Here is a 72089-nt window from a genome sequence, read left to right as displayed (position 1 = left end):
ACAAGATAATATCACTATCGACAACTTCCAAGTGCTTTATAGCCATTTATTTTTCTAGTTACTAATTTCCTCAACAAGATTGACATGTACACCAATATAATCATACTAAAAATATCATAGCCAACTTACATTACATAATTTTCAGCCAGTTAAAGTTAATAAGAGCAACTTTCTAATCAATCCATCAAGAACAACAACATCTCAAGCTAATCCAAGTATTATCTTATAGTTTATCATTCAAACAACTTAACCAACATACAAGCAAGCTTAAGCACAATTAGTTGTCTGTTATAATCACCTTAGAGAGTAGAAACAACATGAAATTTCAGCCAAAGACAGCCCAATATTATCCTCAATGACACCACAACACTATACGTGTTGTATTCTCTTCATGAATCAACTTTTGGTGTTCAAGTTGGAGTGTAAGCACTTGTAGTTCACCTTGAAAATATAATATAAATGTAGGAGGTACTGATTATTACCTTAATCAACAAGAACCACACGAGATCTGAGGTTACTGCACTTTGAAGAACTCTCCAAAACAGCCACAATATGAAGAACTATGATCTAGCAAGCACCACAGGGTTTCTAGTGTTGGATTCATATTTTTATCTTAGGTTTTCACCCTAGAATCATGGAGGAACCATTAGAGAGCATTTAGGAGGGTTTAGAAACTATTTTTGACGAGAAAACATTAGTGAAAACGATTTACAATTGACTTAAATACAAGCTGGAGTTTACACCGACTTTGTGGGTCCCATGTGAGCTGCTTTGCGCAGTCGCGCAAAAATGTGAATATCTGTCCACTCCAATGTCGTATTGACAAACGGTTAAGTGCGTTAGAAACTACACTCGTAGATATTAAATTTTGTAGGTAGATCATCCCCTATATCAAAGTATATTAGGAGAAAAGATCAGCTACATTTGACCTAAGTTTCAACAAATTTATGAATGTAACTTGTGATGACCTTTTCCAACTTTCGTTCCACAACTCGCTCGACATCAAAACATAACACACGACTACCATACGACTAAAATAACTCATAACATAATCTCATTATAATGTTAAGCACCGTAGTCTCACCCCAACTCGTCGACTTTTGACGAAATTTGTTTTCTTCAATTCGTTTAGCTTCTAAACCTTCAAATCCTCTTGGTACTTGGTATTCATGATCTTAAATATTTGTAACCTTCACGATAATATTACTAGCTAACTTTGTAAAGTTTTCAAAGATTATTTCATTTATGATCTTGCATCAATTGACTTACGACGTACTCTTGCGTATGAATACATGGGTTGTAACATTATTCCCCCTTTGGAACATTCGTCCTCGAATGTTGACTGATGTGCTTATCAATCTCATAACCTATAGCTCTTAAAAATACTTTACTACTATCCTTTCCATCTAGGAAACTGTTATGTGAATAAATCCAAATGCCAAGGCATTCTCCCCTTTAGGCATGTTTCTCCTACCACGACATGTGTTCGGAATCCTTCCAATCTCGCAACTGTTGCTATCTTCTATCATGCAGCCTGTACGACTTTGTCCTTGTCTATGCGCCTATGTGACTCTTCTCCCTTTTTTTCCTTCCCACTTTTAGCTAATCTCTAGGCCTCACCTTGTGAACATATACAAATCTATGACAAGCTGTACCTCCAAGCATCAATAGGTGTACTGAAGTTCTTCGCTCGGTTTTTTGTCGAAGTTACGACTATTGCTATATCTTGTTTCATAGCCTCAGCTAGCCATACTTATGGCTTTACTATATATAGGTAGCTTATACTATACCATAACACTTGCTTTGATTTATTATGGCCAAGGTGTAATACCCAACTCCAGGTTACTCTCTCGCTGCTTATCCTATATGTATAAATATAAGTCCTTTAATGCTACCTTATAACTATTCATCTTAAGAATGACAGCCTAATCCCATCTCACACTTTGGGACATTCATCCATTTATTGTTGATTCACCTTAATGTTGATATATAATCTACCACTGATCACTTAAAACATCTTATGTAATATATCGTCACGAGGGCTCAAGTCTCATCGGGGAACATCTGGAGTTATTTACCTGGTCCACTTAGGGACAATATTATACTTCAATAACCGTATTTCATAGCATCCCATCATGATTCACCTTATGAAATCCTGTACAATTCATGAAATACCTTTTCTTTGAATCATTACCCAATCAAAGGCCTAAACGTCATCCTCTTATCTATCACAATTACACCCTTATTCTAACACTAGGGCAGCATTCCATCTATTCTAAATTATCCTAGTCTTAAACTCCTCTGAGTTCACTCATGCTATACTAAGCTTTTTATAATTTATGAAAACCATCATCTCTCTTGTTGTAATGGGTTTAATTACGAGGACTTACCTATTCTCTTCACCTTCTCACTTACCTTTTCTTATCATTACTCCCGTTTACCTCAAGCCTTGTCTCTCTACCATACTTTAGCTTGCGACCTTCACAAATCTATTTATACTACTCGCAACCTTCCTTTAACTTGATAGAACCATATATTTCCTTATGTTATTCTGGAACCTCAAGCTAGACATCATATCGTATCTAACTCTTCTTTACCCTCTTAACTAGACCTCTTTGTACCTATAAACCATAGGCTGGAAGATATGCCACTAACAGCACCACTATTATTTCTTGATACATAATTACAACGCTTCCAGCCCTTTATTTGATATATGGATTATTCGTAACCTTCTGTACTTGGGCATCTCGGGCCTTCTTCACATGTACCTTACATACCTTTAAATCTTGCATCGTATCTTCTATCTCTTTCATAACCTCCCTTCCACATAGGTGTAATTCACATCCATACCTTAAATCTCTACTATAATACTTGCACCTCATATGCATACACAATCAGGCGGAAGCTTCATACTGACTTCTTATGAGGTTGGTACTCTTCTAACAAGATTTATCGTAGAGCCATTATAGAATATGGCCGTTGTACTATCGTTTTTGTATCTCTAATATTTAGAGTGATTCTACAATATTCTGAATCACGATTGCTATACTCATTGGTGTCTAATAATCATACTCTTAATTCACTTAGCTGATGTAACTCTTTAGTTTCCTCTTTTATATCAGCCTTTAAGTAGGCTTACGCTATCTTCTGTTCTGCGGCTCAAGGTATTAGTTATTAATTTAGCCCCTCGTGGACGCTATGAAACATCCATAGTATTGCCTTCTAGCAATTCAATATTTTATCTGTGGTGTGGACTCGATTCTTTCTTTTAACTTATACTGGAGTCTCCTATAGCTGTATCATTGTCAACATATATGCTGCATGGATAACACTCCAAAAATCTTAAGTGTGTTCATAATGTAACTAACTGTGGGTCATAGATCGAATAATTCTTTTTATGCCTTCTCAGCTTTCGTTAAAAGTAAGCAACTACTTTTCTTGGCTGTTCTACCACTTGTTGTATGAATACTTGGCTTATCCTAGTGCCCACATATATTGGAATTTTGTGCAACTCATATGATCTCAAATTTTACTTTGGATTTTACTTCCCTTTCCTTAGTCACGATAGGTGCCACTTTCATATAGAGTGCATACGATGTTATAGTGAGACTATTGTTATAAGACCATTATTTATTTAGGTCACTATGAAGCCTTCTTCCTTATTTCCTCAGCTAGTTTTTCATTGTAGCATTTAGGGAAGACTCTCTGACTCTTGTAAAGCTGTGAGCTTATCACATCATACACTTGACGAAATTTTTGATGTTCTTACTCACCTATAAATATCCTTAGTTACATACCTTCATTCCCTTGTTCTCGTAGGGTTAATTTTGAACTCAAATATTTTTTTGTCTATCTCGTGGCACTCTCTTTTATTTTTGTAACACTTTTACGGCAAATATATCTACCTCAACTCCTATTTGAATATTTCTCAAGGATTTCGATGTCGTATCTGCGAGACTGAATTCCCTATGCTGGGGTTCACTAGGTTTATTTTCCAAGATCTGCTGATTTATTTGTATCCTCTTGTGTAGCCATAACTAGACTCTTCCTGAATCAACTACTATTTACTCATTGGTCCATTCTCATATCTACATTCCGCATAATCTCTCTTGGGTTATTTCCTTTGTCTGAACTTACCTCTCGCACTGGACTAGTAAGGGAACCCTTACTGCATCTCCCCTCCATGGTGCTTGTATAATGTTCTGGAGTCATAACATATATGTATGATCCGAATAAATGCAATCGCACACCTTTCGCCGTTTTGCCGCATTCTTCCTTTACTAGTCCATAGTTACCTCTTCATCTTTGGCATTTTTTCACATCTTCACTGACTCTTACTCGCCTTGCGGTAACCCTTCTATACCAGGGATAAATGAATTTCCTATGCGCGAGGGTGACACCTAGTGTAACTGGCACACTTAGTCCCTTAAACATAACTCTGCTCACATTGTTTTCTTTAGGGAAGCATCTTCCTGAATGACCTTTAAAGGACATTCTTCCGTTGTCCATTCCATCATTTTCGGAACACGATCTCCGAAATTCTCACAATGTCGACTATTATCAAATTCTTCGGTCCCTAAATTATGTTCGAATTTATTTTCTTTTTTATTAGCCCTTACTAATTTCTATTACTTCGGGGGTCCAACTTAGCCTTCTAGTAATTATGTTGGAGTCACCAACTCAGTTGTCGCAATAAGGATATGACTTTACGGCATTTACTCTTTTATAGTCTCAAGGCATGTCACCTCTTGTCTTTTCCTTTATTTGACTATCGACTCTCTCATCCTGTCATATTATGATTTACCGTTATCACCATTTTATCACATCTTACTCATAATGTTAATACGATTTACCGTTATCACTCTTTTATCACATCTTACTGTAATTCTTCATTTACTCTCTTCTTATTCTCATGCTAATATCTCTGTCTATTACCTTATTCTAAAACCTTGAATAACACATTCTTTCACATTTATCTCCCCTTTCTCCATCTCACCGACTCTTCGGGTCGCCTAATATTCTCTTTTTACTAGGGGCGAGAGTCATACTACGGTAAATATTTATCCTTTCTAGGATGCCACTACATGTCTTCTGATAATTTTGAACATTCTAGAATTCATATCTGACTGTACTATTCTATAGTGCACCATTTGGTATGCACGATCTAATAAGGCCTCAAACAGGGCCACATCATCAAGAATTCTCTTTACTAATGCCCTTATATGCTGTTGTATTAGCCCTCTGGCTTAGCTGTAATTTTTCTAATTGCAAGCATCTCTATAATTAGCAAACATAAGTCTTGGCTCGAACTCTTATGATTTAACTCTATAGCACGATGTGTATTTGAAAGAAGGGTAACAGACTCCTAAATGCTTTGTAGCTTCCTAATTATATAATGTGGTGCACAAAACATCTATAAACAAGGTTCTACAAGATACGACTTGTAGACTCCCTAGGATAGAACTGCTCTAATACCAAATTTGTCACTCCCCAAACCTGTAGAGGCGTGGCCAACACCCAGTGCCATACTCGGCTCGAGCGTACCATTCAGTAGCCGTTAACTCTATAGGGGTAACCCTCAACTTAGGCCGATGATGCAATATTCTGAATCATCTAAAAATAACGTCTATAGCTAGAAATACCAAACTAAACACCTATATAGGGCTGGTAAAGCCACGATACTGATATAAAAAATGTACATGACTCGTCTACAAGCCTCTAGGCATAACTTAACTGTATTATGGTCGGGACAAGGCCTCGACCTACCCATCAAATCGGTATATATAAAATGGACTCCAAGGTATATACCTGGTAACTCCGATGCAGTGGAGCTTACCAACCAAGCTGATGTTTGACTTTGTATACTGGGAAGGTCTATCCAGCTGTCTATCAGGACCTGCAGGCATGAAATGCAGCGTCCCCAACAAAAGGGGCGTCAATAAATAATGTACCGAGTATGTAAGGCAACATAATAACTGAAAGCTCAAACTGAACTGATAATATAATAACTGAAAGTACCTGGGAGTCAAATATAATTTGAAAATATGCTTACCTACTGATACGGACAACTCTCTCAATATAGTAAGTAAAATAGTTTTCCGGCCCTATAAGGCTCGGTATGTGTAACTTCCTTATCGTAGTAGGCTCACTCATAGGCGCTCAGCCATACTAGGCTTTGTATCTCGGCCATTCTGGCTAGCTCATAGGCGCTCGGCCAAAGTAGGCTCGGTATATAACTTACCATCTGATCTAAGGTTGCCCAATAGGGGCCTGCCCATCGATTATAGCTCGATGGTGGTGAAAATACTGTAATACTGTATATATATAGACTCTCTACTCTTTTGGCTGAAAGAAGACAAAACTAAACTGAATATGAAGTCCCGATAAGAGAGTAGGTTATGAGACTAGGATAATGTACATAAATTCAGGAATAAGAACTTCTCTTCATGCCTCGTTATCAAACACATGTAGTTACAAGATCATATCAAAATGAAGAAAAGATTTAGCCTTAACATGCCTTTAACTCGTTCAGTCCTTAATATCTTCCAAGAAAATCTTCAAAAAACTCAACTCAGTCTACCATAGCATAAGGAGATTCAAAATCAGTGCTGAGTAAAGGCTATGTCCGTAATTAAAACTAGTCGCTCGTTTATGTAAATTTGGACAGCATCTCCCCCGTAACAAGGGCCTCTTCCAATACCTTATACCAACAACAACAACCAGAGAAATACAATAAAAATAACATCAACAATAGGGTAAAACATATTTCATTAAGAAGTCATCAACATATCACGACGAGCGGCAAGCTCGGATTGAATCCATTTAGCATCATTCAACCCCATTATCATTCATTCTTGAACGTAGTAATATATTCAGTATAATAATCAAAACCTTTTAAATGATTTGCTACCTTGTACTCAATTTAAAAGTTACCCGAAATGGCCCAACACAAGATAATATCACTGTCGACAACTTCCAAGTGCTTTATAGCCATTTATTTTTCTAAATACTAATTTCCTCAACAAGATTGACATGGAAACCAACATAATAATACTAATAATATCATAGCCAACTTACTTTCCATAATTTTCATCCAGTTAAAGTTCATAAGAGCAACTTTCAAATCAATCCATCAAGAACAACAACATCTCAAGCTAATCCAAGTATTATCTTATAATTTATCATCCAAACAACTTAACCAACATACAAGCAAGCTTAAGCACAATTAGTAGGCTGTTATACTCACCTTAGACAGTAGCAACAACATAAAATTTTAGCCAAACACAGCCCAATATTATCCTCAATGACACCACAACACTATAGGTATTGTATTCTCTTCTGAATCAACGTTTGGAGTTCAAGATGGAGTGTAAGCACTTGTAGTTCATTGAAAATCTAATATAAATAAAGGAAGGAATGATTATTACCTTAATCAACAATAAACACAAGATACCGGAGGTTACGTCACTTTGAAGAACCCTCCAAAACAGCCACAAGATGAAGAACTACGATTTAGCAAGCACCACGGGGTTTCTAGCATTTGATTCATGTTTTTATCTTATGTTTTCACCCTATAATCATGGAGGAACCATTAGAGAGCATTTATGAAGGTTTAGAAACTGTTTTGGACGAGAAAATGAGTGAAAACAATTTAGAATTGACTTAAATACAAGCTAGAGTTTACACCGACTTTATGGGTCCCATGGGAGCTGTTTTGCGCAGTCTCGCAAAAATGTGAATATCTCTCTATTCCAATGTCGTATCGACAAATGGTTAAATGCGTTAGAACCTAGACTTGTATATATTCAACTTTGTAGGTATATCATTCCCTAATTCCATGTATATTTGGAGAAAAGCTCATCTATATTTGACCTAAGTTTCAACAAGTTTATGAATATAACTTGTGATGACCTTTTCCAACTTTCGTTCCACAACTCGCTTGACTTCAAAACATAACACACGACTACCATACGACTAAACTAACTCATAACATAATCTCCTTATAATGTTAAGTACCTTAGTCTCACCCCAAAAGTACATGTTATAACATTCCCAATTTGTCGACTTTCGACGAAACTTATTTTCTTCAATTCGTTTAGCTTCTAAACCTTCAAACCCTCTTGGTACTTGGTATTCATGATCTTAAATATTATTAACCTCCAAGTTAATATTATTAACTAACTTTGTAAACATTTCCAAAGAAGATTTCATTTCTGAGCTTTTATCAATTGACTTACGACGTACTCTTACGAACGAATACATGGCGTGTAACATCCATGTATTCTGATTGTGTTGTTGAGAGTTGGGTCTGCATGGCAGTAGAATTCAAGGTATACTTTTTTGACATTCGTAGGCCTCAGAGTAACCATCTTACTTCATTATGCTACTATTAAATTATAATTCAAAACAGTATTGTGTATAGAAATGCTTGTGTGTTTTAGTAGAGCCTATGACTCCGTAGTACCGATTTTAGGAAATGTATAACTATTGGCCTTGCATCTACGTATGTCATTTAATTTTTTATAATCAATTATTAAACAGTTCAATTCTATTATTAAATCAGCATGTGTTAGGATTACCTAGTCTTAGATATTAGGTGTCTTCACAATATCCTAAGGTGGGAAATCGGGGTCCTGACAAGTTGGTATCAGAACTCTAGGTTCATAGGTGCTACGGTTCATAGGTGCTAGTGGATGAATCAAGATCGCAATTGCGAGATCAGACATCGCAAATTCGAAGCAAGCAGGTATGGCAATTACGAGATTTTTATCGCAATTGCGAAGAAAGCCTAGGCCAGCAGTTCTAGCAATTGCGAGTTTATCTTCGCAATTGCGAAGAGCCAACTGTCGCAAATGCGACATAATCTTTGCATTTGCGAAGGCAGTAGGATTGTGAAGGGCCTCACAATTGCGAGTGTTTCTTCGCATTTGCGAAGCTCAGGTTGCAATTGCGACACCTGCAGCTGAACAAAATGACTTTTGGATGGGATTTTTGATTCATTTCCCAAATCTTCAAAACCTAAAACCAAGAAGCGATTTTGGGCGATTTTCACAGGAAAACATTGGGGTAAGTATTCCTTATCCTATATTGATTATATTTCATGATTTCATACTCATTTATATCATGAATCCGTGAATTTATGGAAGGAAAATCAGATTTCTCTAAAATCTTCCAAAAACGAAAAATTAAGATTTGAAGGTCCATTTGATATCAGAATTGGATAATATTTGTATGGTTGGACTCGTCTCGGAATGGGTGTTTGGATTTCATAAGTTTATCCGAGATTTGAGACGTGGGTCCCATTGCCGAATATTTTAATGAATTTCAGATTTCTTTCCGAAAAATTAGTAAATTCATTTGGAATTAATTCCTATGATTAGTATTGAATATATTGAATTATTTGTGAATAGATTTGAAGATTTCGGAGTCAAATTTAAAAGAAAAAGCTATGGTTGAATAATTGATTGGAATTTGCAAAGTGAGGTAAGTGTCGTGGTTAATCTTGACTTGGGGGAATAGAACCCTTAAATTATTTGTTATGTGAATTGCATGTGAACGATGTATAGGCGAGGTGACGAGTGTCTATACGTCGTCAAATAAATTGTTTGCCTGCTTACTTGAAAAATCATAAATTATTTTAAATTATAAATTAATTATTATAAAATTGCTTCTCTCCTATTCTTCGTCAAATATTAATTCTTGAATTCCTGCATTAATTGTTACATGCTATTTGAATTATGTACCTTAATTGTTATTTGACATTTAGCATATTAAATATTAAACTGCATATTTTCTCTCTGATTTCTATAGTAATTTGCTAATTGCCTTTGTTTGTTTCGTAATTAAATCATAATTATTGTATGTTTGTTGTCTTATAATTTTATATTAATTGTTGTATTTATTGGGGAAATTCTTCTATAAGAATTGGTAAATGAATATGTTGGAGGAGCGGGTTGCACGCCGCAACAGAATTGATTATAATGAATATATTGGAGGATAGGGTTGCACGCCGCAACAGACTTATTAAAAGTCCACATTGGAGGATCGGGTTGCACGCTGCAACAGACTTATTTAAAAGTCAACATACATATATATATATATATATATATATATATATATATATATATATATATTTGGGGATCGGGTTACATGCCGCAGCAGACTTTATTCAAATGAATATATTGGAGGAGCGGGTTGCACGCCGCAACAGAATTGAATGTGAATATATTGTGAGAGCGGGTTGCACGCTGCAACAGAATTGAATGTGAATATATTGTGAGAGCGGGTTGCACGCTGCAACAGAATTAATGAAAATGATAATTGGTTATGACTGCTGAGTTGCCTTCAATTATTATAAATGAATTACCTGATTTATTTCTATTATTGTTGTTGTTATTAATATTTCGTACAGGTTAATGTAAGTGACCCGCCTTAGCCTCGTTACTACTTCGTCGAGGTTAGGCTCAACACTTACCAGTACATGGGCTCGATTGTACTGATAATACACTCTGCACTTCTTGTGCAAATTTTGGAGTTGGTCCCAGCAGCGCACCATAGACTTGCTCGGATTTCAGCTACCAGAGGAGACTTGAGGTATAACTGCATGGCGTCCGCAGTTCTGAAGTCCCCGTCTATTTTACTTTAGTTGTGTGTTTATTTTCAGATAACTTTATTTTATTCAGACCTTTAATTATATTTATTCTAGAAGCTCGTGCACTTGTGATACCAAATTTGTGATGGTATTTAGACACCGTTGTTTTTGTTTATGGGTTATTTCACTATATATCAAACTTTGCTTCTGCATTTATTTCTTTGATTATTAATAATTTAAAGATTATTTAAAAATTGATTAATATTATTCTGACGTTGGCTTGCTAAGAAAGTAAAATATTAGGCGCCATCACGGTCCGAAGGTGGGAATTTCGGGTCGTGACAGAGACTAGGTGTCATCACGACATCATACGGTGGGAAACTGGGGTCGTGACAAATATGGGTTAACAGAAATCGACTCAATATCATCAAACAATACTAGAGAATTCAATTGCAATAGATAAAGTTAAGATCTTTACACATTTTTCAAAAAGACAACAAACGTCAACCCGGGGTTCGCCCGGTCAAACCCCGTGACCAATGGTAGATTCCGTCCACCCATAACCTCACGATTTCATATAGGTGATTAGTTTCAAAATGCGAGTCCAAATCGACTCTCAAAACTCAATTTCTTATTTTTCAAAAACTTAGCAAAGTTTCACCAATTTCTATTTTGATTCAAATGGTTTTGATGTTAAAATCTAATATGATTAGAAATAGATTAGAATCACTTGCCCAAGGTTTGTAGGTGAAAATCCCTTCTCTAAATCGCCTCCTACTGAGTCTAGAGTTCAAAAATGTGAGAATGAGTTCAAAAATCCCGTCTGCCAACTCTATAACCAGCTACAGATGTTATATTTGCGACACATGGTTTGCATTTGCGAACCCTCGCAATTGTGGACTAGGGCTCGCATTTCCGAACCCTGACAGGCTCAACATGCATCGCAATTGTAATAAAGCCTTCGCAATTGCGAACTGGGGAACATCGCAAAGGCGGGCAAATTGTTCGCAATTCCGAACATGACCAAATTCTGCTAGCTTCGCAAATGCGAAGGTGAGATCGCATGCGACAACTTCCCATCACCTATCGCCTTCGCAAATGCGAGCCTGGTGTTCACATTTGCGACACCAGAGCAGCAGACATGAGTTTCTGCATATTTTCAGTCCAAAATACTTCTGGAACGTGTCCGAAACTTATCCGAGCCATTGGGGCTCCAAACTAAACATACACACAAGTCTAACAATATCATACGAACTCGCTCGCGCGATCAAAACACAAAAATAATATCTAAAACTACGAATCGAACACTAAAACGCATGATTTTCAAAGAAATTTTCAAGAACTTCTAGAATTAGAACTAAGCGTCTGAAACCTATCAAATCAGCTCCAAAAAACACCAAATTTTGCAGACAAGTTCTAAATGCCATAACATACCTGTTCCAAATCCCAAAATTAAATTCCGAGCTCGATAGCTAAAAGTCAACCTACGGTCAAACTTTTCAACTTTAAATTGCCAAATTTCGACAAGTCAACACAAATCAACCTACGGACTTCCAAAATCAGTTCCGGACATACGCCTGAGTCCGAAATCACGATACGAAACTACCGGAGTCATAAAAATACAGTTCCTGGGTCGTTTTCACAAAAATCAAAGTTTGGTCAATAATTTCCAATTTAAACTTCTAAGTCAAGAATCAAGGGTCCAATTCAACCTGAAAGCTTCCTAGAACGAAACTAATCAGCCCCGCAAGTCATAAAAGCATAAATACACATGTGTGGAGCAATAAAAAGGGGTAATGGGGCGCAATTATACAAAACGACAAATCAGGTCGTTGCACATCATTATACATTTGTTATCTTTATATTAGACTCTGACTGTCTTCTTCTGCGCTTATTACTACTTTCAGTCCAAAGTTAGCTCTGTTACTTATTGAGTACATGGTTGGTTGTACTCATACTACACTCTGCGCTTCGTGTGCAGATCCAGGTATATCTAGATGTGGTGATTGCTAGATCTGTGCTAGTACCTGTCTGGAGATTTCAAGGTAGCTGCTATGACGTCCGCAAATCTTGACTCTCTTTTCCTTATTTTCTTCAGTACTGTTCTATTAATCAGACATTTGTACTAGGGAGCTTGTTTATGTTTCGATACTCAGTAGTGCTCATGTACTCGTTGATACCGTATTTTGGGGTGGTTGTAGTAGTATTTATGTTATTTGTAGCAGATATTTATGTTATTTCCGCTGTTTAGTTTATTAAACAATGTTTATTCAAACATCTAACTGTTATGTGATTGTCTTGCCTAGCAAATGTGTTAGGCGCCATCACTACGGGTTGAGATTTTTGGTGGTGACAATTTTATATAAATCTCAAACACACCCAACGGAATATACAACAATTCAATAAAAAAACAACTCAAAATTAGGAGAAATATTTAAAAGTACATTACCACATCATCGGTTCTAGGAGTTGATATATCTACATAATCATAATGATTGTTTGCGACCTCAACATCAGTACAAATCTTATTTTAGTATTTTGTCCGAACCTCAATACAAATTTTATTTTAATAATTATGAACCACAGGTGCCATGGGGGCTGAAAACGGAACACTCCCAGGAACCAGGGTGACACTTGGGGCCACAAGATGCACCAATACAGTCGCGGTCAGTCTTACAACACGTAGTGTACAAACATCCAAGTTTTCTAGGACGACTAAAATAGAAGAGTCCTGCATACAAAAAACAAGTCTCATAATACTCATACAATTATCAAAGCCATCACTAATTTGAAAAAAAAATGAAGATTAATGTCTAACTCACTTATATTTGTGTGAATTCTATTGTAGTAAATTATTGGAACTTTACGAAATATAGTTTGAAAAGCTGCTAAAGCTTTTTCTTTTTTGGAGATAAATTTACTTTATGAGCACCACACAAACACATACATATTTTCAGTTTTCATAAAAAAACTTTGTATTAAGACAATAGCTGTTGTTAGACAAAAATGATCAATACTATGATTTAAAATTATAGATTCCTTTTACCTTGACTTATTCAAGATACACATCGTATACTACATTTAGAAAATTTCATTTAAAAATAGAACATGATACTAATTTAAGAAGCGAAAAGTTTAAATTCTTTGCACACACTAAACTTTGAGGGCTTAATACTGAAAGTTTGTCCTAATATACTTCATATATACGGATATATTTGTGCCAATTATCAATTTCTATACGCCCTATCATTAAATGATATTTATGTTTTTTGACACCTTAAATAATTACCACAAATTGATGCTTGGACTAAAAACTGATCAATTAGAACTATAAGTAGAGTCACATACCATAATAACTTTATATGATCGATTAACATATGTATTAATCTTTTGAATGTAGAAAGTAGACCTTTCATGATCATGCTATTAGTATTAGGGGCGGGCATAAAATCCGAAAAATCGAATTCCGAATCGAACCGAATCGAATTAATTTGGTATTTCAGTTTCAGTCTTTTCGGTATTTCGGTTTATTTCGGTACAGAAATTTCGGTATTTCGTTAATTCGGTATAATATACGGTATTGGATTTTTAATATTTCGGTATACCGAAATAATTTAGTCCAAGCCCAACTTTATTTTTGTTGCTTCATAGTTGGAAACGTCGTAGATCACAACTTTTACTGTTGTCAGGTGACTTGTGTATCACCAAACGTCGAAATAATATGGTTATTTTTTCTTTGTGAAATGTCCCAAAGTGATGCCTAGTCTTATAGCAAAACTTGATTTTACCTTCTTTGTACAACCTTTTCCACGTTCTATTCTAAAAATATAGAAATAGAGAGTAAATTGTGTACTGATGTCTTATTCAATACTAAGGTGTTAAATAATTATATTCTTGACTATCATGCAATAGGATATTTGGTATACATGGTGTACTGGTGTTAATGTAAATAATTTGTGACTGAATAAGCATAATTCGGATGTAACAACATAATATTCTTAAATATAGCATCTCTACTCTTAGAATTTTAAAATATTAGAATTTAATTAAACATTAAGAATATAAAATATGTAGAGAGAACATAGCTTTATTTACAAAATAGATGCATAGAAACTACTCTTGTTCTGAATTTCCTAAACTTTCAATAATATTCTATAAACGTGTTTTATATATCATGACCTTTGCAAAAGATTCTTACTTTATTTCAGTTTTTGTATAAAAAGAATCGCAAATTAAAATTTTTTCGTTATCAAGCTGATTGAACTGTACTATTACGGATTACCAGCCTCATTTAACCTTGTGCATGTTAAAACAATCTCAACCCATTTAGCCTTGATAAGAACCTGCTGAGTTTGGGCTGTGCTACGTATTACGTCGTATGTCCCCACAGTCGGTGCCTTCGTCGAAATACTCTTGTCTAAAAACCTAATATGCAATTCTACCAAGATCACACTTTTTGTGCCTCAGGTGAAACTTTTTGACCTTTTGTTTGGGATATCAAGTCATCAAAAGGTTTTTTTCTGCAGATACACCAATTTATGTACCATTTTTTTAATTAAGAAACAAACAAAATTTTTGATTCTATATCAGATTGATTTTTGGTGGAACCTCAAACGACATGGATTAAATTAGTTAAGGAGTGGGGGAGACAGTGAAGATTTGGTTTAAACCGAAATCATACCAAACCAAAATAAGATATACCGAACCGTATCAAAATATTTTGGTACGGTATTTGATATAAACAATTGATAAACCGAATACCTAAATACCGAACCGAAGTACCGAATGACCACCTAATTAGTATTATGGTAGCTATTATATTAATGTCTAATTGATTAAAGAACAATTTGCTTGTTGTGTCCTATAAAGGAGAAATGTATACTTAAAAAAATGTAATTAATGTAATATAGTACGGGAAAAAATAAGTTGACCAACTGGCATACCATAACGAGTGGCAACCTATTGAACAAATTCATCAACGTTTTCGGCGTCAAGGTCTTTTGATACCGGAAGTAGTAAAACATTCAATTCAGTTGACTTGACCTCCTCATTTGCCATAAGTTGTAGAGCTACCATATTTGTAATAAAGTTTGTGTTAATTATTTTGATATCTAAAAATAATCTCGTTTGACAGTTGAGGTTGAAGTAGGGGGGAGAAAGTAGTGAGAGAAAAATCCGAACATTTATATATAATAAAATTATACTAACCAGATTGTGATGACCCAAAATGTCATCTTTAAATTTAATAATTAATTTTGTATTCTAAGAGCTCGAAAAGCACTAATTATCATTCCTCGACTTGCGTGCGTAGTCCGTAAAATTTTTTGAAAAGTTTTCAGGTAAAAAATGAATTAAAATGTGAATTAGAGCTTTAAAACTCAACTGAGTTGACTCTGGTCAATATTTTGAGCAAACGGATTCGGATCAGTGTTTTGATAATTCCGGTAGGTCCGTATCGTGATTTAAGACTTAGGCGTATGCCCGGAATGAAATTCCGAGGTCCCTAGCCCGAGGTATGGAATTTTGATAAAAAATTAAAAGTTTAAGTTCAAATAGTGACCGGATATCAAATTATATGCAAACAACCCCGGAATAGAATTTTAATAATTTCAACAGCTCCGCATGCTGATTTTGGACTTAGGAGCGTGATCAGAATTTTATTTGGAAATCCGTAGTGGAATTAGGCTTGAAATGCCGAAAGTTGAATTTTTGGGAAGTTTGACCGAGGGGTTGACTTTTTGATATCGGGGTCGAAATCCGGTTCTGAAAATTTTTATAGCTCAGTTATATTATTTATGACTTGTGTGCTAAAATTAAAGTCATTCCGAATTGATTTGATGTGTTTCAATACAAGATATAGAATTTAAAAGTTCAAAGTTCATTGATTTTGATTTGAGGTGCGATTTGTCGTTTTGATGTTGTTTGATGTAGTTTGAAGCCTCGACTAAGTTCGTATGGTATTTTGGGACATGTTGGAATAATTGGTTAAGGTCCCGAGGGTCTCGGGTAGATTTCGGAAGGTAAACGGAATGGATTTCGGACAAAGAGTGCTGGAAATTTCGGTTGCAGAAATTTCGTGCGTGGAGCCAACTTTGGAAGCTTATATCTCGCTATTCATAAGGAATCAGAATATTTTCAAAACATGAAAGTTGTATTTATTTGATTATAGTTTCCAGAAAGTTAAACCATTCATTATTTGGATATTTGTACAGAAAGTTATGACGGATTGAATGAAGGCTAGTAGAGCAGTTTCGCCAGAAATTCTGATGCATGGAGCCGACTTTGGGAGCTTATATCTCGAGATTTATAAGGAATCAGAAAAGTTGAAAAACATGAAAGTTGTAGTAGTTGGATTCTAGTTTCCATAAAGTTAAACCATTCATTAGTTTGACATTTGTACAGAAAGTTATGATGGATTGAATAAAGGCTAGTAGAGCAGTTTTGCCAGAAATTTCGCCAGAAATTCTGATGCATGGAGCCGACTTTGGAAGCTTATATCTCACAATTTATAAGGAATCAGAAAAGTTGCAAAACATAAACGTTATAGTCGTTGGATTCTAGTTTCCAGAAAGTTAAACCATGCATCATGTGGACATTTGTACATAAAGTTATGACGTATTGAAGAAAGGCTGGTAGAGCAGTTTCTGGTGGACTTTTAGTGACGGAAAATGGACTTTTAGTGACGGAAAATGGACTTTTAGTGACGGATTGACAGAAACTTAAGGACCAAAAATGGTCATTTCATTCGTTTCGTTTTGTTTTTTGGAGCACGGTTCTTGGGCGATTTTCACGGAAAAATATTGGGGTAAGTGTTCCTTATCCTATATTGATTATATTTCATGATTCCATACTCATTTACATCATGAATCCGTGAATTTATGGAAGAATAATCAAGATTTTTGCAAAATCTTCCAAAAACGAAAATTTAAGATTTGGAGGTCGAGTTGTTATCGGATTTTGGTAAAATTGGTATGTGTGGACTTGTAATTGAATGGGTTGTCGGATTTTATAAGTTTTGCCGGATTCCGAGATGTGGGCCCCACGGGCAAATTTTGAGCTAATTTTGGATTTTAATGAAAATATAATATTTTCTTATAAAATTGATTACTATAATTTTTGTTGACTGAATCGAATTAATTATGACTAGATACGAGTCAATCGGAGTCGAAAAATTGAGGAAAAAGCATAATACTTCGTTAAATTGGAGCAAGTCGAGGTAAGTGACTTGTCTAACCTTGTGTGGGAGAAATTTTCCCTAGGATTGGTATTGATGTGATTATTAAAATGTGTTGAAAGTCGTGTGCATGAGGTGACGAGTGTGTACACGGGCTAAATTGCGAAAGATTATATTTTTAAATTGTGTAGATCACTGTTGCGCATTTATTAAATTATTTTATCTTGTTATATTCTTCATCGTTGATCTGAGATATATACTTCAAATTTGTTTGATCTTTTCTTACTAATTGTTTTACTTGTTTAGTTGAAACTTAGTTTCTTTTATTCTGTGCATTATTTGAAGGTTGATTTTCTTTAAGTTAAATATTATTAATATGAAGTATTTGACATTTTTAAACTTGATATTGAAGCAACGTAGTAAAGATTTTGAAATATCATTTTCCTAAATTATTTACTCTTAAATATTTTTATACTCATTGTGAGGGAGCCGGGAGCTCTTTATTGTGGAAGAATATTATTGTTGAATTATTTTGACATGAGCCGTGAGCTCTTTATTGTGGAAAAATATTATTGTTAAATTATTTTTACATGAGCCGTGAACTCTTTATTGTGGAAAAATATTATTGATGATTTATTTTGGCATGAGCCATGAGCTCTTTATTGTGAAAAAATATTGTTGTTGAATTATTTGTGGAAAAATTAAAATATTGGGCACTTGAGGTGCAAATTGTGATATATTGTGATATTGATACGCATGCGGTGGTATAAGGTCTGGGTGTTGAAATGCATGCGGTGAGATAAGGGTGGCTTGATACGCGTGGCTAGTAGGGGTGACTACTAGAAGTCATGCGGTGTGATAAGGGTGGCTAAAACGCGGGATGCTATTTCGGGAAAAAAATATTTTCTTTAAATAAATTGTGAAGGCTCCCGCGGTGATATAAGGAAATGAGATATTGTGAATTTATTTATGATTTGGGACTACGAGGCGGTACCTCGTGAGTGCCCTTGTTGATATTGACTTATGGCCGTAGTTGCCTATGATTATTGTTGTGATTTTCTTAAAGTTGAAAAGAATTCTGTTTTGTTTCAACGAGGTATTTATTTGCCATTATTTGATGTAATTAAACGTGACATACTACTTGATTCATTTTCATTGTTATTTTATCTTATAATATTGTTTAAACATTTTACCATGCCGTTATTTATTTTTCAGCAGGGCCTGACCTGACCTCGTCACTACTCTACCGAGGTTAGGCTTGGCACTTACTGGGTACCGCTGTGGTGTACTCATACTACGCTTCTGCACATCTTTTTGTGTAGATCCAGGTACATCTTACCAGACCACGCATCAGTAAACTAGCTATACGAGGAGACTTCGAGGTATATCTGCCAGCGTCCGCAGACTCCAGAGTCCCCTTCTATCTTACTATGTTGTCTTCCTTATTTGCTTTAGACTCTGATGTATAGACACATAAAAAATAAATTCTTAGAAGCTTGTGACTTATTTCTACCTAGTTTTGGGAGTTAAAATTGTTTGAATTGTAGTTTATTTATTTAAGATATTTATTATTATTTCGCATTGATAGGCTTACCTAGTCTTAGAGACTAAGTGCCATCACGACATCCTACGGAGGGAATTTGGGGTCGTGACAAGTTGGTATCAAAGCACTAGGTTCATAGGTGTTATGAGTCACAAGCAGGTTTAGTAGAGTCTTGCGGATCGGTACGGAGACGTCTGTACTTATCTTCGAGAGGCTATGGAACTGTTAAGAAATATTCACTTCTTTGACTCCTTATCGTGTGACATTGATTTAGCTTGAAACATATATCTTATATTCCTTTGTATCCACTCAGGTATGACATTGCGCACTCGGTATCAGTTGTGCGTCGACGGTTCGTAATGCCGCATATGGACTATGAGGGAGCCAGAGATGCTCAAACATTGCCTCAACGTGTAGTTCCGACTGAAGATGCGGACGTATTGAGAGATCACCTAGTGAATCATGTGAGGGTACAACGGACGTTGACGTCTGGTTGATTTATACAAGCTGTGAAGGTTATTATTGAGGATTATTAGACGTTGTGACCTATGACTTTGCGTCGAGTGGGGGGAGTCCACTACCAATGGGTGGATTGCGGGGTCATGTATTATATCAGTTTTGGCCTGAAATGTATATATGTGGTACTGAAAGGTTCCCTAAAATTTACACATGTTTAAGACCTGAGATTTTGTGGAGGATAAGGTTAGGACTTGCGGTATGTACGCCTCCTTAATAATCCTATACTTCAATATCAAAGGAGTTATAGAAACAACTCTAAATTTGTAGAAGGTCTACTCAGCGTGGACGTCACTGTTGCGGATTTTTGGGGTGCTTCAGAGTAAGTACACTTGTTGACGAGAGTCTGGACTATGTGGTTCATGACAAGATTTGTCTGTATGGAGCTCTACTTTTATAATCGTTGTGTATAAATAGGGGTAAGGGTTACCCCAAAGAAGAGTCGAAGAGTATGTTAAGAAATGGGTCAGCTCAACAGTGTTGAGTCACCATAACAAAAGAAGAAATTTGCCTTGGGAGAGATAATTCACCACCGATGTTCATGGTAAGCCTATGAAGAGGGCAGACTAGCCAATGCAACACCACCCACTTGGCTTAGTTCTTATAAACGCTTTTGAAAGAGTTTGTTTCCTGGACTCTTCGTAATGCGTGGCACATAGGGTTTGAATGGTTGCGTCATGTCACCATTGACGATGTCAGAATATGCTATCAAGTTTAATAAGTTAGCCCGTCATACTCCTACTTTGCTTCCTACAGCCAGAGGGCGAGTCCTCAGACTCATTAAAGGACTTAATTATAATCGTAAAATTTTGTACGACTCGGGAGCTAGAAGCTGATACTTCATTTATGCTAGTTGTACAAATTGCCAAGATATTAGAACGTGTTCGGGGTAAGAAAAAAAGGAAACTAAGGAGACCAAGACGTCTCAAGGTTCTGGGGGATTCAGTGAATTCTACTCTGCAAGTATAAATAATTATGGCGGGGGCTCAGGCAGTCGTCCATCCTAGTCCGCACATCGGATTACTCGGGGTGCTCTAGTAAGTTCTTTTAATGCACCACCGATATGAGTTCCTACAATAGTTATTCCAATTATCTGGCATAGACTCAATATGAGCAGCCTAACCCGCAAAAGGGTTGTTATGAATACGGTGATACTAGGCACATCATGAGAAAATTATCCCAAACTTGGGAGAGACTTATTTCATCAAAGCACTCAGGCTACCTGCCCCATTGTAGTTACTACACCACCCACACGACCAGTTAGGGGTGGAGAAAAGACGGGTAGAAGGCATCCTAGAAGTGGAGACCCAGCCATTGATATATTTCTTTTATGGTATGGCGGAGGTCGCTACATCAGTTGGTGTCGTTACAGGTACGACCTTGATATTATATAAAGGAATAATTTCCTTAACTTGATTCGGTTTTGAGTATCGAGACGAGTCCTCCTATTGTTCTCCACTTATGAGTGAGATTCATAATTCTATAATCTACTCATGTGTTTACCCATGTTGGGAGATTTTATAGAGATAACTACGCCTATCATTTCGTGTTGGTCTTAATAAGAGTTGCGAGTCTAAATGTGTCTTTCTGTTACTCATTTCGGTAAATTTTGATGTAAATTATGAATAATTAATTGTAAATTGTGAATTATATGTCCTAGCGGTGTAGGGTTCATTATGTGTTATGATTTGGTGTAACCGAAATTATTTAAAAGGAGAAAATGGAAATTTTCAATTGGCACGATGTGCATATTACTTGTGATTCAGAACTGAGAACGAGATCCTCATATTTTAATATAAATTGATATATTTATACCGAGCTACGAGCTGCGGTGGAAGTTATATAAGGACGAGATCCTTGTGAGGAAAATTCTTGTGTTTAAGTTCTCCCTTATGAAATTAAATTTGTACTATAGTACTAATAAGGAGTCATGCCTGTTAGGCTTATTTGAAAATTTTATATAAAATTCTCTATGCATACTAGCCAATTTTGTGTTGTAATTATTGAGTTTTACCTATAAGGTAGGTTCCCACCCAGGTGGCGTTAAATGTGACTCGTTAATTCGGATAACTAATTATGAGGTCTTCATGCCTCGCATCTAATTATCAGTATTGTGAAGGTTTGCAACAAGATTTTTGTTAACATGAAGTTAATTGACGATTTTGTAATTGATTATGAACAACTATTAAGATCAGATTGACCCAGAAGGGTGCTCCGTTCAGATGGACCGAGGAATGTGAGGAAAGCTTCCAAAAGCTCAAGACAGCTTTGACTACAGCCTCAATGTTGGTATTACCTATAGGTTCAGGGTCTTATAATGTGTATTGTGATGTGTCGCATATTGGTCTTGGCACAATGTTGATGTAAGACAGTAGGGTGATTGCCTACGCGTCCCGACAGTTAAAGGTACATGAGAAGAATTATCCGGTCCATGACCTTGAGTTAGCAGCTATTGTTCATGCCTTGAAGATTTGGCGGCATTATTAGTACGGTGTCCATTGTGAGGTCTACACCGATCACCGAAGTCTATAGCATCTATTTAAACATAATGATCTTAATTTGCGGCAGCAGAGGTGGTTGGAGTTGCTTAAGGATTATGACATCACCATTCTCTATCATCCTGGGAAGGCCAATGTAGTGGCCGATGCCTTGAGTCGTAAGGCAGAGAGTTTGGGCAGCTTAGCATATTTACCGGTAGCAAAGAGGCCTTTGGCCTTGGATATTCAGGCCTTGGCCAACCAGTTTGTCAGATTGGATGTTTCCGAGCCGAGTCGAGTTTTGGCTTGTGTGGTTTCTCAGTCTTCTCTTTATGATCGTATCAGGGAGCGTCAGTATGATGACCCCTATTTGCTGGTCCTTAAGGATATTGTTCAGCACGGTGATTCCAAAAAAGTCGCAATTGGAGATGACGGTGTATTACGGATGCAGGGCAGGCTATGTGTGCCTAATGTAGATGGTTTTTGTGAATTGATTCTCCAGGAGGCTCACAGTTCGCGGTACTACATACATCCAGGTGCTGCGAAGATGTAGCAGGACTTGAGGCAATATTATTAGTGGAGGAAGATGAAGAAAGACATAGTGGAGTATGTAGCTTGGTGTCTAAATTGTCAACAAGTGAAATATGAGCATCAACGGCTGAGTGGATTGCTTCAGAAGTTAGAGATTCCAGAATGGAAATGGGAGAGGATCACTATGGATTTCGTTGTTGGGCTCCCACGGACTCAGAGGAAGTTCAATGCAGCTTGACTGATTGTGCATAAATTGACCAAGTCAGCTCATTGCAATCCTATGATGACTACCTACTCTTCCGAGCAGTTGGCTCGAATCTATATTCGCGAGATTGTCAGATTTCACGACATACCGGTATCTATCATCTCTGACCGGAGTACGTAGTTTACATCACGGTTCTGGAGAGTAGTACAACCTGAGTTGGGTAATCGGGTAGAGTTGAGTACAACATTTCACCCTCAGACGGATGGGCAGTTCGAACGCACTATTCAGATACTGGAGGATATGCTTCGTGCGTGTGTGATAGATTTTGGGGGTGTTTGGGATCAGTTCTTACCACTTGCGGAGTTTGCTTACAACAACAGTTACCAGTCAAGCATTCAGATGGCTCCGTATGAGGCCTTGTATGGTAGGCGGTGCCGGTCCCCAGTAGGTTAGTTCGAACGGGGCGAGGCTAGGCTATTGGGTACAGAGTTGGTTCAGGATGACTTGGAAAAGGTTAAGTTGATTCAGGATTGACTTCGTACAGCCTAATCTAGACAGAAGAGTTATGCGAATCGGAAGGTTCGTGATGTTGCATTCATGGTTGGTGAGCGGGTATTGCTCCGAGTTTCGCCTATGAAGGGCGTGATGAGGTTCGGGAAGAAGGGCAATTTGAGCCTTAGGTATATTGGGCCTTTTGAGATTCTTGAGAGATTTGGAGAGATGGCTTACAAACTTACACTACCACCCAGTCTCTCTACCGTTCATCCGGTATTCAATGTTTCCATGCTTCAGAAATATCACGGCGATCCGTCTCATGTGTTAGACTTCAGTTCGGTTCAGTTGGTTAAGGATCTATCTTATGTTGAGGAACCAGTGGCTATTTTGGATAGGCAGGTTCGAAAGTTGAGGTCAAAGAACATTGCTTACGTGAAGGTTCACTGGAGGGGTCATCCGGTCTAAGAGCCTACTTGGGAGACCGAGCATGATATGCGCAGCTATTATCCACACTTAATTCACTAGCTCAGGTACTTTTCTAACTCCGTTTGAGGACGAACGTTTGTTTTAGAGGTGGAGAATGTGATGACCCAAAATGTCATCTTTAAATTTAATAATTAATTTTGTATTTTAAGAGTTCGAAAAGCACTAATTATCATTCCTCGACTTGCGTGCGTAGTCCGTAAAATTTTCCGAAAAGTTTTCAGGTGAAAAATGAATTAAACTGTGAATTAGAGCTTTAAAACTCAACTAAGTTGACTTTGGTCAACATTTTGAGCAAACAGACTCGGATCAGTGTTTTGATAGTTCCGGTAGGTCCGTATCGTGATATGGGACTTAGGCGTATTCCCGGAATAAAATTCCGAGGTCCCTAGCCCGAGATATGGAATTTTGATGAAAAATTAAAAGTTTAAGTTCAAATAGTGACCGGATATCAAATTATATGCAAACAACCCCAGAATAGAATTTTGATGATTTCAACAGCTCTGTATGATAATTTTGGACTTAGGAGCGTGATCGGAATTTTATTTGGAAGTCCGTAGTGGAATTAGGCTTGAAATGTCGAAAGTTGAATCTTTGGGAAGTTTGACCGAGGGGTTGACTTTTTGATATCGGGGTCGAAATCCGATTCTGAAAATTTTCATAGCTCAGTTATGTTATTTATGACTTGTGTGCAAAAATTGAAGTCATTCCGAATTTATTTGATGTGTTTCGACACAAGATATAGAATTTGAAAGTTCAAAGTTCATTGATTTTGATTTGAGGTGCGATTTGTCGTTTTGATATTGTTTGATGTAGTTTGAAGCCTCGACTAAGTTCGTATGGTATTTTGGGACATGTTGGAATTATTGGTTAAGGTCCCGAGGGTCTCGGGTGGATTTCGGAAGGTAAACAGAATGGATTTCGGACAAAGAGTACTGGGAATTTCTGTTGTAAAATTTCGTGCGTGGAGCCGATTTTGGAAACTTATATCTTGCTATTCATAAGAAATCAGAACATTTTCAAAACATGAAAACTGTAGTTATTTGATTATAGTTTCCAGAAAGTTAAGCCATTCGTTATTTGGACATTTGTACAGAAAGTTATGACGGATTGAATGAAGGCTAGTAAAGCAGTTTCGCCAGAAATTCTGATGCATGGAGCCGAATTTGGGAGCTTATATCTTGAAATTCATAAGGAATCAGAAAAGTTGAAAAACATGAAAGTTGTAGTAGTTAAATTCTAGTTTTCAGAAAGTTAAACCATTTATTATTTGAACATTTGTACAAAAAGTTATGACAGATTAAATAAAGGCTAGTAGAGCAGTTTTGCCAGAAATTTCGCCAGAAATTCTGATGCATGGAGCCGAGTTTGGGAGCTTATATCTCGCAATTCATAAGGAATCAGAAAAGTTGCAAAACATGAAAGTTGTAGTCGTTGGATTCTAGTTTCTAGAAAGTTAAACCATACATCATTTGGACATTTGTACATAAAGTTATAATGTATTGAAGGAAGGCTGGTAGAACAGTTTCTGGTGGACTTTTAGTGACAAAAAATGGACTTTTAGTGACGGAAAATGGACTTTTAGTGACGGATTAGCAGAAAATTAAGGACCAAAATTGGTCATTTCATTCATTTCGTTTTGGATTTTTGGAGCACAGTTCTTGGGCGATTTTTGGGCTATTTTCATGGGAAAATATCGGGGTAAGTATTCCTTATCCTATATTGATTATATTTCATGATTCCATACTCATTTACATCATGAATCCGAGAATTTATGAAAGAAAAATCAAGATTTTTGCAAAATCTTTCAAAAACGAAAATTTAAGATTTGGAGGTCGAGTTGTTATCGGATTTTGGTAAAATTGGTATGGGTGTACTCGTAATTGAATGGGTTGTCGGATTTTATAAGTTTCGCCGGATTCCGAGATGTGGGCCCACGGACAAATTTTGAGCTAATTTCGGATTTTAATGAAAATATAATATTTTCTTATGAAATTAATTACTATAATTTTTGTTGACTGTATCGAATTAATTATGACTAGACACGAGTCAATCGGAGTCGAAAAATCGAGGAAAAAGTATAATACTTGGTTAAATTGGAGCAAGTGGAGGTAAGTGACTTGTCTAACCTTGTAGGAGAAATTTTTCCTAGGATTGGTATTGATGTGATTATTGAAATATGTTGAAAGTCATGGGCACGAGGTGACGAGTGTGTACACGGGCTAAATTGCGAACGATCATATTTTTAAATTATGTAGATCACTGTTACGCATTTATTAAATTATTTTATCTTGTTATATTCTTCATCGTTGATCAGAGATATATACTTCAAATTTGTTTGATCTTTTCTTACTAATTAATTTACCTGTTTAGTTGAAACTTGGTTTCTTTTATTCTGTGTATTATTTGAAGGTTGATTTTCTTTAAGTTAAATATTATTAATATGAAGTATTTGACATTTTTAAACTTGATATTGAAGCAACGTAGTAAAGATTTTGAAATATTATTTTCCTAAATTATTTACTCCTGAATATTTTTATTCTCATTGCGAGGGAGCAGTGAGCTCTTTATTGTGGAAGAATATTATTGTTGAATTATTTTGACATGAGCCGTGAGCTCTTTATTATGGAAAAATATTATTGTTGAATTATTTTGACATGAGCCGTGAGCTCTTTATTGTGAGCTCTTTATTATTGAAAAATATTGCTGTTGAGTTTTTTGTGGAAAATTGAAATATTGGGCACTTGAGGTGCAAATTGTGATATTGATACGCATGCGGTGGTATAAGGTCTGGGTGTTGAAATGCATGCGGTGAGATAAGGGTGGCTTGATACGCGTGGCTAGTAGGGGTGACTACTAGAAGTCATGCGGTGTGATAAGGGTGGCTAAAACGCGGGATGCTATTTCGAAAAAAAAAATATTTTCTTTAAATAAATTGTGAAGGCTCCCGCGGTGATATAAGAAAATGAGATATTGTGAATTTATTTATGATTTGGGACTACGAGGCGGTACCTCAGGAGTGCCCTTGTTGATATTGATTTATGGCTGTAGTTGCCTTTGATTATTGTTGTGATTTTCTTAAAGTTGAAAAGAATTCTGTTTTGATTCAACGAGGTATTTATTTGCCATTATTTGATGTAATTAAATGTGACATACTACTTGATTCATTTTCATTGTCATTTTATCTTATAATATTATTTAAACATTTTACCATGCCATTATTTATTTTCCAGCAGGGCCTGACCTGACCTCGTCACTACTCTACCGAGGTTAGGCTTGGTACTTACTGGGTACCGCTGTGGTGTACTCATACTATGCTTCTGCACATCTTTTTGTGCAGATCCAGGTACCTCTTATCAGATCACGCATCAGTAAACTAGCTATACGAGGAGACTTCGAGGTATATCTGCCAGCGTCCGCAGACTCCGGAGTCCCCTTCTATCTTACTATGTTGTCTTCCTTATTTGCTTTAGAGTCTAATATATAGAGACATAAAGAATAAATTCTTAGAAGCTTGTGACTTATTTCTACCGGATTTTGGGAGTTAAAATTGTTTGAATTGTAGTTTATTTATTTAAGATATTTATTATTATTCCGCATTGATAGGCTTACCTAGTCTTAGAGATTAGGTGCCATCACGACATCCTACGGAGGGAATTTAGGGTCGTGACACAGATGCATAAAGTAAGAAGGCTAGAACCAAACAAAACATCGTTGGAGAACTCTTTCCACCCATTATGATCAATGAAGAAAAACTACGATTATGAAAAAGAAGTTGCAACAATTGTATTGCCTTCGTGATAAATTTATAGGGAGAGTAACAAGCTTTTCTTTCCTTGTTATAAAAGAGGGAGTAGTTAATTGAGTCGGCTAAAAATGACATTAGTATTATTAAATACAAATTATTGGTTTTGATTGAGCAAGATAAAAGTGACATTTTAACTAACATATACAAATTATTGGTTTTGAAAAATTTTCATGGAAAATGACATTCTTGTACCAAATATAAATAATAGGCATCTTATCTGTCTACAACTTTTTACATGTTGCTTTTTTAAATTTATTATATCAACATTAATGTGTATAATTTCTCCATTAATATGTCATTGCTTTTAAAATTTGCAAGAAAATTTTATTAATACAAGACGATAGTTATTGAATGTAAGAAAGAGCATTATACCTAAAAGATCCTCTTACTAATGCAAAGTAGTAGTTAAAAATAAATATTTTTAATATACACTAAAAGTCTAGAAAGTAAGAACAAATGTTACAATGAAAAGGCCAACATATCTGTCACGAACCAAAATCTCATCTAATCGTGATGACACCTAACTGCGACATGCTAGGTAATCCAAACAGCAAATAACACAAACCGAATGAAAGATTATCAATAAATAATAAATAAGATTGAGAAAATTCATACAATTATCCCAATGACCGGTAGTACAAGTCATGAGCGACTAAGAACAAGATTACGAGTGCAACTCTAATATGAACAGAGATTACATGATCTATTTAAAATTTACATAAACAGAATATAAAACCTAAACGGCCATGAACAAGTGACAACTTGTATCTAGAATGTTGGTACCTCTACAATGCTGGCCTTCATCATCACAGCAGCTCAACTCTGCAATCTGCACGCAAGGTGTAAAAGTATAGTATGAGTATAACTAATCCCATGTACTTAGTAAATCTCTCGACTAACCTCAGTAAAGTAGTGACGAGACTTTAAGTCAAAAGATACTAATTTTATGAAACCTGAAATGTTCATGAATGACATGTGCAAAGGAACAATAACAAAAGCTAAGCATGAAGTACAAGTAAGGCCATCGATATATATAGACAAGACATGCACAAGCATTGTAAACAAACTAACAGTTCAACGTATAGAGAAGATATGCATTTGATATCAAATAACCAGTCAACAGTTGCATATAGAAAAGATATGCATGGATAAACAAGTCAATTTACACGAATTAATATATAGAGAAGAAATGTACCGTGAATTATTTCATCATGTAAAGCAACATATAGAAAAGATATGAATAAAAGACATGTACACATTACGGTGATAGCATTTAGAAAAGATATGTGTAACGACCTAAAATCTCAACCAGTGACGCCTAAGACATTTGCTAGGCAAGCCGGACATAAAAATAAAGAACTAAAATAACAAAATTTACAGAAATAACATATGTCTAAAACCTTAATATAGCAAAATACCACTAATACATGATATAACCCCTAGAAACTGGTAAATAGAGAGTCATAAGCTCTAATATGGAGATACAAGTTTGAAATGACCAAGTACAATACTGTCTGAAATAAAGACAACAATAATTAAGAAAAAAGACGCCAAGACTGCGGTCAAGAATGCAGTTCTACCTTGTCTCTCAGCAATCAACTCTGCTGCTAGCCTCGGCTACTAATGATTGGGTCTAGCACCTGGATTTGCATAGTTAAGTGCAGAGTGTAGTATGAGTACAACCGACCCAATGTACTCAGCATGTATCATGACTAAACTCGGCGAGGTAAAAGAGGCAACAAATATAAGTAAAACTTGCTATAACCTAAATAGTTTCATCAATTCAACAAAAACAAATGGTTTATTATGACCTACGGGTATCATAACAAAAACAATAGTTTCATAAATAGTACAAAAACAAATAGTGTGACCAACTCAAAGAGTTGACCAAGTTTGACTTTTATGTATCTGACCTCGGATATGAGTTTTGATGGTTCCGGTAGGTCCGTATGCCAATTTTGGACTTGGGCGTATGCCCAGATTTGCATTTGAATGTTTCTAGAAGGTTTTGGCTATAATTGGCAAAAGTTGACAATTTGAAGGTTTGGAAAGTTCATAGGTTTGATCGGGAGTAGACTTCAATGTTATCGAGTTCGGATTATTATTCTAGGAGTTAAAATAGGTTCGTTATATCATTTGCAACTTGTGCGCAAAATTTGAGATGATTCCAAGTTGTTTAGACATGTTCGGGAAATAGTTCGCTAAGATTGATTTGAGGTGCGATTCATAGTTTTGATATTCTTATGTTGGATTTAATACCTCAATCAGTTCCGCATTATGTTTTGGAACTTATTGGTATGTTCGGACGGGTCCTAGTGGCTCGGCTGATTTTGGATAGATTTGGGTTCTAAGGTGCGGGTCTGGGTTAACCTTTTGGTTGACTTTAAGTTTTTGATAAAATATTCGATCTTTATCGCTTGGGTTTGTTTCCCATGGCATTTATAGAGTATTGTTTGTCTTACTCGGTATTTGATTTGTCTTGTTCGAGGTAAGTAACATATCTAAAATTAGATTTGAGGGTAATTAACCCTAGGAATGGGCGTGCGTGCGTGCGCGAGGATGTTCATGATTTGAGTGAACTTTAGTCTATTACTGGACTTGTGTTACTATAATGCTTTCTTATATCAGTGTTTTTTTTATTCACTTGATTATTTGAGCTATGATTCATGTTAGAAATCATGTTTAGGCTATGTGCTTATTTGGTTGAGACGTAATGGGGCTATTCTTGCTGTTTTGAGCTGTACGTTGTAACTGATGTGGGCCGTAGAGCCGTATTGTGAGTGTTATATGGATTGGGTTGCACGCCGCAATATGCCTTATTATCTATTGAGTGATATATGGATCAGGTTGAACGCATGTCACGATCCAAAATCCTAACCTGTCGTGATGGCACCTAACACATTACTAGGCAAGGCGACAATGACATAATAACTACACATTTGGATTAAAAACATGATTTAATAAGTTCAACAGTGAAAAATATCATAAATAAATGATAAGAACAACCGCGACTCAACTACAAAAATCCCAAAATCCTGGTGTCACCGAATACATGAGCTACTAATGTTAACATAGTCTAAAATCTAGTAAACATGTCTGAGAAAATAGAATAGTACTGAAATAAAATAAATGGAAGGAGAGTCAAGGTCTGCGGGCGTCATAGCAGCTACCTCAAGGTCTCCGAACAGGTATTATCATCACTCTAGCAACCACCACGTCCAGATGTACCTGGATCTACACACGAATTGCAGAGTGTAGTATAAGTACAGCCGATCCAATATACTTAATAAGTAATAGGACTAACCTTGGGCTGAAAGCTGGGACAAGCTCACAAAGATAAAGTCTGAATCAAAATAATGACAACACAGATATAACAAGATAATGACAGTAATAACTCAGAAAACTTCCATATTCAGCTCGTACACAGTACAAAAATTTAGGCATGATTTCACGTTCAACAATTTAAGCTCAACTCTGATAAAATATGCTAAGTACAGCTAGCATGAGGAATGTTGCATCTCTATGACTACTTGTCAAATATGCATGTCAAATGTAATGCATCACAGTGATAATCCAAGGTACTCACACTCTCAGAGTACTAAATAAGTTTGTCTCAAACTCCCACGCATCACACACAATTACATAGCACTGTACGAGTGTCTGCGCTTACTGCTTGTATGTCAGACTACGGAGGGGCGGATCCTGCCCAACAGCTAATGTAAAGCCAATATGGCCTACCGAGGTGTGTAATCCGATCCCATAATAATAAATAAGCCAATAAGTCTTACTGCGGTGTGCAGACCGATCCCATAATATCACTCAAAATCCGGCTCTCAGGCCCCAACTCAGTCATTGATCTCTCTAGTCTCACGTGCTCACAAATCTTATGCCACTTAGCCCAAACAATGGCAACATGATGTAACAGTAAATGAGAACAGAGACTGCGATATGATATGGAAATGAATAAATATGACACAGTACATAATTGCAACCTAAGCAAATAACTCAACATCAAAAATGCCGTCAGTGTGTAATGACCCAATCGGTTATTTTAACTTTTAGAACCCCGTTCCCTAAAATAAAACTTCCCATAGGTGCTTGTAATAATTTATGACTTGCGAGGATGGTTGGTTCGGGATTTGGAAGTGTTTGGGGTGTAACCGGAACACTTGATTCCTTAAGTTGGCCTTAAAGTGCTAAGTTTGACTTCGGTCAACATTTTGAGAAAACGACCTCGGAATAGAATTTTGATGATTCCAACAGTGCTGTATGGTGATTTTGGACTTAGAAGCATGTTCGAAATTTTATTTGGAAGTCTTGAAATGGCTAAAAATAAGAATTTAAGTTTGGAAGTTTGACCGATGAGTTGACTTTTTGATATCGGAGTCGGAATCCAGCTCTGAAAATTTTCATAGCTCCGTTATATAATTTATGACTTGTGTGTAAAATTTGAGGTCAATCGGAGTTGATTTGATAGGTTCCGACATCGAATATAGAAGTTGAAAACTCTTAGTTTCATTAAGCTTGAATTGGGGTATGATTCATGGTTTTAGCATTATTTGATGTGATTTAGAGGTTCGACTATGTTCGTATGATGTTTTAGGACTTGTTGGTATATTTGGTTGAGGTCCCGAGGGCCTCGGGTGAGTTTCGGATGGTTAACGGATCAAACGTTGGACTTAAAAAGCTGCTGCAATTTTCCCTTCTACTGTATATTCTGGGATGTGATCGAGCCCCAAATCGAACCCAGATATCGAGCCCACGATCGAGGATTGAGTCGAAGCTAGGGACGAGACTCAGTATCGCAGCCACGATCGAAGGCAAGGCTCGAGGGCTATGATCGAAGGCAAGGCTCGAGGGCCAGGATCAAGACCCAAGATCGAACTTGATTGAGGCCATGACCATGTCCCAGGCTCGAGCTCCCAAAATGGAGCTCCCAAGGTCGAGCTCCTCGATCGAGCTCCCAATATCGAGTTCCCTGAGATCGAGCTCCCCTGATTGAGCTCCTTGATCGAACTGGACAGAGCTGTAAGTTATAAAAACAGAGGACATTCGTCCCATTTGCCATTTTTGACGAACTTGAGCTTGAGCAGAGGCGACTTTTGACAGATTTTCAAGGAAAAATATTGGGGTAAGTGATTCTAACTCGGATTTGGTCTACATATACATGTATATCATTGTTTTCCCCATAAATTAGTGTTTTGAGATTTAAATTTGGGAAATTTTAGAAATCTCATAGAAACGAATTTCTGAGATTTCGGTATCGATCAGAGTCAGATTTGAATGAAACTGGTATGGTTGGACTCGTAATTGAATGGGTTGTCAGATTTCGTAGCTTTCGTAGATTCCGAGATGTGGGCCCCACGGACGAAATTTTAATTTATTTCGGGATTTTTATTAAAAATATAGTATTTTCTTATAGAATTGATTCCTATAATTTTTAATGATTGTATCAAATTATTTTGGCTAGATTCGAGCCAGATAGAATTGGATAATCGTGGAAAAGGCCATATAGTGGATTAAATTGGAGCAAGACGAGGTAAGTCTCTTGTCTAATCTTGTGAGGGGGAAATTACCTCAAAGGTGATTAAAATTAAATAATAGTTGCTAATTGTGGGGGGCTACGTACGCATGAGGTGACGAGAGTCCGTGCGTAGCTACTATTAATGCTAAAGTCCGGGTAGTTTAGGACTCAAAGCATGCATTACTTGTGTAAATAGTATTCTTTGATTAATTAATATTAATTGATATATATGAATATATTGTGAATTGTTAGATAAAGATATTAAAGGATGGAAATCTCATAGGCTTGATTTTCTGTTAAAATCAATTAATTGTTAAAAGAAATTGTTCTCCTCTCGAATTTATCTTATAATAAATATACTCTCCTTCCGGAGGCACATAAGAAAATGTCCTCCTTTCTTGTAGATCGGGCTGAATGCCTCGGCAGGATAGATGCATCTATGGATTGCGCCGCACGTCCCTCGGCAGTGTACACGACACTCTGGATCGGGTCGTACGTCCTCGGCAGAAATCGTGCTTAATAATAATAATAATTACACGATACTTTAATAATTTATTTCAGCTTGTGAAGCTAATTAATAAATTGGAAAATCTTTGGAATTTAATGAATTATTATTCTTGCTTGTTAAGAAATTAATTGTTACTCCTGTAAATAAGATTTAATTGATAAATTGGAAATTATTTTAAATGAAGGAATTTAATTAATATATTGAGAATTATTACATTTGAAGGAATTTGATTATTTCTGCTGATTAAATAAATTATTGTAAATTTTGTAAATCATGCTGATTTAAATATCCTAGTTTTATTTCAGTTTTTATTATTGACCCATAGTGAGTGTCAAAGTCGGCCATCTCGTCTCTACCACTTCTAGATTAGGCTTGATACTTACTGGGTACACGTTGCTTATGTACTCATACTACACTTGCTGCACTTTTTGTGCAGGATCTGAGATAGGCACTAGTGGAGGACCTATCATCACATACCCACGTCATCCCGAGGCATGGTGGTGAGCTGCCTTTCTGAGCCGTTCCGCAACAACCAGTGTCTCTTTTTATATTTACATTCTGTCTATTTCATTTCAGACAGTATTTGGAGTTTTGTATAATCTACTAGATGCTCATTCACTTCTGACACCAGGTCTTGGCATACACATTGGTAGAGTTTGGGTTTATATTTTCTTGTTTTTAAATTTTATCAATGTATGCTTCATTTATTAGTTGGCTTGCCTAGCTGTAGTGTTGGGCGCCATCACGACCTACATGTGAAATTGGGTCGTGACAAGTGGATCCCAACAAAATAAGCACATAGACTAAACATAATTTCTAACATGCATCACAACTCAATTATTCTAATACGTCGAAATTACACAGATAAAAACAAGACTATATAACTTCACAGTATCACATAATCAACCGAGTCATAATTACCATGGTGCACGCCAACGCCCTTTCACATAGCATGTGTTTCACCCCAACACTAACCATATAACACGTATTCTAGGGATTCATACCCTCGGTACCATGTTTATAAGTGTTACTTACCTTAAAGTGCACAACTCAATGCTCCAATAAACCCTTGCCTTGTGAATCGACCTCCGAACGACTCGAATCTAGTCACAAACAACTTAATATAATCAATACAAGCTATAGGAATCGATCCTATATGATAAAGATAAGTTCTTTAACCAAGTTCAAAAAGTCAACCCAAATATTTAACCCCGAGCCCACGCCTCAGAACCCAATAAAATTCACTAAATCCGAACACCCATTCAATAATGAGTCCACCCATACAAAAAACATCTAATTCGGACCACAAATCGACCCTCAAATTTCCAAATCTTACTATCCAATCCCTAGTCCAAAATCCCCCAAATTTCACCTTTAAAACACATAATCTAGGTGTAGAAATCAATGGGTATTCAATATTATTGGACAAAAGCGATCAAAACTTGCTTACCTCTTGATTTGCAGTGAAATGCCTCACAAATATCGCCCCTAGCCGAGCTCCACAAACAAAAATATGAAATAATACGCTAACCCTCGTTTTGAAATTTTAAATAGTCTGCCTTGTTGCTCTACTTCGCGAAAACGGAAATTGCCTCGCGTTCGCGAAGCACAAATATTCTCAGCTGCCAAATCCTCTTACGCGAACGCGATAACCCAGTCACGAACACGATGACTAAGACCACATATCTTCGCGATCGTGGTCCTGACCATGCGATCGCATTGAACAAATTACCTGCCTCCCTGGGCCTGACCTCCCTTCTTCGCGAATGCAAACTTCTACAGGCGTTTGCGATGCACAACTCCCAGAACCTTCGCGAATGCATCCCAATTCTTGCGAACGCCTAGAACAATTTTTACCAGTCTTCCAAATTCTCTTCGCGATCGCGAGCCCTCCCTCGCGAACGCGTATAAGGAAACAAAATACAACAATTACAACAGTCCAACAAGTCCAAAATGAGACGAACATAATCTAAATCACATCTGAGGCCCCCGGGCTCCATCCAAACATACCAACAGGTCCTAAAATACGACACAGACTTCGTCAAAGTCTCAAACCACATAAAACAATATTGAAAAAATGAATCTCACTCCAATTCAAGCCTAATGAACTATTAAACTTTTAACTTCTAAAATCTATGCCAAAACACACCAAACCAACTCCGATTGACCTCAAATTTTACACACATGTCATAAATGACACAACAACCTATTCCAACTCCCGAAATCAAAATCCGATCCAGGTATCAACAAAGTCAACTCTCGGTCAAACTTCTCAACTTTCCAAACCTTCAACTTTCCAGCATTCGCCAATTCAAGCCAAAACGACCTACAAACCTCCAAATCAATATCCGGACATACACCTAAGTCTAAAATCACCATACAAAGCTATCGGAAACATCAAAACTCTATTCCGGAGTCGTTTACTCATAAGTTAATATCCAGTCAACTCTTTTAACTAAAGCTTCCAACCTTGAGACTATGTGTCCCAATTCATTCTGAAACATTCTCGGAACCAAACTAACTACCCGGAAAGTCACATAACTATAAATGAACATAGAATAAGTAATAGATTGGGAAAATGGGTTAAAATACTCAAAATGACCGGTCGGGCCGTTATAACGCCGCAACATGCTTATTGGCTATTGAGTGATATATGGATCAGGTTGCATGCTGCAACATGCCTTATTAGCTACTGATTATTATTTGGATCGAGTTTTACGCCACAACATGCTATATTGGCTTTCAATTAGCACTTGGGCATGATCCTCCCCTCTGGATTCTGACATAGCAGAAGTGAGCGCGAGCACATTGATATATACATGTGCTTTGGTTAGGGGATTTTGAGCTAGGCACCCGTACAATACAGAGTGATTGTATGTGTGTGATGCAGTGGGGGCAATTGAGCTAGGCATCTTGAGTGTGATGAGAGTGAGGGTACTTGACAATATCACTGTTAAATTATTTACATGGCATGTATATTTGACATATAGGCATAGAGATATAAATTTTCTCCTGCTAGATGGTATACGAAATTTGATGACTTGACATGTATATTGACATGTCGGTATAGGGATGTACTTTTCTCATACTATTTGGTAAACGAAAAGTTTTATCTACTGTTGTGAATTGGAAAATACAATTCTTTTGATAAACAGATGTATAATTGATTTCAGTTGTAAGATTTGGCCTTTGACTGTTATACTTGAAAAGCATGTCTACTTTTTCGTAGATGTGAACAAGCTGAGCATAATTCCTTTTATGTCATTCTCTTTTACTATCTTTATTATATTATCACGAGTTGTTATTGGCTATTGGTGTTAGACTCTGACCTTCTTCCAAACTCGCCATTGCTTTCAACGTAAGGTTAGGTTTATTACTTTTTTAGTACATGGGGTCAGTTTTATTCATACTATACTTCTGTATCTTGCGTGCAGATATTGAAGTCGATGTTGCTGTGTATGGGGGAAGTCGGCATTGAAGATATACCTGCTTTCTGGATATAGCTACCACTTGTCCTTGGTAGTTTTAGATTTTAATTTCTGTTTATGTATATTCCAAATAGATGTTGTATTTATTTTCATACCAATATTATAAATCTAAGTCTTAGTGGCTCATGACTCTTACTACTAATCCATGGGAGTTTGTATAGATGTTCATTTATTTTAATCAGTTGCTCTTATTATTCTCATTTGGATTGTATTGAATGTTATTTGTCTTACCTAGTGGGTCGGGTTAGGTACCATTACGGCTAGTTAGATTTTTGGTCGTGACAAGTTGGTATCAGAGCTCTAGGTTCATAGGCTCTACAAGTCATGAGCAAGCGTCTAGTAGAGTCTTGCGGATCGGTATGATGATGTCCATATCTATATTCGAGGGGCTACAGGGTATCTAGGAAAAACTTTTCATTTTTCTTTCCTTATTGTGTGACATATATTCAGCTTGAAGCGAATCTTTTTGAATTATTTCCACTCACTTGTATGTTATGTGGGAGCTAGGTATTAGTTGTACATCAACGGCTTGTGATTCCATGGATGAGGTGCGAGATGTGTTTTCTTTTTTTTTTTTGGTGATGGGCCAATCTGGAGAAATTCAGGCCAATTTTGGAGGCTCGGCAGTTTCAATTGTTGTAAGCATGTGATTTTAGACTTATATGTCTGGTAGTGTCCCTAGGAGTGGGATTTATGGCTCAGTGAGTGGTTGGATGGCTATATGAGGATTATGATGTAACTGCGGAATGTGTTCAAATAGCTTGGATGTGAAGAGAAGAGTTTGCTTAGGATGTTAAAAGGACTATTGGGTGATTGAATTATTTTTTGATGTGTTGTGTATAGTCTCGAGTTATGAGCGTATTGAGGGATCTCTCATGTTGTTAATTTATGGGATGAATTAGATTCTTATGTCTTGTTTATGAATTCAAACTCGGGAAGATTTAGTGATTTCATAGCAGTTATGGCCATGGAATGGCATTGAGAAAGGCCTATTTGAGACTAAGCTGGTGGGTTATCTCCTGGGGGATGTTCTGATGTTGTGTGATTCTTATGGTGATTATGTGGAGAGTTTTCCCTTACCGGCGGGTTATATATGTTGCAACTAATTTTGGATCACTTTAGGAGGTTGGCATGACTATCACAAGAAGTAATGTGAGCTTAGAAGATGATTTGAGGCATATCTATGATTAGTGCTACATGGGTTTATAAAGAATTTTGTTAAATAACGGTGCAGGATTATGGCAGTTATGGAATAAAGGGCATTGTGGGTTATCAGATGTTATGTCATATGGCTTCGAGCCAAGTGAGGGAGTCTGCTATTGACAATGCGATTGCATATTTATGTGTTATATTAATTTTGGTTTGAGGCATACTTGTGGATCGGTTATGACTTGAAGAGTTTGATTTTGCGGATGACTCTAGCAAGAGAATTACTGAATGCATGATGGGAATATTGGAAATCTTGGAATGATTTGGGTTTGCTTTTCTTAGTGGAAGTAGTGTGCACAGAGTAGGGATTTACTCTATTCCTTAGAGATGTGGGTTACTTCTTGAGATGTTTGTGTGCTAATGGAATGCAGATCGTTCGACTCGTTTTGGCAGTGCATTTGAGATTAAAAGTTGGTAGATGATTTTTGAGAAGGTTCTACTGGGTTCAAGATTCATATGTGGTATTTGAGAATTTTCCCAGATTGTTGTATATGACTATGATCTGACACTTGTGTTGGGTGATGTCGAGGCTTGTGGTATTTCTATATCATTATGGATTCTATGTATTAGTACTAGAGAGGTTAAGGAAACAACATCAAATTTACATAAGGTCTCTTCAGTGTGGATACCGATGCGAGAGTGTTTGGCACCTAAGAGGGTATACAATGGCTTATGGGCTTTAGGGCGACGAGGTTTCATGCTAGGATCTCTTGTATCGTACTTTGGGTTAAGGATCTTAGTGTACTCGTGAGGAGAAGTATTAACTTGAAGGCAATCCGGAAGGAACTCAGAGAAGTAGGACATCTTGGTGGTAGATTGGATCAACATTCTAACAGATATGATCCGCTCTTTCGGTTCTTATGATGAGGCGAGACCTTACCGGTTTTTTGTAGAACAACTCTTGGGTTTGGCGACCTGCATGACTTGGTTGAGTTAGAGGGATTCAGTTCTGGTGGCTTGGTATTGTGCTAATGGGTTTCGACGAGTTCTCGATGATTTGGACCATAGCATGGGGTAGATGCTATCTACAGGCATGGGGAGTGTGTTGTGTGTTGTGATCTTCTATTGGATGGGTTCACGTGGAAGGTTCCTAGCTGATGGAATATGTATTCTGCTAGTGTTTCAGAAATGATAATAGGATTCTCGTATTTTCATATGATGGTATGATAGGCGTGGGTACAATGTGTGGGATTGTGATTTACATGTACAGGGTTGTAGTTCAATTTAGAAAGGAAGGTCTTGCATTTTCCACAACACAGACAGTTTCAGATGTTTATAAAATGTTGGTACTATTTGGTATCACCTGAGATGGGTGTGCATTTCAGGCGCCATTGTGTTTTTTACTTGCGGATGCTTGACTTGTATTATGGTAATCGCATGGTTGATCGACTGTTGATGTTCAGATTTTTCTATGTAGCACAGAACAATTATAGAAGTATTCCTCATGAGATAATTATGCACGAGAGACGTGTCAGTCATTTGGGTGGTCGAGTCGGGATCAAATAGGGAGAGTCTTAGAGGTGGGCTATTCCTTGGTTGTGGAATGTGAAGATATGGATAGAGTTAGACAACTGACGGTATGTGCTATAGATAGGTTTCAGTAGATCTTTGGGAAGATTATCTACTCATTTCAGGAGGATCAGGATCGATTTGAAGGCTACTGGAAAGCCTAATGAGAATGTATATTCAACATTGGGTTGGATTTGTTTGCTCAGCACAACTAACGTTGAAAGGTGTGTCATAGATTAGAGTTGATCTTATTCATATTTGATTTATTTCATGAGTTACTCTACTATGCTACGATGGGTTGTGAGACTGTTGGCTATTTACACATGATACGGTTTTGTTTGGACCTTGTAGCGGAATTCAAGTGAGATGGCTTTTAGGTTATTGAATGGTTGACTGCGCCTTGGTGTCACGACCCGAAATTCCCTCCTTCGGACCGTGATAGCGCCTAACATTTCACTTGCTAGGCAAGCCAACATTAGAATAATATTAACAAATTTTTAAACCATTTTTTAAATTATTAATAATCAAGAAAACAAAAGCAAAAGCAAAGTTTGAAACATAGTGAAATAATCCATAAAACAACGATATCTAAATACCACCCCATAATTGGTGTCACAAGTGCACGAGCTTCTAGAATAATTATAAATAAAGGTCTGAATAAAATAAAGTTGTCTGAAATAAACACACAGCTAAAGTAAAATATACGGGGACTTCAGAACTGCAGACGCCATGCAGTTATACCTCAAGTCTCCTCTGGTAGCTGAAATCCGAGCAAGTCTATGGTACGCCGCTGGGACCAACTCCAGAATCTGCACAAGAAGTGGAGAGTGTAGTATCAGTACAACCGATCCCATGTACCAGTAAGTGCTGAGCCTAACCTCGACAAAGTAGTGACGAGGCTAAGGCGGTTCACTTACATTAACCTGTACGCAATATTAATAACAACAACAAATAATAGAAATAAATCAGATAACTTATTTATAATAATTCAAGCCAGCCCAGCAGTCATAATCCATTATTATTTCAACCAATTCTGTTGCAGCGTGCAACCCGCTCTCACAATATATTCACATTTAATTTTGTTGTAGCGTGCAACCCGCTCTCCCAATATTTTTCTTTTAATCAAGTCTGTCATATATTTATTTCAATCAAGTATAAATATAGACTTTTAAATAAGTCTGTTGCGGTATGCAATCCGATCCCCCAATATTGACTTTTCAATAAGTCTATTGCGGCGTGCAATCCGATCCCCCAATATTAACTTTTAATAAGTCTGTTGCGGCATGCAACCCGATCCTCTAATATGGACTTTTTAATAAGTCTGTTGCTGCATGCAACCCGATCCTCCAATATTGACTTTTAATAAGTCTGTTGCGGCGTGCAACCTGATCCTCCCATATTGACTTTTAATATGTCTGTTTCGGCGTGCAACCCGATCCTCCAATATATCCATTTCAGTCAATTCTTATAGAAGCACTTTCCCCAATAAATGCAATAATTAATATAAAATTATAAGACAACAAGCATACAACAATTATGATTTAATTATGAAACAAACAATGACAACTAGCAAATTATTATAGAAATGAGGGATAAAATAGGCACTTTAGTATTTAATATGCTAAATATCAAATAACAATTAAAACACATAATTCAAATAGCATGTAACAATTAATGTAGGAATTCAAGAATTAATATTTGACAAAGAATAGGAGAAAAATAATTATTATAATAATTAATTTATGATTTAAAATAATTTATTATTTTTCAAGTAAGCAGGCAAATAATTAATTTAACGACGTATAAGACACCCATCACCTCGCCTATACGTCGTTCACATGCAATTCACATAACAAATAATTTAAGGGTTCTATTTCTTCAAGTCAAGGTTAACCACGACACTTAACTCGCTTTGCAAATTCCAATCAATTATTCAACCACAACTTTTCCTATTAAATTTGCCTCCGAAAGCTTCAAATCTATTCACAAACAATTTGATATATTCAATATTAATCATAGGAACTAATTCCATATGAATTTACTAATTTTCTGGATAAAAATCCGAAATTTATTTAAATATTCGACAATGGGACCCACGTCTCAAATCCCAAAAAAACTAGAGAAATCCGAACACCCGTTACGATACGAGTTCAACCAAATAAAAATTGTCCAATTCCGATATCAAATGGACCTTCAAATCTAAATTTCTCATTTTTGAAAGATTTTACAAAAACCTGATTTTTCTTCCATAAATTTACGGATTCATAATATAAATGAGTATGGAATAATAAAATATAATCAATATAGGATAAGAAACACTTACCCCAATATTACCCGTGAAAATCACCCAAAAAATCGCCTTAACCGAGCTCAAAATGACCAAAATGAGTAAAAATGTCGGACTCTTTGATATATACACTGCCAAGGCATTTCCGCACATGCGGTACCTAGGCTCGCATCTGCGAAATGGGGCTGCCAAGCGAGGCTTCGCACCTGCGGTGGAAAAATGCGCACCTGCGCTGCCTTCGCTTTTGCGATCATTTGGTCCGCTTCTGCGGACACGCGGGTGCGTGCAGGTTTCCGCACCTGCAGACTTTTTCCCAGCCATGCCCGGGCACATCTGCGATCCAAGGCTCGCTTCTGCGAGAAAAATCTGCAGGTGCGATTACAGCAGAAAGGAAAAATATAGATTTTGCTTAAATCCAATTCTTGATTCGATTTCAATCCGTATCACTTTCGGGGTACTCGGGACCCCATAAGAATATACCAACAAGTCCAATAACATAATACAGACTTACTCGGGGTATCGTATCATGTCAAACAATGGTGGAATTATAATTCATACCCCGATTTGAACTTTGAGTTTTAAACTTTTTAATTTGCAAATCTCATGCCAGAACATATTAAATGAATCCAGAATGACTTCATATTTGGAACACAAGTCATAAATGACATAACGGAGCTATTCAAATTTCTAGAATCGAATTCCGGCTCCGATATCAAAAAGTCAACCCCGTGGTCAAACTTAAAAATCTTTAGCCTTCAAATTTCTAGTTTCCGTTAAATGGTCAAAACTTGAGCTAGGGACCTCCAAATTAAATTTCGGACATACGTTCAAGTCCCAAATTACGATACGGAGCTACCGGAACTGTCAAAATACTAATCCGTATCCGTTTGCTCGAAATATTGACCAAAAGAGTTTTAAAACTATATTTCACATTTTAATCTATTTTTCACATAAAAACTTTCCGGGATGTTATATAGATTGTGCATGCAAGTCGAGAAATAATAAATAATTCTTTTTGAGGTCTTAGAACATGGAGTTACTTATTAAATTTAAAGATGACATTTTGGGTCATCACACTTGGTCATGGTCTTCCTGTTTGTGGTATAGTGTGATATCCTTTTCTTCATGGTTTATGTCATGCACTTTGCGTGCTTGTTGTTGTATTACACATGTTGGATGAGTATGAGATTTGGGCAATAGGTGATCCATGTTGACCGATGTTTGGATTGGGTCACGCATTGAAGCAGAGTTATGTTGGGGTACGATCCTTGTATTTATTTTTTGTGTTTTGTTTCTCCACTATGAGATGGGTTCATAGCATTACACTTTGTGGTGATGTCTGTTGCGATTGCGGGGCGGTTCTCTCATTTGATTCTTCTTTCATCATTGGTTACATAGAGATGTTGCATGTCGGGTGCATGGATTGCATGGCATATAGCTCTTTATGGTATTGGTGTGGCATGTCGGTCAAGCAGCTTGTGCTGGACGAGATGAGATTATTGGGCCCGGTAGCATGTTGGTCAAGCAGCTTGTGCTAGACGAGATGAGATTATTGGACCCGAAATGAGTGCTATCGGATTTGATTAAGGTATGTTTGGAAGAATAATATCAAAAGATAGTTTATAATTTGTCCAATGGTTCTTTGGGGGCGAGAGAGCTCCACGATTTATTGATTTGATGGGTGATTATGAGTTTCTGTGTGTTTCATTTGTCATCAGCAATGTATGAATGTCTAGAATAAGTTTTTATTTGATATGAGTTTGTTACTAGTACCGGGTTTGTTATTGCGCAGCTATTATGATTGGAAGTTCTTGCTTTGAGTATCTGAGTTATGTGGAGTATCATATGATTATATCATGGGTTATGGTTATAGCTCAATACAGCTTGGTCAGACTTGCTTAGTGTATAGATATGAGAATCAGGTCTTGTAATGGATTACAGATATTGGAATTGGGACCCAAAAAAAACTTGGGCATTTATTACTTTGATCGTATTTGCAATTTATTTACATACTCGAACAAATAGAAATTTGCGAGGTGCAAATTCTGCACTTGTAGCGTCTATAGGCTTTCTTATAATTTGGATATGCTATTTTGGGATCAATCTTTTAGGAATAGGGTTACATAGTTATGGTTCTTTTCCATCAATTTTAATTGAATTCAAGATAAGTTATTACAAATACAAGAGCGGGCGGCGCATTGTATGAACAATCATGCGGACCGTGTAAATCATCAATACAATATTTGATTCACACGGTTTTCTACCATATGTAGTTCAATTTCATTGTTTTTACTTAACTTAAGAGTTAAGAGAAGAAAGAAAGTCTTCTTTTTTTCATTGTCCAAGAATGTTTTTCAAAACAAACATAGGTTTTTTTATTTCAGTCATCCAAGTTATCTATAAAAAACATTAGATAGAATAACTTCGACCTTGTCAACTGCTAATGAAATAACGAAATCTGGGTATGTACCAATACCTATTACGGGTAAAAAGATAGAGATCGAAAGAAATAACTCTCGCGGTCCAGAATCAGAAAAAGAATCCTTCGGAGCATTAAATAGCTTGTATCCATAGAACATCTGGCGTGACATAGATAATGAATAAATTGGAGTTAATATCATTCCAATTGCCATTACAAAAGTAATTAGTATTTTTGAAATTAAAAGATATTTTTGGCCTGTAATTATTCCTGAAACAACTATCAATTCGGAAACAAAACCACTCATACCTGCTAATGCAAGGGAAGCCATCGAAAAGCTACTGAACATCGTGAACATTTTTGGCATTGGAATAGCTATTCCGTCCATTTCGTCAAGATAAACAAGGCGGATTCTATCATAAGTTGTTCCCTCCAAGAAAAAAAGTGCAGCACGAATAAATCCATGAGATATTATTTGTAAAAGGGATCCATTAAGTCCCGTATCGGTTAGAGAACTAATTCCTATGATTATGAAACCCATATGAGAGATAGAGGAATAGGCTATTCTTTTTTTAAAATTCCGTTGGCCAAGAGTTGTTGAAGCTGCATAGATTATTTATATTGTACCTATTATCATCAACCAAGGAGAAAATATAGAATGGGCATGAAGCAATAATTCCATATTGATTCGAATAAACCATACGCTCCCATTTTTAATAAAATTTCGGCTAGATGCATACAAGTACTGTAATGTGCTTCTCTATGGGTATCTGGTAACCATGTTTGTAGGGGGATAATGGGCGATTTGACAGCAAAAGCAATAAAAAATCCAATATAGAATATTATTTCTAAAACCACACGATATGACTGATTAACAAATGTTTTAAAATTTAATATTGGTTCATTAAAACCATATTAAACAACACCCAAAACTCCCATTAAGAGAAAAACAGAACCCCCCACCGTGTACAAAATAAATTTTATAGCTGAGTACATGCGTTTCTTTCCTCCCCGCATGCATAGAAGTAGATAAACATGAATTAATTCCAACGCCCACGTGATGAAAAAAGTAAAAGGTCCCGAGATGAAAATGATCTAATTTGACCACTGTACATTGCTAACATGAGAAAATGGAATAATCGAGAATCTCGAGTAACTGGCCAAGCCGCTAAAGTAGTGATAAATCCTGTTAATAAAATGGGTCCTATAAAAAGTCCATCTATTCCTAATCTCCAATGAAAATAAAAAAAAATGATCCTTTTATAATCCTCCACTAGTTGGATTAATGGATCATCCGATTGGAAATGATAACAAAATGCATAAGTCGTTAGAAGGAGTTCTAAAATACATATACATATGGTATATCACCTAATTACCCTATTTTCTTTATGGGAACGAAAGAAAATTAAGGAACCCGCAAAGATTGGAAAAACTACAATTATTGTTAACCAAGAAAATAATTCGTAATAAAGACAAGATACACTTGGACCATAAAAACCTGTGCTCAAAATATTTTGCTTTTAGAACACAGGTTTGTCGGTAAAAAAAATTAAATGGATTCAAGTAGAGTTTTCTCAAACATATCAATAAGCTAGACCCATACTGCAAGTTGTTTCATGCCATAAATAAACTTTGACACTCAAGAAATCTGTTGGACAAGCGGATTCACATCTCTTACAACCAACACAGTCCTTTGTTCGTGGAACAGAAGCAATTTGTTTAGCCTTACAACCGTCCCAAGGTATCATTTCTAATACATCGGTAGGGTAGGCTCGAACACATTGAGTACATCCTATACACGTATCATAAATCTTTACTGAATGTGATATTGGGTCTATACATTTTTGAATGTTATATATTTTCGATCTAGTAAACTTAGAAACGAATCATATATTTATATACCAGATGAATTAATAAGTTATCATAATTTTCTAATCATCTCCCTTCTGGATTGGTTTATGAGATACGAGAGAGGGCCAAAATACTTTGATTTCTTATGTTTTGCAAACAAGATCACACCTTAAGTAGCAAACATGCTAATTAGAATCTAGATGATTAATACTAATTATTCAACAAATTTAATTGGTTGATACGAGTTGATTTTCTATTACGGTAAATTGATGAAACAATTGCTAGTCCAATGGCTGCTTCAGCGGCTGCAATAACTATAACGAAAATTGAGAAAATGTCTCCTTTTAATTGACGATTATCAAAAAAATCAGAAAATATTACAAAATTTATATTAACCGCATTCAATAAAAGTTCAAGACACATAAGGGCTCTAACCATATGTTGACTTGTGATCAATCCATAGATCCCGATAGAAAATAAATAGGCACTCAAAACAAATACATATTCGAGAATAATTAAACAACTCCTTATCAATCTCGACTCCTTTCAATATGAACAACAATTCAACCTATTTAATTGACTAGTATATAACAAGTATGGAACAAAGAAATATATTAGTACTAGATTGACCTAAAATCTTTCTATTTATACAATAGGAATTCAAATAGAATTGAAAGAAAATAAATGTGATAAGACAGAACAAAATTCTATTTGAATTCCAAGTTTTAATAGAATATTTTTATTAACGAGCTACATCAATTGCACCTATTAAAGCAATTAAAAGGATTAATGAAATCAGTTCAAATGGAAGAAAACAATCGGTGATAAATGAATTCCAATTTGTTGACTATTACTTATAAAATTTTGCTCTATAATCTGGTTTGATCTTGTAGTCCAAATAATCCCGTACCATGACTTATCTGAAATAGTAGTAATTAGTGAAATAAAAAGACTTATACAAACCATCGAAGTAATTCCATCTCCTACGGTTCAAAAATTAAAATCTTTGTAATATTCTGAACCATTCATGAACATCACATCAAAAATGATTAAAATATTTATAACTCCTACGTAAATAAGCAGCTGCTGCGCAGCTACAAAATAGGAGTTAGATATAATATAGAATAACGATATACAAACAAGAACCAATGCCAAGGAAAAGGCAGAATAAATTGGATTGGGAAGTAATACCACTCCTAGACCCCTAATATAAGACCCGATCCTGGAAAGACTAAAAGAAAATCATGTATTGGTTCAGATAAATTTATTTTTTATAAAAAATTAAAAACGAAGAATGTGATGACCCAAAAGGTCATCTTATGTTTTAGAACTCGAATCTGCGCTCTTAAGCCTTAAAAATCTCATTTTGACCCTCCTCAATTTGTGTGCATAGTCCGGGCAGGTTTTCGGAAAGCTTTTATGTTTAAAACTAATGAAAATAAGAATTTTTGACTTAAAAGTTGATTTTAGTTGACTTCGGTCAAACTTTTTGGTAAACGGGCTCGGATCCGTACTTTAACTGTCCCGGTAGGTCCGTATCGAATTATGGGACCCGGACGTAGGCCCGGAATCGAATTCGGAGGTCCCTAGCTTGAGTTATGAATTTTTGATGAAAAATTAAAGGTTTGGAAATTATTTATTTTTAAGAATTGATTGATATTTGGCATTGTTAGTATCGGGTCCTTATTTTGGTTTCGGATCCCAGTACATTTTGATATTTAAGACATGTATGTAAAATTTGGTGAGAAACAGAGTTAATTTGACGTGATTCGGACGTCCAGTTGAGGAAATAGAAATTTTAAAGTGTTGAGAATATCATTTGATTTGGTGCTAAATTTAGAGTTCTAGGTGTTATTTTGGCGATTTGATCGTGCGAGCAGGTCCGTATGATATTTTTAGACTTGCGTGCATGTTTGGTTTGGAGCCCCAAGTGCTCGGGTGCCATTCGGGCGATGCGCGAGTTGAGTTCAAACCTCAACAAGGCTGCTGGTGTACCAAATCTGGTGTGCCCGCACCTGCGAGCCTTTGGTCGCAGGTGCGAGCAAAAGCCCTGCAGATGCGACCCAGGCGTGGACTTCATTTTTCCGCAGATACGAACTTTTCTCCGCAGGAGCGGGACCGGTCCCAGTTGGCCTAGTCCTTCTCTGCAGAAGCGCATATTCCGTCCGCACATGCGGATGCGCAGGTGCGACGAAAGCACCGCAGGTGTGAAGGTCGCTGGGCAGTGAGCATTTATTTCGGACTCCAGCCATTTTTCTTCTTGTTTTCAAAAGGGTAGGAGGCCTAGGGCGATTTTTCAAAGACATTTACTTCCCCAAAATCATAGGTAAGTGTTCCTTAACTCATTTCTTTCAATCTTTTACTTTATTTTACTAGGATTAAACCTAAAAATCTACAGTTTCATGGTAGAATTAGGGGTTATGGTAGAAACTAGGAATTTTGGGAATTTGGGGATTTAGACCTCAATTTGAGGTCGAATTCCAAAACTAATTACATATTCGGGCTCGGTGGTGAATGAGTAAAAGGATTTTGGTACGAACCTCGGGTTTTGACCAAGCGGGCCTGGGGTTGATATTTTAACTTTTTTTGAAAAAAATTTGGGAAATTTAATTTATGCAATATAATTGATTCCTTTAGCAATATTTGATATTATTGAGTCATTTTTGAATAGATACGGGTGGTTTGGAGGTGAATTCCAAAGGAAAAGCTGTGATTAAGAATTAAGTGGCCTTCAGAGCGAGGTAAGTGTTGTGTCTAACCCTGACTTGAGGGAATTAGGAACGTTGAATTATTTTCTAAGTGAAATTTATGTGAGCGGCGTATATGTGAGGTGACGAGTACCTATGCGCCGCCATTTTACCTGTTTTTTCGTGTTTCTCTATTTTTCTAATATTGTCTCATTCCTATGCCAAATTGTTATGTGTTATACTAGTGTTGTTCAAATTATCGTTCTTATCATGTTTACGGAATTTTCTGGTGAAAATTGAGTTTTTATTTCAAAGTTGAGATTGATATTATGGAACCAAATGTTGAAGTAAGGTTTGTACTTGTTATTCTATCTCCCTGTTGTTATTTATGCATTGCATTATGGTAAGGGAGGGTGTTAATGAACGATGAGTAATCTCATACCATATTGTGAGTGTTAATGCACGAATGGTGATGCCGTGCCATATTGTGAGTGTTAATGTACGATGGGTGATGCCGCGCCATATTGTGAGTATTAATGCACGAAGGGTGATGCCATGCCATATTGTGAGTGTTAATGCACGAAGGGTGATGTTGTTCCATGATTTGAGAGTAAAAGCACGAAGGGTGATGCCGTACCATTTCTATTAATTTTATGGTGAGATTGAGAGTAAAAGTACGAAGGGTGATGCCGTGCATTTTTCTTTACTGTATTTACTAATCCTGTTGATTCATTGTATATTGACTGCTCCGGTGATCATTCTGTTATAGTTCTTTATCTTGTATTCCCCTCAGTATGTCTTCCCTCCCGACATTTCCTGTTTAGTTCTTCATTCCTGTTATTTGCGTATACACTGTTAAATTGTACAGGTTGATTGTAGGTGCCTTGCCTTAGCCTCGTCACTACTTCGTCGATGTTAGGCTCGACACTTACCAGCACATGGGGTCGGTTGTACTGATGCTGCACTCTTCACTTTCTGTGAAGATTTTGATACTGGCTCAGGTTGATCGAAATTTGCTATTGGTCCGCTGTACGGAGACTCAAGGTAGATCTGTGGACGTTCATAGACCTTGAAGTCCTCGTCTATCTTTTTATGTCCTACTGTTTTTTTTCATTCAGATAGTTATATTTCTTTCAGACTATTACTTGCAGTAAATTCTAGAATGCTCGTGAATTGTGACTCCAGATTCGGGTAGTAGTAATTAATACAATTTTATGATATTCCACACATATTATTTTTTATTTGAGTTAATTATTGTTATTTACTAAATCGAAATAAGGAAATGGTTTAATGATTCTCTAACGTTGTCTTGCCTGGCACGTGAAATGTTAGGCGCCGTCACGGACCCGTCGGTGAAAAATTTTGGGTCGTGACAAAGAATTTCATGACTTTATTTACCTGACCAGGAAAAAAGAAGGTTTTTAATTTTTATGATACTTTTTTAATTGTTAATTGAATGAAATTGCAATGGGTATGAATTGGTTTAGATGCTTTTCTTTTATTGGACCATTATCAATTCTTTATTCGTCGAACGAGTAGCTTAAACATATTAATTTTTGATATCATTTATCTACTTTGAAACCATTACTATTATTATAACTATAATATAGAAATCCGTTTTGTTTTCAATCTAAATTAAGCTAGGAGTCTCATTAACCAACCACTAGTTTGAATTGACCAAGCAAAAATATCATTCTTTTAGATCCGAACTAAGCCTTCGTAATTCGGAATTTTTTTCAAAATTAGGGTTTATTCATTTTTTATTTGAGGTAAATTCGAAATTGTTCGAATTGTGTAATCATCAATTACTGACATTGGTAAGCGACCCAAAGCGATTTGATTATAATTCAATTCGTGACGATCATAACTAGAAAGTTGATATTCTTCAGTCATTGATAAATAATTTGTTGGACAATACTCAACGTAATTACCACAAAATATACAAATTCCAAAATCAATACTATAATTAAGCAATCGTTTCTTTCGAATATCAGTTTCCAACTTCTAGTCAACAACATGATAAATCTATAGGACATACACACATCCATACTTCACAAGCAATGCATTTATCAAATTCAAAGTGAATTCGGCCTTGGAAACATTCCTATATGATCAATTTTTCGTAGGGGTATTGAATAGTTACAGGCAAACGATTTGCATGGGACAGGGTAATGATGAAACCTTGGCCGATATATCTGGCGGCTCGTATTTTTTGTTGACCATAATATATGAATTCAGTTATCATAGGGAGCATATTTAGAATATCTATAAAAAAGATTTTATGCTTGTTTCTTTCTCTTGTTTGAGACAAGTCGTGAATCTAGAATATTGAAGTCTTTTACAATGAAAGAAGTTGGGAAGAAGTTGTCAATAATAGATTACCTAGAGAAATAGGTAAAAGAAATTTTCACCCAAGATATAATAGTTGGTCCATTCTCAGCCTCGGTAAAGTCCATCTTGTTACAATAGGAATGAACAAAAACAAATAAGTTTTGGCTAATGTGATAAAGATACCAATTAGTGTTCCAAAGACTTTACCCCCTTTATTTATGCCAAATAGCTTAGGAACAAATATGTACGGAATAGAAAAATTCCAACCTCCCAATTAAAGAACTATTACAAATAATGAAGAAACTAGTAGATTCATATACGAAGCAATGTAAAATAAACCAAATTTGATACCTGAATATTCGGTTTGATACCCTACTACTAATTCTTCTTCTGCTTTTGGCAAATCAAAAGGTAATCTTTCACACTCGGCTAGAGAAGAAATTAGAAAAACGATAAACCCGATGGGTTGACACCACAAATTCCACTCCCAAAAACCATATTTTGATTGCGCTTCCACTATATCAACTGTACTTAAACTGTTAGATAATCATAGTCGATGATAACATCACTGTGCCCATCGCTATTACAGAACCGTACGTGAGCTTTTCACCTCATACGGCTTCTCAGAGGTCACAAATAAATCTAAGGGCCCTTTCCTATTCTTTATATTGATATGTTTGTCAGATAGATTCAAAAATATATCCTAAGTTCCCAAATTAGACCAATGAAATTTTGTCTGCTATATTTAAAACTAATAAATACGGGCTTCTGAATTGATCTCATCTTTTAAAAATTTTCATTTTTCTTTGTTGATTAATAACCTTATCATTAAATAAAATACTCTTTATAGCAATATCACATATACATTTCAACCTCGAATTTTTAATTACAAAAAAAATTAGAGATTCCTTCTGTTCATGAATCATAACAAAAAATCTCTCTCTCAAAATAGAAATCAAAATGGAATTATAGGGAAAGAAAGAATAAAAACAAAAAAAGAAAAAAGTAAGAAAAAAACGACATCCCCACTTTTTGCTTTTGCAATTAGATTCTTTTCTTTCTATTTCTATTTTATTACATTCCTATTCTCCTTTCTCAGAAAAAGAGTCCTTAACCAAAGTAAAAGATTACTTCGTTCTTAATAGTTATTTACTCACTCAGTGGATAGGAACATACTCTGGATCAGAATTATGGAGAGTACTTCTTGATCATTTCTAAGAACGTAAAGCCCCAATCCGAATTCCTTTTATGTACAGAAATATCCTTGTCACGACCCAAAATTCCACCACAGGCATCGTGATGGCACCTAGTCTCTAAGACTAGGTAAGCCGATTTCTATCACATTTTGAAACCATTTTTTTGAATTAAATAAATAACCAAAACTAACAGCGGAACAAATATGAATGTACAACCTCCCAAGACTGAGTCACGAACTCTAGCTGAATACATGGAATGATCACGAGGACCGAATATACAATACTGTTTGATTAAAAATTAACAATATAATGAAATGAAAAGACTCCAAGGGACTGCGACGACCAAGCAACTCTACCTTGAATCCTTACGATCTCGCTTTAACTTTGTTCAAGTCCGATATCTCCAATACCCGGTTCTGCACAAAAATGTGAAGAACTGTAGTATGAGTACACCACGGTCGGTACCCAGTAAGTATCAAGACTAACCTCAATGGGGTAGAGACGAGGTACAGTCAAGACACTCGCTAGTCTAATAACCTGTGAAATATAGCATGCAAAAATAATAGAAAACAAATAGCAGTAATAACAACATTAATCAACTAGTGATTTAAACAGAAAGGTAACAGAAACACCATAAATACTACTCAAACGAGTAATAAACATAGGTACATCCAATTAATTAGGTCCTTCAGAATATACATCTTTTATCTAAGTTATTCAATAAAAATCTCTGGAATATAATCCTTTTCAATAAATACATTTCCGAATATAATTCTTTCAAGTAAATATCTATCGAACATAATTCTTTCAAGTAAATATCTTTCGAATGTAATTTTTTCAAGTAAATATCTTTCAAAAATAATTCTTTCAAGTAAATACCTTTCGAATATAATTCTTTCAAGTAAATATCTTTCAAATATAATTCTTTCAAGTAAATATCTTTATAATATAATTATTTCAAATAAAAATCTTTCTAATATAATTCTTTCGAATAAATATCTTTCAAATATACTTCTCTCAAGTAAATATCTTTATAATATAATTCTTTCAAATAAATATCTTTCTAATATAATTATTTCAAATAAATATATTTCAAATATACTTCTCTCAAGTAAATATCTTTATAATATAATTTTTTCAAATAAATATCTTTCTAATATAATTCTTTCGAATAAAAGTCACCATGTAACGCCTCATTTAACTTTCCTGGCGTGAGGAATACATTCAACATATCACATCAAATGGCACGATAATACCTTTGTGCACTTAGCTCATTCTCACCCAATATATATATATATATATATATATATATATATATATATATATATATATATATATATATATATGATTCAAATCAAATGACACGGCAACACCACCCTTCGTGCATTTATATCTTCCTCACTGTGCATACATATAATAGTACCAACTAGGTAGGAGAAATGCCAATAACAATAAAAAAATAAAGTGGAGGCACACATGAAGCATCAACCACTACAAGTCATACAGAAAACATAGGTGCACAATAACATCTCAAGATAAAGGCATGAATGTATACACAACAAAACGATATTACAATATAATGTATGTCTCTCGTCCTCACCTGCATGGAAACACCCTTCGTGCCATGAATATGTGATAACATAAAAATAATTGCACGACATCACTTTTCGTACTTTTACTCTAATCCTCACCTGATAATATAAATGAAATAGCACGGCATCACCCTTCGTACTTTACACTCTTAATGGCACGACATCACCCTTCGTGCTTTACACTCTCAAATGGCAGGGCATCACCCTTCGTACTTTACACTCTCAAATGGCACAGCATCACCCTTCGTGCTTTACACTCTTCCTTACAAAGCACATGTATGTCGTTAACAAGCAATGTAGGAAGCATAAATAACATCAAGGAGAGTGTTTAAACCACAACACAATACAATAATTCATATCGCAATTTCCACTGACCACAACCAAATTCCAAATATGTAGCAGAATTAATAAATTTGTCAACAAATAGCCCAAGGCTCCACACAACGTATAATAATCCTCAAAACAATCAACAGAGGTGAAAAATACTCAGTATAGGGCAACGCCTTCATTAATCCAAATTCTTGATAAATATATTAACTCCTCAATTTAAACTAATTAATAAATATTTGCAAATAAGGGTTCCATTATGGATTTAATTCCAAGAAAATATCAAATCAATAAACACACGGAATTCACGTAAAATCCAAGTGACAATCACTCTAAATTTATTATATAAAATACAAATTTGACAAACAAGGAACGAGGAATGATAATTCAAGGATTTACTAATGCCAACAATTATCTAATTTAATACATGAGAATGCCTAAAACTTTAAACCAAGAAAATTGCACATATAAGTCCGAGTACGTACTCGTCACCTCACGTACTCGGCTTTTCACATTTTACAAATGGCACATAAGACTCGATGCCTAAGGGGTAATTCCACCAATCGAGGTTAAGCAAGACACCTACCTTTTTGAAGTTATGCCGATATTCCAAAATTGTATTCTTTCTTGAATTGACCTCCCGACCGCCCAAATCTATACAAATTAATTGTATAACTTCATTAAAATTCATCAGAAATAATTTCGGATAATAATACGTTGTCTTAATAATTTATTCCAAAAAGTCAACAAAAGTCAACGCGGGACTCGCCTCTCGGAACCCGACATAATTTTCATGAAATCCGAACACCCATTCCAATACGAGTTCAACCATACCAATTTTATCAAATTCCAATAACAAATCGACCTCCAAATCTTAAATTTAAACCAAGAGGATTTTCTAAATTTTTCAACCCAATTCACTAATTTAGTAATAAAAACAATAATAGATTCATGTAATTTAACTAAAATCAAGTTAGAAATTCTTACCCCAATATTTTCCTTGAAAGACTCTCAAAATATCGCCTCACCCGAGCTTCCTTGGTCCAAAAATGGAAGAATGATACGAATTTGGACTTTATTCTGCTGCTTAGGGGTTTGTTCTTCGCGTTAGCGAGACTCCCCTCGCGTTCGCGATGAACAAATTCTTCAAAAGTTATTTTCAAACTCTTCTCAGACAGCCTTAGGTATAATGGATATAACTCTTTGTAAAAAACTCCAAATGATGAATGGTTTGACTTTTTGAAAACTAGATTCCAAAGGCTATAACTTTCATTTGTTGCTCACCTCCCAATTCTTTATACATTACGAGATATAAGCTTCCAAATTCAGCCCTATGCAACAGAGATTTCCAAACTCTTCCCGGACAGCCTATAGTTTATCCAACATAATATTTTGTACACAAATCCAAATGACAAATATTTTACCTTTCTGAAAACTAGATACAAAGAGCTACAACTTTCATTTTTGAATCATCTCCAAACTCCTTATAGATTGCGAGATATGAGCCTCTAAAGGCAGACGACGAATAACAAAATTTCCTTCTTCGCGAATGCGAGAACCTCTTCGCGAATGCGAAGAACAAACTCCTAACAGCAAAATCCTTCTTCGCGAACGCGAGAGGCTCCTCGCGAACGTGAAGAACAACACCAGAACCATCAACCAGCATCATCAATTCCGAGGCCCCCGGGACACCGTCCAATCGTACACACCAGTCCCAATACATAACACGAAACTGCTCGAGGCCTCAAATCACATCTGTCACAACCCGAAATTTCCCACCGACGGGAACGTGATGGTGCCTAACATTTCACTTGCTAAGCAAGCAAATGTTATAAAATCGTTAAACCAATTCCTTATTTCCATTCAGTAAATAACAATAATTAATTAAGATAAAATATAAGAGGTGCAGAATTTTATAAAACTGTATTAATTACTACCGCTCGGATCTGGAGTCACGACTCACCAGCATTCTAGAATTTACTTCAAGTAATAGTCTGAAAGAAATGCAATTGTCTGAATGAAAGAAAATAACAGTGACATAAAAGGTAGACGAGGACTCCAAGGTCTGTGAGCGCCGACAGATCTACCTTGAGTCTCCGGACAGTGGACCAATAGCAAAATCTCGATCAACCTGAGACGGTATCAAAGTCTGCATAGAAAGTGCAGAGTGGAACATCAGTACAACCGACCCCATGTACTGGTAAGTGTCGAGCCTAACTTCGGCGAAGTAGTGACAAGGCTAGGACAAGACACCCACATATAACCTGAACAATATAATCATGCTAGTGGCAAGAACAGTAAATAAAGAAATAACGCAGAAATAATGGGAAGGGAACATACAGTGGGGGAACACAACATAAAAATTGAGAATAATGAAAAGAGAGAATTAAACCGAAAATCCTTAAACAAATTGAGCAATTAAAACAGCAAGGAAAACTGCACGGCATCACCCTTCGTGCTTTTACTCTCAACCTCACCAAATAAATAAATAGAATGACACAGAATCACCCTTCGTGCATTAAACCTCTCATAATATACATGGCATCACCCTTCGTGCTTTAAACATCTCATAATATACATGGCATCACCCTTCGTGCTTTAAATCTCTCATGATATACACGGCATCACCCTTCGTGCTTTAAATCTCTCATGATATACACGGCATCACCCTTTGTGCTTTACACTTTTCCTAGCAATATAAATAACACCTACACGGCATCACCCTTCGTGCTTTACACTCTTCCTCACAATTCACAGAATAAATAACAACAGATAGCGAGAAGTTTCACAAAGAAATCAATATTTCATCAATGATTACTTTCACAATTTAACATCTCTACCTCGAATCAATATTCATAATTTTATCAACTGTAATAACCCGGCCGGTCGTTTCGAGAGTTATAGCCTCGTTTTCCCCATTTCTACTTCTTTTTGTGTTATTCAGCTATATTATATTATATCGGGTTAGTTGGTTCGCGACCGAAGTGGTTTTAGAGTGAATTGAGACAGTTAGTCTCTTAAGTAGAAACCTAAGCTGGAAAGGTCAACCGGATGTTGACCTATGTGTAAATGATCTTGGATTTGAATTCTAATGGTTTTTTTAGCTCCGTTAGGTGATTTTGGTATTAGGAATGCGTCCGGAATGTGATTTGGAGGTCCGTGGTAGAATTAGGCTTGAATTGGCGAAATTGGAAATTTTGGTGATTGCGGTCGGCAGTGAAAAATTTGATGTCGGGGTCGGAATGGAATTCAGGAAGTTGGAGTAGGTTTGTTGTGTCATTTGTGACGTGTGTTCAAAATTTGAGGTTGTTCGGACGTGGTTAGGTTGGTTTCGGTATCGGTTGCCGAATTTGGAAATTTAGAAGTTGTTAGGCACGAATTCACGGGCAATTTGGTGTTTGAATGTTGTTTTGAGTGTTTTGAAGGTTCGACTAAATTTTTAGGTTGATATATAACTTGTTGGTATTTTTGGTTGAGATCCCGAGGGCCTAGGGGTGATTCCGGGTAGTTAACAGATTTGTCGAAGTTGGAAAATGCAGCTGAAGCTGCAGCTACTGCTGTTATCGCTTCTGCGGAATAAAGCCTCGTAGGTGTGAGGCCGCTGGTGTGCGTGTGGAGTGCACAGGTGCAAGCAACACTGGCCTAGGCAGATTGCGCAGGTGTGAGTTGGAGGTCGCTTCTGCGAGCCCGCAGGTGCAAAACCTGGGGCGGAGATGCGGAAAGGGCAATGCTGGGCAGGCTTCGCAGAAGCGGAGGAAAACGCGCAGATGCGCCTTCGCAGGTGCGACGGGTTTGCCGCAGATGCGGAGTCTGGGCGCTTAAGTGAGTTACGCAGGTGCGGCTCCTTGGACCACAGTTGCAGTCACGCGGTGCGAGAAAATGGCCGCAGGTGCGAAAAACCTAGGAAGAAACCATAAATAGAACCCTTCGTGATTTTGGTGCATTCTTCACCATTTCTATTCGGTGTTTGGAGCTTTTGAGAGTTATTTGAAGAGAGAATCAAGGGGATTTCATTGAGGTAAGTTACTTGACCCCTAATACTTTTATATATGGTGATTTTTCCGTTGTTTAATCATGGTAATTAGTAAAAATGAGGGGTTAGGGCTTGGGATTTTTGGAGAAGTAATTTAAGGATTTGAAGGACCAAACAATTTTGGATTTTGATGAATTTGGTATGGTTAGACTCGTTAGTGAGTGAGCTTTCTAGTTTTGTTAATTTTGTCGGATTTCGAGACGTGGGCCCGGGGGTCGGGTTTGAGCAAATTTCGGGTTTTGGTCTAATTTTGTAGCTTTTCTTGTGGAATTTATTCCATTAGCGTATATTGATGGAATTGTACTTATTATGGTTAGATTTTGAGCATTTGGAGGCCGAGTCCAGAAGCAAGAGCATTGCGGGGTAGGGATTTGACCAGTTTGAGGTAAGTAACGATTCTAAATCTAGTCTTGAGTGTATGAAACCCCGGATTTTGTATCATTCTACTATTTTTAGTGACGCACATGCTAGGTGACGAGCGTGTGGGCGTGCACTGTTGGGGATTTGTGACTTGGTCCGTCCCGTAGCAACTGTAAAGTTGCATACTTTGTTGAAACTATATGATACTTATATGTTTTAGAAAGAATTTCTGTAAATTGGGCTGAATGCCATGTTTGGTCCTTGCGCCAATGTTGTTTGGACCCTTAGGGGCTGTTTCTTACTATCCTCTCATTTTTTCCGATTGAAAAGTCTAGACTCAGTCATGTTTATACTTGTTTACCTCATAACTCAGTTTTATGACTCCATTTTGATGCATATAAACGTTTTGGGCCGAATGCCCTATTTTACTGAAATGCCCGAGTGGCTTGAGAGGTTTATGACTGAGTGAGGCCGAGGGACTGATTTATGAGGATGAGTGTGGATTGGGGATGTCCGCCTGCAGCATACTTTATTATTATAGCACGTGAGTTGTCCGTACAGCACGTGAGTTGTCCGTGCAGATTATAGCGCTTGGGCTGAAGGAGCCCCTCCAGAGTCTGTACACACACCCAGTGAGCGCAGGTATCTACTGTGTGCGAGTGCCGAGTGCTGAGTGACTGGGAGGAATGAGTGATTGTGAGGTATGCCCGAGTGGCAAGAGTGATTGTGAGGTATGCCCGAGTGGCACGAGTGAGTGTGAGGTTTGCCCGAGGGGCTGTATATGAATGATGTTTTGCCCGAGGGGCTGTTTATGATTTCATCATTTTTGTATTTTTCCTCTGTCTGAAAACTATTGAAAAATATCTTTAAATGATTTTTACTGGAACTGGGTTAAACAAGATGTTTTGGTTCAAATCCTGATTTTAAAAGCATGTGGTATTTTACTGAGATTTCCCGATATGAATATTATATGCTTTATTGCTCGTCACTACTGCTCAGTCCTTATTTATTGTTGTTACTTACTGAGTTGGCGTAGTCACATTACTCCCTACACATTGTGTGCAGATTCAGGTGTAGTTGGACACGGTAGCAGTTATTGAGTGTTCTGGTTGTAAATTTTCTTGGAGATAGCAATGTAGCTGTTTGGCAATCGCAGCCCCTGATCTTCTCCCTCTTATCTTCCTCTAGTTGTGTTTAGTTATTTTTCCAGGCTGAGATAGCCTTGATATTATTAGATAGTTTGTAGCAGATGCTCATGACAAGTGACACCCCAATGTCAGGATTTTCATTCCGCACTTTTATTTTGATTGGAACTCCTTTACAAAGGTTTTTATGTTAAATAACATTAAAATTATCTTTGAAATGAAAATATCGGTTTGTTTTGGAAATGAGTCGTCTTGCCTAGTTCCACAATAGGCGCCATCATGACAGGGGTTAGTTTGGGTCGTGACAGATTGGTATTAGAGCCTAGGTTACATAGGTCTCATGAGTCATGAGCGGGTTCAGTAGAGTCTTGCGGATCGGTACGGAGATGTCTGTAGTTATCTTCGAGAGGCTGCAGAACCTTTAGGAAAATCCACATTCTTGAATTCTTGTCGTGTGAATCTGTTGATTCAGTAACTAAACATTTGTTGTTTCATTCTCTCACAGATGGTGAGGTCTCGTACTATCGGTCAGGAGGGCCAGCCACCAGTACCACCAGCCAGGGCCGCGAGAGGCAGAGGCTACGGTAGAGGTCGTGGTAGGGGCAGAGGTACAGCTCATACAATAGCTGGGGCAGTACCTGCAGATCCACAGAGTGTCCCAGATCAGGACCAGGTTCCAGTTGTTGATGCACCAGCTTAGGCACCACCTGTGCCTATTGTGATTCCAGGCCTTCAGGAGGCCCTAGCTCAGATTCTGACAGCGTGTACTGGCCTTGCTCAGGCGGTCTCTTTTTCCACGGCCGTAGCCACTTCTTAGACAAGGGGAGGCCCTCAGACTCCCGTCGCTCGCACACCCGAGCAGGTTATTCAGGGACTTCAAACACCGAAGGCACCACCAGCCCAACCGGTTACAATTGCTCAGGATTATGTGGTTCCTGCTATGCCTGGGGATGATAAGCATAGGTTAGAGAGGTTGGGGAGACTCCAGCCACCACCTTTCAGTGGCACAGAGAGAGAAAATGCTCAGGACCTTTTGGACAGGTGTTAGAGGGTACTCCGTACTGCTGGTATTTTGGAGACTTGTGAGATCTTATTCACTACCTTTCAGTTTTCTAGGGCTGCACTCAGATGGTGGGAGACTTATGAGAGGCGTAGGCCTGTTGGTGCAACACCCTTACTTGGCAGCAGTTTTTCGTGGTCTTTTTAGAGAAGTTCGTGCCTCGATCCCACAGAGAGGAGCTGCGTAGATAGTTTGAGTGGCTCTGCCAGGGTGATATGTTTGTGACACAGTATGAGATGTGGTTCTCCGAGTTGGCTCGTCATGCTATCTAGTTGGTTCCCACGGACAGAGAGAGGATCATGAGGTTTATTGATGGCCTCACTTATCAGCTACAGTTGCTCATGACCAGGGAGCGGGTTTCAGGTGCTACCTTTGATGAGGTTGTAGACATTGTTTGGCAGATTGAGATGGTTCGTGGTCAGGAAGGGGTTGAGAGGGCAGCCAAGAGGCCTCGTGGTCAGGGTGGATTCAGTGGTTCTCCTTTTGGGGGTCAGTTCCAGCACGGTAGAGGTCATTATTTTAGACAGGCTCAGTCGGCTCGGCCATTTCACCGTGGTGCATCATCTGGCCATGGTTCTCACAGTTCTCATCAAGGTCACTCATCACTTAGTGCCCTTCCAACTCAGAGTTTGCCCCGTGCTCCACCTGTTCAGGGCTCTTCCATGCCAGGTTCTTCTACCAGTCATCCCGGTACTAGGGGTTCCCTTCAGTTTCCGCCACCAGCGCCAGGGAGTTATTTTTAGTGTGGGGAGCTTGGGCGTATGTGGAGGTAGTGTTCTCGTCGCCATGGAGGTCTATCACAGCAGAGGAGTTAGCCTCCGACTACAGCACTAGTTACCTCACCACCCGCCCAGTCAGCTCGGGGTGGAGGTCAGTCAGCTAGGGGTCGCCCTAGAGGGGGAGGCAGATTAGGGGGTGGTCAGGCCCGTTTCTATGCCCTCCCTACTAGACCAGATGCTATTTCTTCAGATGCTGTGATTACAGGTATTGTCTCAGTTTGTCACAGAGATGCCTCAGTATTATTTGACCCTGGTTCCACGTATTCATATGTTTTCTCGTATTTCGCCCATTTTCTGGATATGCCCCGTGAGTCTCTAGTTTCTTCTGTTCATGTATCTACTCCTGTGGGGGGGGGGATACTATTATTGTGGACCGCGTATATCAGTCATGTATGGTGACTATTGGGGGTCTAGAGAACCAAGTGGACCTTTTGCTGCTCAGTATGGTCGACTTTGACGTGATATTGGCTATGGATTGGTTATTTCCATGTCATCTTGTTCTAGATAATCATGCTAAGATGGTGACGTTGACTATTCCGGGAATTCCGAGGGTTGAGTGGAGCGGTTCTGTAGATTATGTACCAGGTAGGGTGATTGCATATTTGAAGGCTCAACGCATGGTTGAGAAGGGTTGCCTATCTTATTTGGCTTTTGTGAGGGATGTTAGTGCAGAGGCTCCTGTCATCAATTCTGTTATGGTGGAACATGATTTTTCGGATGTGTTTCCTGCAGACCTGCCGGGCATGCCACCCGACAGGGATATTGACTTTGGTATCGATTTGGTGTCGGGCATATAGCCCATTTCTATTTCACCGTATTGTATGGCACCGGTGGAGTTGAAGGTATTTAAAGAACAACTTCACGAACTTCTTGATAAGGGGTTTATTCGGCCTAGTATGTCACCTTGGGGTGCACCGGTTCTATTTGGGGAAAAGAAGGATGGTTCCATGAGAATGTGTATTGATTACAGGCAGTTGAATAAGGTCACAGTCAAGAACAAGTATCCTTTTCCTCGTATTGTTGATTTATTCGACCAGTTTCAGGGAGCGACGGTGTTCTCCAAGATAGATTTGAGGTCCGGTTATCACTAGCTGAAGATTTGGGATTTAGATATTCTTAAGACAACTTTCAGGACCCGATATGGCCATTATGAGTTCTTGGTGATGTCTTTTGGGCTGACCAATGCCCCAGCAGCGTTCATGCATTTGATGAACAGTGTATTCTAGCCTTATTTGGACTCATTCATCGTTGTATTCATTGATGATATCCTGGTGTACTATCGTAGCCAGGAGGAGTACGCTCAGCATTTGAGGGTTGTATTACAGTGATTGAGGGAAGAGAAGCTTTATGCAAAGTTCTCCAAATGTGAGTTTTGGCTTAGTTCAGTAGATTCTTGGGGCACTTGGTGTCCAGTGAGGGTATTCAGGTGGATCCGAAAAAGATAGCGGTTGTGCAGAGTTGGCCCAGATTGTCCTCAGCCACGGAGATTAAGAGCTTTCTTGGTTTGGCAGGTTACTACCATCGCTTTGTGGAGGTATTTTCATCTATTACATCGACCTTGACGAAATTGACTCAAAAGGGTGCTCCATTCAGGTGGTCAGATGAATGTGAGGAGAGCTTTCAGAAGCTCAAGACTACTTTGACCACAACTCCAGTGTTAGTTCTGCCATCAGCTTCAGATTCTTACACCGTGTATTATGATGCCTCGAGGATATGCATTGGTTGCGTTGTGATGTAGGAGGGTAGGGTGATTTCCCATGCCTTGCGCCAGTTGAAGACCCATGAGAAGAACTATCATGTCCATGATCTTGAGTTAGAAGCCATTGTTCACGACTTGAAGATTTGGCGTCATTATTTGTATGGGGTTCATTGTGAGATCTATATTGATCATCGGAGTCTGCAGTATCTGTTAAAGCAGAAGGGTCTTAATTTGTGTCAGCGGAGATGGTTGGAGCTTCTTAAGGACTATGATATCACTATTTTGTACTATTTGGGGAAGGCCAATGTGGTGGCCAATGCTTTGAGTCACAGGGCAGAGAGTTTGGGGAGTTTAGCATATCTTCCAGCACTAGAGAGACCTTTGGCATTGGATTGGATATTTCGAAGCCTAGTTGGGTATTGGCTTGTGCTGTCTCCAGGTCTTCTCTTTACGACCGTATCAGGGATTGTCAGTATGATGACCCCCACTTTCTCATTCTTCAGGACAGGGTTCGGAGAGGTGATGCTAGGGATGTGACTATTGGTGATGATGGCGTGCTGAGAATGTAGGGCCGGATATGTGTGCCTAATGTAGATGGGCTTTGAGAGTTGATTCTTGAGGAGGCCCACAGCGCGCGGTATTCCATCCAACCGGGTGTCGCGAAGATGTACCAGGATTTGAGGAAGCACTATTGGTGGAGGCGCATGAAGAAGGATATAGTTGGGTTTGTAGCTCGGTGTCTCAACTGTCAGCAGGTTAAGTATGAGCATCAGAGACCGGGTGGCATGCTTCAGAGATTAGATATCCTAGAGTGGAAGTGGGAGCGGATTACTATGGACTTTGTAGTTGCGCTCCCACAGACTTTGAGGAAGTTCGATTCTATTTGGGTTATTGTGGATCGGCTGACCAAGTCCGTGCACTTTATTTTATTTGGTACTACTTACTATTTAGAGCGGTTGGCTGAGATTTACTTCCGAGAGATCGTTCGCCTGCATGGTGTCCCAGTTTCCATCATTTCAGATAGGGGTACTCAGTTCACATCGTATTTTTAGAGGGCCGTGCAGCGAGAGTTGGGTACTCAGGTTGAGTTAAGCACAACTTTTCACCCTCAGACGGACGGGCAGTCCGAGCGCTCTATTCATATATTGGAGGATATGTTGCGTGCTTGTGTCATTGACTTTGGGGGTTCCTGGGACCAGTTTCTGCCACTCGCAGAGTTTGCAAATAACAATAGTTATCAATCGAGTATTCAGATGGCTCCATACGAGGCTTTATATGGGAGGAGGTGTAGATCTCCGGTTGGATGGTTTGAGCCGGGTGAGGCTAGGCTCTTAGGTACAGACTTGGTCCAGGATGCATTAGATGAAGTGAAATTGATTCAGGAGCGGCTTCGCATGGCGCAGTCTAGATAGACGAGCTATGCGGATAGGAAGGTCCGTGATGTGTCTTTTATGGTTGGGGAGAAGGTGTTGCTGAAGGTATAACCCATGAAGGGTGTTATGAGGTTTGGGAAGAGGGGCAAGTTGAGCCCCCGATTCATTGGGCCTTTTGAGGTACTTCAGAGGATTATGGAGGTGGTGTATAAGCTTGATTTGCCACCCAGCTTGTCGAGTGTGCATCCATTATTTCATGTTTCCATGCTTCGGAAGTATATTAGAGATCCATCCCATGTTTTGGATTTCCGCATGGTTCAATTAGAGGGTGATATGACTTATGATGTGGAGCCGATGGCTATTTTGTATCGGTAGGTTCGAAGGTTGAGGTCAAAGGATATAGCTTCAGTAAAGGTGCAATGGAGAGGTTAGCCTGTGGAGGAGGCCACCTGGGAGACCGAGCGGGAGATGCAGAGCAGATACCCAAACCTATTCGAGACTCCAGGTATGTTTCTAGACCCGTTTAAGGACGAACAGATGTTTAAGAGGGGGATGATGTAATGACCCGGCCGGTCATTTCTAGAGTTATAGCTCCATTTTCCCCATTTCTACTTATTTTTGTGTTATTCAGCTATATTATATTATATCGGGTTAGTTGGTTCGGGACCGGAGTGGTTTCAGAGTGAATTGAGATACTTAGTCTCTTAAGTAGAAACTTAAGTTGGAAAAGTCAACCGGATGTTGACCTATGTGTAAACGATCTCGGATTTGAATTATGATGGTTCTGTTAGCTCTATTAGGTGATTTTGGACTTAGGAGTGGTTCCGGAATGTGATTTGGATGTCCGTGGAAGAATTAGGCTTGAGTTGGCGAAATTGGAAATTTTGGTGATTTCGATCAACAGTGGAAAATTTGATATCGGGGTCAGAATGGAATTACAGAAGTTGGAGTAGGTTCGTAGTGTCATTTGTGACGTGTGTGCAAAATTTGAGGTCGTTCGGATGTGGTTTGGTTGGTTTCGGCATCGGTTGCCGAATTTGGAAATTTAGAAGTTCTTAGGCTTGAATTCGAGGGCAATTTGGTGTTTGAATGTTGTTTTGAGTGATTCGAAGGTTCGACTAAGTTTGTATGTTGATATATAACTTGTTGGTATTTTTGGTTGAGGTCCCGAGGGCCTCAGGGTGCTTCCGGGTGGTTAACGGATTTGTCGAAGTTGGAAAATGCAGCTGAAGCTGCTGCTACCGCTGTTTTCACACCTGCGGAAGAAAGCCTCGCAGGTGCGAGGCCGCTGGTGCGCGTGTGGAGTGCGTAGGTGCAAGAAACGTTATTCTAGGCATATTGCGCAGGTGCCAGATGGAGGTCGCATCTGCGAGCCCGCAGGTGCGAAACCTGGCGCACGGATGCGGAAAGGGCAATGCTGGGCAGGCTTCGCAGAAGCGGAGGAAAACGCGCAGATGCGCCTTTACAGGTGCGATGAGTTTGCCGCAGATGCAGAGTCTGGACCCGTAAGTGAGTTGCGCAGGTGCGGCTCCTTGGACCGCAGGTGCGGTCGCGCGGGTGCGAGAAAATGGCCGCAGGTACGAAAAACCTGGGCAGAAACTATAAATAGAACCCTTCGCGATTTTGGTGCATTCTTCACCATTTCTATTCGGGTTTTCGAGCTTTTGGGAGATATTTGAAGAGGGAATGAAGGGGGTTTCATTGAGGTAAGTTACTTGATCCCTAATACTTGTATATATGGTGATTTTTCCGTTGTTTAATCAAGGTAATTAGTGAATATGAGGGGTTAGGGCTTGGAATTATGGGAGAAGTAATTTAAAGATTTGAAGGACCAAACGATGTCGGATTTTGATGAATTTGGTATGGTTAGTGAGTGAATGATCTTTCTAGTTTTGTGAATTTTTTCGAATTTTGAGACGTGGGCCCCGTGGCCGGGTTTGAGCAAATTTCGGGTTTTGGTCTAATTTTGTAGCTTTTCTTGTGGAATTCATTCCATTAGCGTATATTGATGGAATTGTACTTATTATGGTTAGATTTTGAGCATTTGGAGGCCGAGTCCAGAAGCAAGAGCATTGCGGGGTAGGGATTTGACCGGTTAGAGGTAAGTAACGATTTGACCGGTTAGAGGTAAGTGACGCACATGCTAGGTGACGGGCGTGTGGGCGTGCACTGTTGGGGATTTTTGACTTGGTCCATCCCGTAGCAACTGTAAAGTTGCATACTTTGTTGAAACTATATGATACTTATATGTTTTAGAAAGAATTTCTGTAAATTTGGCTGAATGCCATGTTTGGGCCTTGCGCCAATGTTGTTTGGACCCTTAGGGGCTGTTTCTTACTATCCTCGCATTGTTTCCGATTGAAAAATCTATACGCAGTCATGTTCATACTTGTTTACCTCATAACTCAGTTTTATGACTCCATTTTGATGCATATAAACGTTTTGGGCTGAATGCCCTGTTTTACTGAAATGCCCGAGTGGCTTAAGAGGTTTATGACTGAGTGAGGCCGAGGGCCTGATTTATGAGGATGAGTGTGGATTGGGGATGTCCGCCTGCAACATACTTTATTATTATAGCACGTGAGTTGTCCGTGCAGATTATAGCGCTTGGGCTGAAGGAGCCCCTCCAGAGTCTGTACACACCCCCAGTGAGTGCAGGTACCTACTGAGTGCGAGTGCCGAGTGCCGAATGCTGAGTGACTCGGAGGTATGAGTGATTGTGAGGTATGTCCGAGTGGCAAGAGTGATTGTGAGGTATGCCCGAGTGGCACGAATGACTGTGAGGTTTGCCCGAAGGGTTGTATATGAGTGATGTTCTACCCGAGAAGCTGTTTATGATTTCATCATTTTTGCTCACCTTTGCATTTTTCCTCTATCTGAAAACTGTTGAAAAAATATATAAATGATTTTTACTGGAACTGGGTTAAACAAGATGTTTTGATTCAAATCCTAATTTTAAAAGCATGTGGTATTTTACTGAGATTTTCCGATATGAATGTTATATGCTTTATTGTTCGTCACTACTGCTCAGTCTTTATTTATTGTTGTTACTTATTGAGTTGGCGTACTCACATTACTCCCTGCACCTTGTGTGCAGATTCAGGTGTAGCTTGACACGGTAGCAGTTATTGAGTGTTCTGGTTGCAAATTTTCTTGGAGATAGCAATGTAGCTGTTTGGCAATCGCAGCCCCTGCTCTTCTCCCTCTTATCTTCCTCTAGTTGTGTTTAGTTATTTTTTCAGGCTGAGATAGCCTTGATATTATTAGATAGTTTGTAGCAGATGCTCATGACTAGTGACACCCCAATGTCAGGCTTTTCATTCCGCACTTTTATTTTGATTGGAACTCCTTTACAAAAATTTTTATGTTAAATAACCTTGAAATTATCTTCAAAATGAATATATCGGTTTGTTTTGGAAATGAGTCGGCTTGCCTAGTTCCACGATAGGCACCATCACAACAGGGGTTAGTTTTGGGTCGTGACAGATTGGTGGAACCGGATACATGTCTACCAACATTTCAACAATAACAATTAGCATGGATAACAAGATTAAGACTACAAATTTGCCAGAATGGAGTTTCACTCGCATGCTTGGATGTAAAAGATTGAAAGAAAAGAGTTAGGAATCACTTACCTATGATTTGGGGAAGATTTGGTCTTTGGAAAATCGCCTCTTGAGGTTTAGGTTTTGAAAAATTGAAGAATGAATGAGAAATCCCGTCTAAGTCTAAAGTTATCAGCTGCGGATGTACATTTTCAACATGAGCTTCGCAATTTCGAAGCTCGCAACTTCGAAGGAGTCATCACAAATGCGAGAACCTTCACATTTCCTCTGCCTTCGCAAATGTGAAGAGTATGTCCCATTTGCGACAATTGGCCCATCGCAATTGCGGTTAGAACTTCGCATTTGCGAACATGCCCTTCCCCAGACCCCCTTCGCAATTGCGAGAACTGCTGGCCTAGGCTTTCTTCGCAATTGTGATAAAAACCTCGCAATTGCCATACCTACTTGGTTCGCATTTGCGAAGCCTGATCTCGCAAATGCGAGATCAGAGGCCTGCTACAGACACCAGTTACACCAGTAAATTTCTAAGTTCAAAATATCCTGTGGCCTATCTGAAACACACCCGAGCCCTCGGGTGTCCAAACCGAACATGCACATAAGTCTAAAAACATCATACGAACTTTCTCGCGCGATCAAATTGCCAAAATAATATCTAGAACTATGAATTTAGCACCAAATCAAATGAAATTCTCAAAAACACTTTAAAATTCATATCTTCTTAATTGGACGTCCGAATCACGTCAAATCCACTCCGTTTCTCACCAAATTTCACAGACAAGTCTTAAATACCATAATGAACCTGTACCGGGCTCCGGAACCAAAATACGGACACGATACTAACAATGGCAAATATCAATCAATTCTAAAAATGTTATTTGGGACCGTCAAAACATGGATCTAGGCCCGTTTACACAAAATGTTGACTAATGTCAACTAAAATCAAGTTTTAAGGCATAAATTCTTATTTTCATAAATTTTTAACATAAAATCTTTCGGAAAACCTGCCTGGAGTACGCACGCAAATCGAGAAGGGTAAAAATGAGATTTTTAAGAGTTCTAAAATATAAGATGACCTTTTGGGTCATCACATTCTCCACCTCTAAAACAACCGATCGTCCTCGAACGGACATAGAAAAGTAACTGGGCTGGTGAAAAGGTGGAGATATCTACTCTGCATATCGGATTCGGACTCCCAAGTAGTTGCCTTAATAGGCTGACCTCTCCACTGCACTCGAACTGAAGGGTAACTCTTTGATCTCAACTGGCGAACTTGCTGGGCTAGAATTGCCACCGGCTCCTCCTCATAAGTCAAATCCTTGTCCAACTGGACAGAGCTGAAATCTAACATATGCGACGGATCGCCGTGATACTTTCGAAGCATGGACACATGGAATACCGGATGAACAGCTGCTAAACTAGGTGGCAACGCAAGCCTGTAAGCCACCTCTCACACTCTCTCCAGAATCTCAAAAGGACCGATATACGTAGGGCTCAAATTTACCTTCTTTCCGAACCTCATTACACCCTTCATGGGTCATACCCGAAGTAACACTCTCTCTCCTACCATGAATGCAACCTCACGAACTCTACGGTCGGCATAACTCTTTTGCCTGGACTGAGCTGTGCGAAGTCGATCCTGAATAATCTTGACTTTGTCTAAGGCATCCTGTACCAAATCGGTACCCAACAACCGAGCCTCCCCTGCTCAAACCAACCAACTGGCGATTGGCATCGCCTTCCATGTAATGCCTCATATTGAGCCATCTAAATGCTCGACTAGTAGCTATTTTTATAAGCAAACTCCACAAGTGGCAATAAATGATCCCAAGAACCTCCAAAGTCTATAACACAAGCGTAAAGCATATTTTCCAATATCTGAATAGTGCGCTCTGACTGTCCGTCTGTCTGTGGATGAAATGTTGTACTCAACTCCACCTGCGTGCCTAACTCACGCTGTACATCCCTCCAGAAATGTGTGGTAAGTTGCGTACCTAGATCTGAAATAATAGACACAGGCACCCCGTGAAGGCAGACATCTCACGAATGTAAATTTCAACTATTGAAAGTTGAAATGTGCTGACTTGGTCAACCTTTCCACAATGACCCAAACTGCGTCAAATTTTCTCTGAGTCAGTGGGAGCCCAATAACAAATGATACGCTCCCACTTCCACTCATGAATTTCTAATTTCTGAAGCAAACCACCAGGTCTCTGATGCTCGTACTTAACTTGCTGACAATTCAGACACCAAGCTACATATGCAAATATATCCTTTTTCATTCTCCTCCACCAATAATGTTGCCGCAAATCTTGATACATTTTGGCGGTACCTAGATGAATAGAATACCTGGAACTGTGTGCTTCCTCAAGAATTAATTCATGAAGCCCATCCAAATTAGGCACACAAATACGACCCTGCGTTCACAGAACCTCATCTTCCCCCAGAGCAACCTGTTTGTAATCACCATGCTGTGCCGTGTCTTTAAGGACAAGTGAATGAGGATCATCATACTGCCTCTCTCTGATGCGCTCATATAATGAAGATCGAGCGACTGTGCAAGATAGAACACGATTGGGTTCTGAAACATCTAACCTCACGAACTGATTAGCCAAAGTCTGAACATCTGTAGCTAATGGCCTCTCACCAACCGGAATATATGCAAGATTGCCCATACTCACAGCCTTTCTACTCAAAGCATTGATCACCACATTGGCCTTTTTAGGGTGATACAAATTGGTGATATTATAGTCTTTCAATAACTCCAACCATATTCTCTGCCTCAAATTAAGATCCTTTTGTTTGAACATATACTGAAGGTTACGATGATCAGTAAATTCCTCACACGAGACACCCAGAGGTAATGCCTTCAAATCTTCAGTGCATGAACAATGGCTGCCGATTTTAAGTCCTGAACAGGATAATTCTTCTCGTGAACTTTCAATAGCCGCGACGCATATGCAATTACCTTGCCATCTTGCATTAATACTACACCAAGCCCAATGTGAGAGGCGTCACAATATACTGTATACGATCCTGAACCTGTGAGTAATGCCAACACTAGCTTTGTAGTCAAAGCGGTCTTGAGCTTCTGAAAGCTCAATTCACACTAGTCTGACCATCTAAATAGGGCACCCTTCTGGGTCAATCTGGTCTTAATAGTTGTTCATAATCAATTACAGAATTGTCAATTAACTTCATGTTAACGAAAATCTCATTTCAAACCTTCACAATACTAATAACGAGATGCGAGGCATGAAGACCTCATAATTATTTACCCGAATTAACGAGTCACATTTAACGCCACCTGGCGGGCACCTACCTCG

Source organism: Nicotiana tabacum, chromosome 14 (genome assembly GCF_000715075.1).
Source record: "Nicotiana tabacum cultivar K326 chromosome 14, ASM71507v2, whole genome shotgun sequence".
Taxonomy (NCBI): domain Eukaryota; kingdom Viridiplantae; phylum Streptophyta; class Magnoliopsida; order Solanales; family Solanaceae; genus Nicotiana; species Nicotiana tabacum.
The sequence above is the reverse complement of the archived record's forward strand: the minus strand, read 5'-3'. Positions refer to the sequence as shown.